Raw genomic sequence first — 69,749 nt, 5'->3', positions numbered from 1 at the left:
CCTGTAGGCTTGGCATGGAAGTGGGATGAGGGGAATTTTCCACCCATCCCCATCTCCAACCCTAATCATTCCCCAACGGAGCCTTCTCACTGGCCAAGCCTTGGGGGGGCTCTCAACTCATCCAAGTGGGTTATTAGAAGATTTTCTGCAATGGACCATTCTTCTCCACCTTTTCCAGAAAGTCAAGCAAAATGAATAACCCCAAACCTTTCCCCTCGGTGTCCTCAACCCCGTAGGAGAGAAGCTATTTTACCACCTTAATTTATCAATAATAATAATAATAATAACATTTGTTAAGCGCTTACTATGTGCAAAGCACTGTTCTAAGTGCTGGGGAGGGGAAACAAGGTCATGAGGTTGCCAATTTGTACTTCCCAAGCGCTTAGTACAGTGCTCTGCACATAGTAAGCGCTCAATAAATACGATTGATGATGATGATGAGGTTGTCCCACGTGGGGCTCACAGTCTTCACCCCCATTTTACAGAGGAGGGAACTGAGGCTCAGAGAACTGAAGCGACTTACCCAAGGTCACACAGCAGACATGTGGCAGAGCCGGGATTCGAACCTATGATCTCTGACTCCGAAGCCCGGGCTCTTTCCACTGAGTCACGCTGCTTCTCCAACTATCAACTATCCCATGGCTGTACACCATCTCTCGGGGCCTGGAGGCTATGACAAATAAATCTAATTTTTTCCACCCGCTCGCCTTTGGTTATTTTTTTAGAGAAGCAGCGTGGCTCAGTGGAAAGAGCCCGGGCTTTGAAGTCCGTGGTCATGGGTTCAAATCCCAGCTCCGCCAATTGTCAGCTGTGTGACTTTGGGCAAGTCACTTCACTTCTCTATGCCTCTGTTCCCTCATCTGTAAAATGGGGATTAAGATTGTGAGCCCCACGTGGGACAACCTGATCATGTTGTATCCCCCCCAGCGCTTAGAACGGTGCTTTGCACATAGTAAGTGCTTAATAAATGCCATTATTATTATTATTATTTTTTGCGTTTGGAGGTAGGAAATGGAGAGAGGCTGGAACTTGGAGTCAGCATTCTCAGGGTTTGTTTTAGTTCAATGCTCTGTGCATTTGGATCTCCTTCCCTTAAGCACTCTAAGAGCCCGGGCTTGGGAGTCAGAGGTCATGGGTTCTAATCCCGGCCCTGCCACATGTCTGCTGGGTGACCTTGGGCAAGTCACTTCACTTCTCTGAGCCTCAGTGACCTCATCTGTAAAATGGGGATTAAGACTGTGAGCCCCACGTGGGACAACCTGATCACCTTGTATCCCCCCAGCACTTAGAACAGTGCTTTGCACATAGTAAGCGCTTAGCAAATACCGTCATTATTATTCACTCCTCCCCAACAACCTAATGGACATTACGTAGTTATGTCCGGACCTGTAATTTGTTTATTTACATTAATGACTGCCTCCCTCTCTAGGCGACTATAAGCTCGTTGTGGTCAGGGAATGTGTCTGTTTATCCTTGTATTGTGCTCTCCCAAATGCTTAGTACAGTGCTCTGCACACAGTAAGCACTCAATAAATATAATGAATGGTTTGCAGATTCCCAGAGATAATAATGGCATTTGTTAAGCACTTACTATGTGCAAAGCACTGTTCTAAGTGCTGGGGAGGATACAAGGTGATCAGGTTGTCCCCCGTGGGGCTCACAGTCTTAATCCCCATTTTACAGTCGGGGTTACTGAGGCCCAGAGAAGTGAAGTGACTTGCCCAAAGTCACACAGCTGACAACGGGCAGAGTCGGGATTTGAACCCATGACCTCTGACTCCCAAGCCCGGGCTCTTTCCACTGAGCCACGCTGCTTCTCTAGAGGTAGCTACTAATCTTCCGCAAGTGGCTAGGGCTGAAAATCTAGTATTCATTCATTCATTCAATCGTATTTATTGAGCGCTTACTGTGTGCAGAGCACTGGACTAAGCGCTTGGGAAGTACAAGTTGGCAACATAGAGAGACGGTCCCTACCCAACAACGGGCTCAGTGGTAGTAAGTAGAAGTACTCGTATTCATTAAGCATTTCCTGTGCGCAGAGCAATCCATCCATCGATTGGTGGTATTTATTGAGCACTTCCAGCATGCAGAGCACTGTACTAAGCGCTACAGAAAGTAGAGAAGCAGCGTGGCTCAGTGGAAAGAGCACGGGCTTTGGAGTTGGTGGTCATGGTTTCAAATCCCGGCTGCGCCAATTGTCAGCTGTGTGACTTTGAGCAAGTCACTTCACTTCTCTGGGCCTCAGTTACCTCATCTGTAAAATGGGGATTAAGACTGTGAGCCCTCTGTGGGACAACCTGATCACTCTCTAGCCTACCCGGCGCTTAGAACAGTGCTTTGCACATAGTAAGTGCTTAATAAATGCCATTATTATTTTATTATTATTATTACTGTCTCTATATGTTGCCAATTTGTACTTCCCAAGTGCTTAGTACAGTGCTCTGCACACAGTAAGTGCTCAATAAATACGATTGGTGATGATGATTATTATTACCGTATTGCAGAGTTGGTAGATAACGTTCTTTGCCCACAACGAACTTTCAGTCTAGAGGGGGAGACAGACTTTAATATAAATAAATTACATCTATGTCCATAGGTTCATAGAGAAGCAGCGTTGGTCAGTGGAAAGAGCCCGGGCTTTGGAGTCAGAGGTCAGGGGTTCGAATCCCGGCTCCGCCAATTGTCAGCTGGGTGACTTTGGGCAAGTCACTTCACTTCTCTGGGCCTCAGTTCCCTCATCTGTAAAATGGGGGTGAAGACTGTGAGCCCCCCGTGGGACAACCTGATCACCTTGTAACCTCCCCAGCGCTTAGAACAGTGCTTTGCACATAGTAAGTGCTTAATAAATGCCATTATTATTATTATTATTATTATTATTATTATTATTATTATTATTATTATAGGTGCTGCGGGGCTGAAGAAGAGGGGAAGAAAGGGAGCAATTCCAACTGCAAGAGAGATGCAGGACCGGGTGGGAGAGCGCTGCATTAAGCACCGGGAAATAGTACATATATTGTTATATGTATATTGTTATATTGTACCTTCCAAAGCGCTTAGTATAGTGCTCTGCACAGAGTAAGCGCTCAGTAAATACAACCGGCTGATTACGACACAGATGGGGATTACAGAGAAGCAGTGTGGCCTAGTGGAAAGGCCACAGGTCCCGGAGTCAGAGGACTTGGGTTCTAATCTTGGCTCCGCCGCGTATCGGCTGTGTGACCTTGGGCAAGTCACTTAACTTTTCTGGGCCTCAGTTACCTCAGCTGTAAAATGGGCATTCAATCCTACTCCCTCCTTAGACTTTTAACAAGTACCATTATTATTAATATTATATTTAATTAATAATCATACTAGAGAAGCAGTGTGGCTCAGTGGAAAAGAGCCCAGGCTTTGGAGTCCAGAGGTCATGCGTTCAAATCCCAGCTCTGCCAATTGTCAGCTGTGTGACTTTGGGCAAGTCACTTCACTTCTCTGGGCCTCAGTGACCTCATCTGTAAAATGGGGATGAAGACTGTGAGCCCCCCGGGGGACAACCTGATCACCTTGTAACCTCCCCAGCGCTTAGAACAGTGCTTTGCACATAGTAAGCGCTTAACAAATGCCATTATTATTATTATTATTATTATTTATTAGTTGGGCCATTTCATCAGCTTCCCCCCACCACCCTTTTTTAAAAATGGTATTTGTTAAACCCTTCCTGTGTGATAGGCACTGTTCTAAGTGCTGGGGTAGATACAAGGTAATCAGGTCAGATACATCCCTGTCTCACGTGGGATTCACAGTCTTCATCCCCATTTTACAGATGAGGTAACTGAGACCCAGAGAAGTGAAGTGACCTACCCAAGGTCACGCAGCAGACAAATGGCAGAGCCAGGATTAGAAAGCAGGTCCTTCTGCTCCCAAGTCCTCTATCCACTAGGCCACACTGCCTCTTTCCTAAATTTCTGCACCTCCCCTAAACCCCACTGCTTTCCCCCAACCCCCTACCCTATCCTTAGCAGGACATAAATAACTGCGGTATTCGTTAGCTGCTCCTATTTCAATCAATCAATCAATCAATCAATCGTATTTATTGAGCGTTTACTGTGTGCAGAGCACTGTACTAAGCGCTTGGGAAGTACAAGTTGGCAACATCTAGAGACGGTCCCTACCCAACAGTGGGCTCACAGTCTAAAAGGGGGAGACAGAGAACAAAACCAAACATACTAACAAAATAAAATAAATAGAATAGAGATGTACAAGTAAAATAAATAAATAGAGTAATAAATATGTACAAGCATATATACATATATACAGGTGCTGTGGGGAAGGGAAGGAGGTAAGGTGGGGGGGATGGAGAGGGGGACGAGGGGGATCATTCATTCATGAATGAATGGCAATCATTCATTCAATCGTATTCATTGAGCGCTTACTGTGTGCAGAGCACTGGACTAAGCGCTCGGGAAGTCCAAGTTGGCAACATAGAGAGACGGTCCCTACCCAACAGCGGGCTCACAGTCTAGAAGGGGGAGACGGACAACAAAACAAAACATATTAACAAAATAAAATAAATAGAATAAATATGTACAAATAAAATAAATCAATAAATAGAGTAATAAATCCGTACAAACATATATACATATTTACAGGTGCTGTGGGGAGGGGAAGGAGGTAAGGCGGGGGGGATGGGGAGGGGGAGGAAGGGGAGAGGAAGGAGGGGACGAGGAGATTCGTCTGAATCATCAGATACAATAATAATAATTAATAATTGGCATTTATTAAGAGCTTACTATGTGCAAAGCACTGTTCTAAGCGCTGGGGAGGATACAGGGTGATCAGGTTGTCCCACGTGGGGCTCACAGTCTTAATCCCCATTTTCCAGATACAAGATAATTGGGTAGATACAAGATAATTAAGTCCAACCTAGTCTCTGTCCCCCACGGGGCTCACAGTCTAAAGTAGGAAGGAGAACAGATGTTGAATTTCTATTTCACACTGAGGAAACTGGGGTCCAGAGAAGTTCAGTGACTCACCCCAGGTTACACAGCGAGCAAGTGGCAGAGCCAGAATTAGAACCCAGGTCCTCTGTCTAATAATAATAATGATGATGGTATCTGTTCAGCGCTTACTATAATAATAATAATGATGGCATTTGTTAAGCGCTTACTATGTGCAAAGCGCTGTTCTAAGCGCTGGGAGGATCCAAGGTGATCAGGTTGTCCCCACGTGGGGCTCACAGTCTTCACCCCCATTTTACAGATGAGGGAACTGAGGCACAGAGAAGTGAAGTGACTTGCCCAAAGTCACACAGCTGACAGTTGGGAGATGGGATTTAATAATAATAATAATAATGATGGCATTTGTTAAGCGCTTACTATGTGCAAAGCACTGTTCTAAGCGCTGGGAGGATACAAGGTGATCAGGTTGTCCCCACGGGGGGCTCACAGTCTTCATCCCCATTTTATAGATGAGGTAACTGAGGCACAGAGAAGTTAAGTGACTAGCCCAAAGTCACACAGCTGACAGTTGGCAGAGCTGGGATTTAATAATAATAATAATAATGATGGCATTTATTATCATCATCATCATCAATCGTACTTATTGAGCGCTTACTGTGTGAACAGCAATGTACTAAGCGCTTGGGAAGTCCAAGTTGGCAACATATAGAGACGGTCCCTACCCAAAAGTGGGCTCACAGTCTAAAAGGGGGAGACAGAGAACGAAACCAAACATACTAACAAAATAAAATAAATAGAATAGAAATGTTCCCCATTCTAAATCCCTGAGGCTGAGGAGATCAATCAATCAATCAATCAATCGTATTTATTGAGCGCTTACTGTGTGCAGAGCACTGTACTAAGCGCTTGGGAAGTCCAAGTTGGCAACATATAGAGACGGTCCCTACCCAACAGTGGGCTCACAGTCTAAAAGGGGGAGACAGAGAACGAAACCAAACATACTAACAAAATAAAATAAATAGAATAGAAATGTTCCCCATTCTAAATCCCTGAGGCTGAGATCAATCAATCAATCAATCAATCGTATTTATTGAGCACTTACTGTGTGCAGAGCACTGTACTAAGAAAATAAAATAGACAAAATAAAATAAATAGGCAAAATAAAATAAATAGGAGGGGGAGATGCGCTCTCTCCCCCTCTTTCTCACACCCCCAAGTCCCGGAAAGAAGAGGTAGGAAGACTTGGGAAAGGCGTGGTAGAAAGTGAAATAAATCGATTAAAAAATCCGTCTTCCCCAGAGAGGCTGTTAGCTTTCGCCGCCTGAGAAGGAGGCTAGCAAAATGATTTCTGTCTCTCCTGCTTTGGGGAGCTCGGGACCTTGGTCTCCTAAGTTTGTCGCTTCTCCTCCGCTGATACATCATTATCATCATCATCAATTGTATTTATTGAGCGCTTACTGTGTGCAGAGCACTGGACTAAGCGCTTGGGAAGTCCAAGTTGGTAACATCTAGAGACGGTCCCTACCCAGCAGCGGGCTCACAGTCTACAAGGGGGAGACGGAGAACAAAACCAAACATACTAACAAAATAAAATAAATGCAGCGAATAACTCATCTGGGAAGCCTCCAAGGAAGACACAGGTGTGGTACGAAATGAAGCTACTGATTAAGCGGCCCCTTTTTGGAGCGTGGGGCCCTGGGGACCCTGACGGTGTTATCGCTGGGGAAGACGGCAGCTTTTAAACTAAACAAGCCACAGAGCAGCTGACTCTTTCATCATCATCATCATCAATCGTATTTATTGAGCGCTTACTATGTGCAGAGCACTGGACTAAGCGCTCGGGAAGTACAAATTGGCAACATCTAGAGACAGTCCCTACCCAACAGTGGGCTCACAGTCTAAAAGGGGGAGACAGAGAACCAAACCAAACATACTAACAAAATAAAATAAAAAGAATAGATATGTTCTTTCATGCCTTTCAACGAGTCAAGGAATCAATGGTATTTACCAGTGACCCCGCTGTTGGGTAGGGACTGTCTCTCTATGTTGCCAATTTGTACTTCCCAAGCGCTTAGTCCAGTGCTCTGCACACAGTAAGCGCTCAATAAATACGATTGATGATGACGATGAAGTGTATAATAATAATAATGCTTGTTAAGCGCTTATGGGAAGAGCCCGGGCTCCGGAGTCAGAAGGTCGTGGGTTCTAATCCCGGCTCCTCCACTTGTCTGCTGGGTGACTTTGGGCAAGTCGCTTCACTTCTCTGGGCCGCAGTGACCTCGTCTGTAAAATGGGGATTAATAATAATGGCATTTATTAAGCGCTTACTATGTGCAATGCACTGTTCTAAGCGCTGGGGAGGTTACAAGGTGATCAGGTTGTCCCACGGGGGGCTCACAGTCAATCCCTCTGTCCTGGAATGGCCTCCCTCCCCACATCCGCCAAGCTCGCTCTCTTCCTCCCTTCAAAGCCCTACTGAGAGCTCACCTCCTCCGGGAGGCCTTCCCACACTCAGCCCCCTCCATCCACCCCCTCTCCATCCCCCCCACCTCACCTCCTTCCCTTCCCCACAGCACCTGTATATATGTTTGTACCTATTTATTACTCTATTTATCTTACCTGTACATATCTATTCTATTTATTTCCTTTTGTTAATATGTTTTGTTTTGTTCTCTGTCTCCCCCTTCTAGACTGTGAGCCCCCTGTTGGGTAGGGACCGTCTCTATATGCTGCCAACTTGTACTTCCCAAGCGCTTAGTCCAGTGCTCTGCACACAGTAAGCGCTCAATAAAGACGATTGATTGATTGTTGGGTAGGGACCGTCTCTATGTGTTGCGAACTTGGACTTCCCAAGCGCTTAGTACGGTGCTCTGCACACAGTAAGCGCTCAATAAATACGATTGATTGGAATGCCCTCCCTCCTCGTATCCGCTGGACAGTGGCTCTCGCCACCTTCGAAGCCTTATTTGAAGGCCCATCTCCTCCAAGAGGCCTTCCCTGACTAAGCCCTCACCACCACTTTTCCCACTCCCTTCTGCGGTGGGAGTCCGTGGCCCTCGCATTTGAGCAGGATTTTTGGTTTTTGACTGTGAGCCCACTGTTGGGTAGGGACCGTCTCTATATGTTGCCAACTTGTACTTCCCAAGCGCTTAATACAGTGCTCTGCACACAGTAAGCACTCAATAAATACGATTAATTGACTGATTTGAGTCATCAGCCCCCCTGCCACACCCTACGGCATCCTAAATAACTGTCGGCTGTGTGAATTTGGGCAAGTCACTTAACTTCTCTGTGCCTCAGTTACCTCATCTGTAATATGGAGATTAAGACTGTGAGCTCCACGTGAGACAGCCTTGTAACCTCCCCAGCGCTTAGAACAGTGCTTGGTACATAATAAGCGCTTAACAAATGCCATTATTATTATTATTATTATAGGTGTGGGATTTATTAAGCACATAATAATGATCATTGTGGCACCGGTTAAATGCTTACTATGGAGAAGCAGCGTGGCTCAGTGGAAAGAGCCTGGGCTTTGGAGTCAGAGGTCATGGGTTCTAATCCCGGCTCTGGCAATTTTCAGCTGTGTGACTTTGGGCAAGTCACTTCATTTCTCTGTGCCTCAGTTACCTCATCTGTAAAATGGGGATTAAGACTGTGAGCCCCCTGTGGGACAACCTCATCGCCTTGTAACCTCCCCAGTGCTTAGAACAGTGCTTTGCACATAGTAAGCGCTTAACAAATGCCATTATTATTATTATTATTATTATGATGATGATGGGCCAAACTCTGTGCTAAGCATTGGGGTCGATGCCAGACTAGCTGATTTGACACATTCTCTGTCCCCCATGGGGCTCACAGTCTAAGGTGGAGGGAGAAAAGGTATTGAACCCCCATTTTACAGTTGAGGAAACTGAGGTGCAGGGAAATTAATAATAATAATAATGGCATTTATAAAGCACTTACTTTGTGCAAAGCACTGTTCTAAGCACTGGGGAGGTTACAAGGTGATCAGGTTGTCCCACTGGGGGTTCACAGTCAATCCCCATTTTACAGATGAGGTAACTGAGGCCCAGAGAAGTGAAGTGACTTGCCCACACAGCTGACAACTGGCGGAGCCGGGATTTGAACCCATGACCACTGACTCCAAAGCCCAAATTAAATGCTTTGCACAGAGTAAGCGCTTAATAAATGCCGTTATTTTTAAATGACCCGGCCATCGTCACCCAGGAGGTGAGTGGGAGAGCCGGGATTAGACCCAGGTTCCTTGATTTCCAGCTCCGTGCTCTTTTCACGCGACTGTGTCGCTTCCCTACTGCTCCAAATCATTCCATATCCAACCACGCCATACCCCCCTCCCACCTCTTCCTGCCCCCCACATCAGTCAGTCATTGTCCATCGTATTCACAGAGCCCTTACTGTGTGCAGAGCACTGCACTAAGCGCTTGGGAGAGCACAATATAACAATATAACCTACACATTCCCCGCCCACAGCGAGCTTACAGTCTAGAAGGGGGGACAGCCGTTAATATAAATAAATAAAATTACAGATACGGACATAGTGCTGTGGGGCTTGGGGGTGGGGGGGTGAATAAAAGGAGAGAGTCAGGGCGACGCAGAAGGGAGTGGAAGAAAAGGATAAGAGGTCTTAATCTTATCTTCTAGACTGTGAGCCCGCTGTTGGGTAGGGACCGTCTCTATACGTTGCCAACTTGGACTGCCCAAGCGCTTAGTACAGTGCTCTGCACACAGTAAGCGCTCAATAAATACGATTGATTGATTGATTGATTGGAGGACACAGTTCCCTGCTGCTTTATACCATTTCTTACCACCCCTTGCTGCTCTCTACTTCTTTCTAACACCTCCCATCACCTCCCATCAAGGCCCTACTGAGAGCTCACCTCCTCCAGGAGGCCTTCCCAGACTGAGCCCCTTCCTTCGTCTCCCCCTCGTCCCCCTCTCCATACCCTCCATCTTACCTCCTTCCCTTCCCCACAGCACCTGTACATATGTACATATGTTTGTACATATTTATTACTCTATTTATTTATTTATTTATTTTACTTGTACATATCTATTCTATTTATTTTATTTTGTTAGTATGTTTGGTTTTGTCTCCCCCTTTTAGACTGTGAGCCCACTGTTGGGTAGGGACCGTCTCTATATGTTGCCAATTTGTACTTCCCAAGCGCTTAGTCCAGTGCTCTGCACATAGTAAGCGCTCAATAAACACGATTGATGATGATGATGATCACCCCCTCTCTCCTCCCTCCAGCTCTCTATTATTTTCTCCCACCCCAACTGCTCCTTACCTCTAATTCTATTTATTCTGACGGTATTAACCCCTGTCTACCTGTTTCGTTTCGTTGTCTGTCTCCCCCTTCTAGACTGTGAGCCCGTTGTTGTTGTTGGTTGCCGATTCTCCCAAGTGCTTAGTACAGTGCTCTGTAAGCGCTCAATAAATGATTGAATGAATGAATACCACACTCTACCATCTCCCATCACCTCCTTAAATTTCCCTACAGCTTTCTACCATCTCCCACCCCTGGCACTCTTCTCTACCACTTTCAACCCTACCCCCTTATCTCTCCCTCCCATTTTCCACCTCCTCCTACCCCTCCCTATCGCCTCCTAATAATTGTGGTATTTGCTAAGCGCTTACCATGTGCCAAGCCTTGTACCTAGCTTTGGGGTGGCTACAAGCAAATCGGGTTGGAAGCGGTCCCTGTCCCTCTCGGGGCTCCCAGACTCAATCCCCATTTTACAGATGAGGTCACTGAGGCCCAGGGAAATAAAGCGATTTGCCCAAGCCACTCAGCACACGTGTAGATTTAATTCTATTTGTTCTGACGATTTTGACACCTGTCTACATGTTCCCCCTTCTAGACTGTGAGCCCGTTGTTGGGTAGCGACCGTCTCTATACGTTGCCAACTTGGACTTCCCAAGTGCTTAGTCCAGTGCTCTGCACACAGTAAGCGCTCAATAAATACGATTGAATGAATGAATGAAAATGGTGGGGTCAGAATTGGAACTCATGACCTTCTACCTATATTCATTCATTCATTCAATCGTATTTATTGAGCGCTTACTGTGTGCAGAGCCCTATCGCTTCACTTCATCTGCAAAATGGGGATTGAGACTGGGAGCCCCCCCCAATGGGACAGGGACTGTGTCCAATCCGATTTGCTTATATCTGCCCCAGCGCTTAGTACAGTCCCTGGCACTTAGTAAGCGCTTAACAAATACCACCATTATTATACGAGAAGCAGGGTGGCTCAGTGGAAAGAGCCCGGGCTTTGGAGTCAGAGGTCGTGGCTTCAAATCCCGTCTCTGCCAATTGTCAGCTGTGTGACCTTGGGCAAGTCACTTCACTCCTCTGGGCCTCAGTTCCCTCATCTGGAAAATGGGGATGAAGACTGTGAGCCCCCCGTGGGACAACCTGATCACCCTGTAACCTCCACAGCGCTTAGAACAGTGCTTAGCACATAGTAAGCCCTTAATCAATCACTCAGTCAATCGATCAATCAATCGTATTTATTGAGCACTTACTGTGTGCAGAGCACTGTACTAAGCGCTTGGGAAGTACAAGTTGGCAACATCTAGAGACGGTCCCTACCCAACAGTGGGCTCACAGTCTAGAAGGGGGAGACAGAGAACAAAACCAAACATATTAACAAAATAAAATAAATAGAATAGATATGTACAAGTAAAATAAATAAATAAATAGAGCAATAAATACGTACAAACATATATACATATATACAGGTGCTGTGGGGAAGGGAAGGAGGTAAGGTGGGGGAGATGGGGGGAGGGGGAGAAGAAGGAGGATGCCATCTGGGATGCCATCATTATTACTATTATAATAATATTACTATTATTATTATTTCTGCCACCTCCCCCTACTCCCTACCGCCCCCTATCGCTTTCTACCCCGTCCTACCACCCCTTAGTGCTCTTTACCGCCCCCTACCGCTTTCTACTGCCTCCTACTGATCCCTACCGCCCCCTACCGCTTTCTACCGTCTCCTACTGCTCCCTACCGCCCCCTATTGCTTTCTACCCCCTCCTACCACCCCGTAGTGCTCTTTAATAATAATAATAATAATAATGATGATGGCATTTATTAAGCGCTTACTATGTGCCAAGCACTGTTCTAAGCGCTGGGGAGTTTACAAGGTGATCAGGTTGTCCCACGGGGGGCTCACAGTCTTCATCCCCATTTTACAGATGAGGTCACTGAGGCCCAGAGAAGTGAAGTGACTTGCCCAAAGTCATACAGCCGACAATTGGCGGAGTCGGGATTTGAACCCGTGACCTCTGACTCCAAAGCCCGGGCTCTTTCCCCTCGGCCACGCTGATTCAGAGCTCACCTCCTCCAGGAGGCCTTCCCAGACTCAGCCCCTTCCTTCCTCTCCCCCTCGCCCCCCTCTCCATCCCCCCTTACCTCCTTCCCTTCCCCACAGCACCTGTATATATGTATATATGTTTGTACATATTTATTACTCTATTTATTTATTTTACTTGTACATATCTATTCTATTTATTTTATTTTGTTAGTATGTTTGGTTTTGTTCTCTGTCTCCTGTCTCTATGTGTTGCCGACTTGTACTTCCCAAGCGCTTAGTCCAGTGCTCTGCACACAGTAAGCGCTCAATAAATACGATTGATCGATTGATTCTCTTTACCGCCCCTTACTTCTCCCTACCGCCCCTTACTTCTCCCTACCGCCCCCTGTCACTTTCTACCTCGTCCTACCACCCCTTAGTGCTCTTTACCGCCCCCTATCGCTTTCTACCACCTCCCACTGCTCCCTACCGCCCCCTATCGCTTTCTCCTACCTCCTACTGCTCCCTACCGCCCCCTATCGCTTTCTCCCACTTCCTACTGCTCCCTACCGCCCCCTATCGCTTTCTCCCACTTCATACTGCTCCCTACCGCCCCCTATCGCTTTCTACCCCATCCTACCACCCCTTAGGGCTCTTTACCGCCCCTACCTCCTTACTGCTCCCTACCACCCCCTGTCGCTTTCTACCCCCTCCTACCACCTTTAGCTCTTTACCGCCCCCTGCCGCCTCCCACTGCTCCCTACCGCCCCCTATCGCTTTCTACCCCCTCCTACCACCCCTTAGTGCTCTTTACCGCCCCCTACCGCTTTCTACCGCCTCCCACTGCTCCCTACCGCCCCGTCACTTTCTCCCACCTCCCACTGCTCCCTACCGCCCCCTATCGCTTTCTACCCCCTCCTACCACCCCTCGATGCTCTTTACCGCCCCCTGCCGCTTTCTACCACCTCCCACTGCTCCCTACCGCCCCCTATCGCTTTCTCCCACCTCCTACTGCTCCCTACCGCCCCCTACCGCTAGCTACCCCTTCCTACCATCCCTCCGCTCCCCAACGGTCCCCAACGGTCCCCAACGGTCCCCAACGGGCGCCAACCGATTCCAACGGGCACCAACCGGTTCCAACCGGCTCCAACCGTGTCCAGGCGTCCCGAGCGGGTCCGGCCCGCAGTCTGGACTTGGAAGGCCGGAGGGTTCGTGTCCCCCATCCCGCCGGAGAGAGGAGGAGCGCGGCCCACCGCCTCTCGGACGAAAACCTGCAACAGGTAAACGGAGGGCCGACGGCGACCAAGTTTGCATTGGAGGCCGCCGTCAGTTTCCCCACCACCACCACCAGGAAAATTCGGTTTGGGGAGGGGTGGAGGAGAATTCTAAAGGGGGAAATTCAGATTTGCCGGGATTAATCGGGTATTTTGAGGTACACTTTTAGCATTTCCTGTGTAGTTTAGCCGTCGAGGGAAGAGGCGGGAATTTCCCATCCGAGGCTGTTTTGCCCCTGAGTGATTGGAGACCCCGGGCCGGGGTCGGTATTAGGTCGAGAGAAAAACCCTTAATAATAATGATATTAGGCGCTTACGCGGTGCAAAGCACTGTTCTAAGCGTTGGAGAGGTTACAGTAATAATAATGATGATTCATTCATTCAATCGTATTTATTGAGCGCTGTGTGCAGAGCACTGTATTTGTTAAGCACCTACTATGTGCAAAGCACTGTCCTAAGCGCTGGGGAGGTTACAAGGTGATCAGGTTGTCCCACGGGGGGGGTCCCAGTTTTAATCCCCATTTTACAGATGAGGGAACTGAGGCACAGAGAAGTTAAGTGGCTTGGCCAAAAGGTGATCAGGTTGTCCCATGGGGGGCTCACGGTCCCCATTTTACAGATGAGGGACCCCCCTTTTAGACTGTGAGCCCGCTGGTGGGTAGGGACCGTCTCTATATGTTGCCAACTTGTACTTCCCAAGCGCTTAGTACAGTGCTCTGCACACAGTAAGCGCTCAATAGATACGATTGATGATGATGATGAGATGAGGTCACTAAGGCCCAGAAAAGTTAAGTGACTTGTCCAAAGTCACACAGGCCCCGGGTCCCGTCGGAGAGGGGTGAGCCCCCATTTCCTGGGATGCCCACATTTCCCAGAAGCCTCCACGCTCGGCTGGAGGAAGACAAGAGGGCCATATTTTGGTCAACCACTAAATAGGAAAAACAGTCGGGGGGCGGCGTTTGTGGGTGTGTTTTTGAGGAGGGGAAAGGAGAAGAGCGCCTAGCACGGTGGTCTGCACACAGGAAGCGCCCAATAAATACGACTGAATGAGTGATGAGGCGAGGCAGTGTGGTTCACTGGGCGGACCCGGGCGTCAGGAGACTTGGGTTCTGATCAAGGCCCCGCCACTCGCCTCCTATGTGACTTGGACAAGTCACTTGACTGGTCCGTGCCTCAGTTTCCCCGTCTGGCACATAGGAATCCAGAACCCTTTCTCTCGCCTTCTAAAACCGAGAACCCCGCGAGGGTCCACGGGTAACAGCTTTTGGCACGTAGTAGGCGCTTAACAAATATCCCAATTATTATTAATAGGAGAATATAAGCCGTTCTAAGAAATTAAAATTTTAAGGGTTTGGGATAAGCGAAGGGGAGACGTATGAGGGTGTGCGCATGCGCGGCATGTGAGGGTTGGGCGGGGTGAGAAGGGGCGGTACGAGGGTGTGCGCATGCGCGGCATGTGCGGGTTGGGCGGGGTGAGAAGGGGAGGTACGAGGTTGTGCGCATGCGCCTCATTGTGAGGGTTGGGCGGGGCGAGAAGGGGAGGTACGAGGGTGTGGGCATGCGCGGCATGTGTGGGTTGGGCGAGGGGTGGGAGAATGGAGTTGCGTCAGCGAGTGTGCGCATGCGCGGCGTGTGAGGGTCGGGCGGGGAGAAGGAGTAGGGGACGCTTCTGAGGGGAGAATGGGGATGCGTCCGCGGGTGTGCGCAGGCGCGGCGTGGGAGGGTCGACGCCACCGACGGGGGAGAATGGGGTTCATTCATTCGTTCATTCATTCGTTCATTCATTCATTCAATCGTATTTATTGAGCGCTTACTGTGTGCAGAGCACTGGACTAAGCGCTTGGGAAGTACAAGTCGGCAACATATAAAGACGGTCCCTACTCAACAACGGGCTCATAGTCTAGAAGGGGAAGATGGACAACAAAACATGGAGACAGGTGTCAAAGTCGTCAGAACAAATAGAATCAAAGTGGAGAGCACATAAGTAGAGAAACAGCGTGGCTCAATGGAAAGAGCCCGGGCTTTGGAGTCCGAGGTCATGGGTTCAAATCCCAGCCCTGCCAATTGCCGGTTGTGTGACTTTGGGCAAGTCGCTTCACATCTCTGGGCCTCAGCTGCCTCATCTGGAAAATGGGGATGAAGACTGTGAGCCCCCCGTGGGACAACCTGATCAGCTTGTAACTTCCCCAGCGCTTAGAACAGTGCATTGCACACAATAAGTGCTTAATAAATGCTATCATTGGAAGCAGCGTGGTTCAGTGGAAAGAGCACGGGCTTTGGAGTCAGAGATCGTGGGTTCAAATCCCGACTCTGCCAGTTGTCAGCCGTGTGACTTTGGGCAAGGCACTTAACTTCTCTGTGCCTCAGTTCCCCCATCTGTAAAACGGGGATTGACTGTGAGCCCCCCGCGGGACAACCTGATCACCTTGTCACCTCCCCAGCGCCTAGAACAGTGCTTTGCACATAGTAAGTGCTTAATAAATACCATCATCATTATTATTGTATTTATTCTATTTATTTTATTTTGTTGATATGTTTTGTTTTGTACTCTGTCTCCCCCTTCTAGACTGTGAGCCCACTGTTGGGTAGGGGCCGTCTCTATATGTTGCCAACTTGGACTTCCCAAGTGCTTGGTGCAGTGCTCTGCACACAGTAAGTGCTCAATAAATACGAATGAATGAATGAATGTAACCTCCCCAGCGCTTAGAACAGTGCTTGGCACATAGTAAGCGCTTAATAAATGCCATTAGACTGTGAGCCCATTGTTGGGTAGGGACCGTCTCTATGTGTTGCCAACTTGTACCTCCCAAGTGCCTAGTACAGTGCTCTGCACACAGTAAGCGCTCAATAAATACGATTGATTGGCTCAGTGGAAAGAGCACGGGCTTTGGAGTCAGAGGTCACGGGTTCAAATCCCGACTCTGCCAATTGTCAGCTGTGTGACTTTGGGCAAGTCACTTAACTTCTCTGAGCCTCAGTTACCTCATCTGTAAAATGGGGATTAAAACTGCGAGCCCCACGTGGGACAACCTGATCACCTTGTATCCCCCCCAGCGCTTAGAACAGTGCTTTGCACAAAGTAAGCGCTTAACAAATGCCATCATTATTATTATTATTATTATTAAAATAGACTACTCGCGGTTGTGCGCATGCGCGGCCTGTGACCGGGCCGCGGAGGGAAGGGGCGTTCCTGAGGGCCGAGAATGGGGTTGCGTCCGCAGGTGTGCGCATGCGCGGCGTGTGAGGGTAGGGCGGGGGGAGAGAATAGGGCTGCGTCCGCGGGGGTGTGCGCATGCGCGGCGTGTGAGGGTCGGGAGGGGGGAGAGAATGGGGCTGCGTCCGCGGGGGTGTGCGCAGGCGCGGCGTGTGAGGGTCGGGCGAGGGGAGAGAATGAGGTTGCGCTCATGCGCGGCGTGTGAGGGTCGGGAGGGGGGAGAGGATGGGGCTGCGTCCGCGGGGGGGGTGCGCATGCGCGGCGTGTGAGGGTCGGGCGGGGGGAGAGAATGGGGCTGCGTCCGCGGGGGTGTGCGCAGGCGCGGCTTGTGAGGGTCGGGCGGGAGGAGAGAATGGGGCTGCGTCCGCGGGGGTGTGCGCATGCGCGGCGTGTGAGGGTAGGGCGGGGGGAGAGAGTGGGGTTGCGTTCGTGGGGCTGTGCGCATGCGCGGCGTGTGAGGGTCGGGCGAGGGGAGAGAATGGGGTTGCGCGCATGCGCGGCGTGTGAGGGTCGGGCGGGGGGAGAGAATGGGGCTGCGTCCGCGGGGGTGTGCGCATGCGCGGCCTGTGAGGTTCGGGCCGGGGGAGAGAATGGGGCAGCGTTCGTGGGGGTGTGCGCATGCGCGGCGTGTGAGGGTCGGGTGGGGAGAGAATGGGGTTGCGTCCGCGGGGGTGTGCGCATGCGCGGCGTGTGAGGGTCGGGTGGGGGGAGAGAATGGGGCTGCGTCCGCGGGGGTGTGCGCAGGCGCGGCTTGTGAGGGTCGGGCGGGGGGAGAGAATGGGGTTGCGTTCTTGGGGGTGTGCGCAGGCGCGGCTTGTGAGGGTCGGGCGGGGGGAGAGAATGGGGTTGCGTCCGCGGGGATGTGCGCATGCGCGGCGTGTGAGGGTCGGGCGGGGGGAGAGAATGGGGTTGCGTTCGTGGGGGTGCGCGCATGCGCGGCGTGTGAGGGTAGGGCGGGGGGAGAGAATGGGGCTGCGTCCTCGGGGGTGTGCGCAGGCGCGGCGTGTGAGGGTGGGGCGGGGGGGAGAGAAAGGGGTTGCGTTCTAGGGGGTGTGCGCATGCGCGGCCTGTGAGGTTCGGGCGGGGGGAGAGAATGGGGCAGCGTCCGCGGGGGTGTGCGCATGCGCGGCGTGTGAGGGTTGGGCGGGGGGAGAGAATGGGGTTGCGTTCGTGGGGCTGTGCGCATGCGCGGCGTGTGAGGGTCGGGCGAGGGGAGAGAATGGGGTTGCGCGCATGCGCGGCGTGTGAGGGTCGGGCGGGGGGAGAGAATGGGGCTGCGTCCGCGGGGGTGTGCGCATGCGCGGGGCGTTTAGGCCTGGCCGTGCGCGGTGCACTGGACTAAGCGCTCGGAGAGGACACGGCGGCAAGCGAAGAACCGCACTGGGCAGGGAGCCCGGCCTTCCAGCCTCCACTTGGGATCCTCCACCCGTCCGACAGGGCCACAGATTTCTTGGGTAGAGCGGGGCCAGACGGATCTTAAGGAGGAAAATGGGGAAAAACGAGGCCCCGCCTCGAGGCTTTGGGGCTGACAGGACTTGGAGGGCAACCGCCAGTGCCCCTCCTTCATGCCTTCAGTCATTCATTCAATCGGACTTATTGAGCGCTTACTGTGTGTGCAGAGCACTGTACCTTCATGAGCTCTCAATAATTATTAATCAATCAATCAATCGTATTTATTGAGCGCTTACTGTGTGCAGAGCACTGTGCCTTCATGAGCTCTCAATAATTATTAATCAATCGTATTTATTGAGCACTTACGGTGTGCAGAGCACTGTACTAAGCGCTTGGGAAGTACAAGTTGGCAACATATAGAGACGGTCCCTACCCAACAGTGGGCTCACAGTCTAATAATTATTATTCTTATGAGCCGTGGCGGGCATCGGTCCGGTTTTATGCCAGACTGCCCAGGTCTGTGCTTTGGCACACTACACTGCGCAGAATGGGCACTCGACAGATAATAATAATAATGATAATGATGGCATTTATTAAGCCCTTGCTATGTGCAAAGCACTGTTCTAAGCGCTGGGGAAGTTACAAGGCGATCAGGTTGCCCCACATGGGGCTCACAGTCTTCATCCCCATTTTCCAGATGAGGGAACTGAGGCCCAGTGAAGAAGAATAATAATAGTGATGGTATTTGTTAAGCGCTTACTATGTGCAAAGCACTGTTCTGAGCGCTGGTTAGGTTACAAGGCGATCAGGTTGTCACACATGGGGCTCGCAGTCTTCATCCCCATTTTCCAGATGAGGGAACTGAGGCCCAGTGAATAATAATAGTGATGGTATTTAAGCGCTTACTATGTGCAAAACACTGTTCTAAGCGCTGGGGAGGTTACGAGGCGATCAGGTTATCCCACATGGGGCTCACAGTCTTCATCCCCATTTTCCAGATGAGGGAACTGAGGCCCAGTGAAGAATAATAATGATAGTGATGGTATTTGTTAAGCGCTTACTATGTGCAAAGCACTGTTCTAAGCGCTGGGGAGGTTACAAGGTGATCAAGTTGTCCCACAGGGGGCTCACAGTTTTAATCCCCATTTTACAGATGAGGTAACAGAGGCCTAGAGAAGTTAAGTGGCTTGCCCAAAGTCACACAGCCGACAGTTGGCGGAGCTGGGATTTGAACCCATGACCTCTGACTCCAAAGCCCGGGCTCTTTCCACTGAGCCATGCTTCTGCAGATGTTCAGTTGATTGTTGATTGATTGAAATATTCCCCCCCTGCCCTGTTACTGTGGAAGGGGAGAGTTGGCAAATGGGCATCTGGCATTATTGAGCGATATGGGCAGTAAGCGCTCAGTAAATGCCGTTGATTGCTCGGCCCCCTACCTTGACCAACAGCCCAATAAACTAAACTCGAAATTAGGATTAGAGGGCCCACTTCCTGTTTTTGCCACTGGCACTGATTTTCCGCATGGTTTTTGGACAGATTAGAAGGAATGACTTGCATCATCCGCCTGGCAAAGGGTTAATCTCTCTCAGGTCCTTTGAGCAGTCAGAGAAACAGGCTACGGAAATCTGAGTCATGACGTCATTATTCTTAGGAACTTAATTTCCCGCTGTATCTGTCCATATCTCATGTCAGGAGCAGAACTGTTATTTTGGAAGCTTCCGCATTTCCTCCCCCCCACCCCCCACTTTATTTTGTCCCTAAATCCTTAGAGATATTTACATCAGGAACACTTCAGAGTTTAAAAAACTCAGTAAAATGCCATCCTTCTTGAGTGAAGGGGAGTCTCCCTGCCTCGCGGAGGAAAGATGTTCTTTCTCATTCTCCAAACCATCTTTTGGGGTTTTTTTTTTTCCTCATGTGTTGCAGAGGGGCAGCCCATCCCAAGTGGGAAACCGAAAAACGAAATTTTCTGAACAGCTTGCAGTTTTCCATTCACATGATTTTTGGGTTCCTGGAACCGGGGCTGGTACGATTTTTAAGAGCACTGCAGTGAACTCAGTGTGACGTGAATGCTAATAGTCAAGTTGATCTTCATGCAAGAAGACACAACTGAAGGGAGGTGAAACCGCATTCTTCAGACTTGCCAGCTCCCTGAGACCGGGGAGACGACATTTTCGCGTCAGACGGGGATGGCCGAGGGAGGGGAGACGGCACGGGCTGTTGAACTGATCTGCCCAGAGGGCCTGTCTTTATTATCCTTGAGTGATCTGAAGGCCGATTGGCTTTCATTTGGAGTCTGATACATCTTCATGACCTTTCCTTTGGTGGGTTAAGTCACCCAGAAGAATTTGAAACGTCAGTCGAATGGTGCAGCTCTCCCCCTGCCAAAAGAGTATTAGTATTATTTTTAGTGCCGGACCTAACCAGGAGGCAGTGGAAGGACTGAGACCGGGGACGGGAAAGACTCAATAAATACGATTGAATGAATGAATAGAAGGGGGAGACAGACAACAAAACAAAACATGTAGATGGGTGTCGAAACTGTCAGAATAAATAGAATTACAGCTATATGCACATCATTAACAAAATAGAGTAGTAAATATGAACAAGTAAAGTAAATAGAGTAATAAATCTGTACAAATATATACAGCAGTAATCGGCGCGGCGAGAGAGAGAAGGCCGGGGATGGAAAACCTGAGTCTTATATAAAATCATCATCAATCGTATTTATTGAGCGCTTACTGTGTGCAGAGCACTGTACTAAGCGCTTATATAAAATCTGTTCTGCGATGCGAATCGAATTATTTAATTGTTTAGGCGCAATGGATTGAACTTCCCTTTTGGGAGGAAAGTAATAAATTAGTAATATCAGAGCTGCCCTAATGGGAGGAACACACATATACATAACTCACACATGGCAGAACCCCAGGTCCCACCCAGGCGGAATTCCCTTACAGTTTGTGGGCGCTTCCCACTCGGGAGGAATCCACTTGAGTAACACACCCATGGGGGATGCCCCTAGCTCCCACCCACGAGGATTTTCCATCTGGGAGGAATCCATTCATTCGTTCCATACCCATGGCGAAGTGCCCGGCTTCCAGCCCCACGAGCGTCCGGGGGACGGGACCCCCACTCCCCCATCCCGCGGCTCCTCACGCTCTGGACAGAGGTGCCCTGCAGCCATCTGCATAGAGGGCCAGAGGCTGCAGGTATTTATCACCCGTGCTCCTAGGCCATTCCAGCTTCCGGCCTCAGTTTATTCAATCTCTGCCCTCCCCCCTCCTCCTCCTACAATAATGGTATTTGTTAAGCACTTACTATAATAATAATGATGGCATTTATCATCACCATCATCATCAATCGTATTTACTGAGCGTTTACTGTGTGCAGAGCACTGTACTAAGCGCTTGGGAAGGACAAATTGGTAACATATACAGTTTCTACCCAACAGTGGGCTCACACCTGTCCACATGTTTTGTTTTGTTGTATGTCTCCCCCTTTTAGGCTGTGAGCCCACTGTTGGGTAGGGACTGTCTTTATATGTTACCAATTTGTACTTCCCAAGCGCTTAGTAGAGTGCTCTGCACACAATAAGCGCTCAATAAATACGATTGATGATGATGATGATGATAAATGCCATCATTGTTATTCTAGTAAGTGCTTAACAAATACCATTATTGTTATTATTATTATTGTTATGGACTGTGTCCAACCTGATCAGCTTGTATCTACTCCAGCGCTTAATACAGTGCCTGGCATGTAGTAAGTGCATATGAATATATATTTCTTTCAGGAATTTTATATGTATATACATATATAGGTATACATATACATACATATAATACATACACGTACACACACACACTTGTGTGTGCGTATGTGTGTGTGTTTTCCTGAACGTAATTAATTTCCTCAACAATCGGTGTCTGTGCCTTAAAACTCAATTCTTCCTTCCGGTCCAGGCAAGAGTGTGTTTCAGAAATCGGTTCTGGTACCCTTTCAGATTTTATTTTGCCATTTTTTGCGTTGTGACTGCAGTCGGCAAACTTAGCCGTCGTGAGCCAGGCCTCCCCACAGGGCATCCTAGCCAGACGAAACCCAGCGACGCAGGCCCAGAGTCCCCATGCTGCCAGTCCTAGGGTCGGAAACAATCTCGGATGATCGGCGCAAAGCTGTCAGATCTTTATTTCGAGGGAAGTAATTGTTGTGTTTTTTTCAAGTAGGCAGCCGGCAATTACCGGAAACAGGCCTCAGCTAGAAGAGTTGTTTTCCTCTTTTCCAACGGGCAGCTGTGGCGCTCCTCATTTCTGCCTCCTCCGGGTTGTCATCTTCGGCAGCTCTTGCTCATCCCCTTCTCCCCCGGCCCTTCCAGGCCTTGGGCCTCGGAGGGCAGTGGGGTCTCTTGGAGGCAATCCCCCGGCAATCGGCGACCGCGTCTCGGAAGAAGCGGGAGGTCACGCCAGCTGGTTGTGTTTCACTTGGAAAACTCAATCCCTCTGGGCCGGGATTTCATCCCGGCCTTGCCACTTGGGGAGCGGCTTCTTGCCGGGGTGGCCACGGCAACTGACGGCCTGCACGGGTACCGGCTGAGGAGGCGCCCGTGACAGCATCCGTGTGACGCTGGGCACATAATGTGGCACGGCCACGGTTGCCATTCCGGGGAAGTCCGCTGCTTTCCGTACGCCCCCCCGGAGCATCCCTCCCACGTGCTCCGGGGCCGTGTGAACCCCGGCGCCGGCAGAAGCCGCCCTGGGAGGACTCTCGGGGCTGAAGATTTCAAAATAAGAATAAGATTTCAAAATCAGGGAAGCAGCGTGGCTCGGTGGAAAGAGCCCGGGCTTTGGAGTCGGTGGTCATGGGTTCAAATCCCGGCTCCCCCAATTGTCAGCTGTGTGGCTTCAGGCAAGTCACAACTTCTCTGAGCCTCAGTTACCTCATTGTAAAATGGGGATTGACTGTGAGCCCCCTGTGGGACAACCTGATCACCTTGTATCCCCCCAGCGCACATAGTAAGCGCTTAATAAATGCCATTATCATTATTATTATTGTTATTAAAATAAATGCACAAAGGTGTCAGGTTCCCTTTCAGAACCGGCCAGGGACAAGTCAGCCGACAACTGCTCCTTGTGGGCAGGGGCCGGATCTCCCAACTCTGCCGTATTGGATTTTCCCCGAGCGTTTAGCCCAGCACCCTGCACCCAGTAAGCGCTAAAGAAATCCCATCAATAGACTGGGCTAACTGGAATAAAATAGAATGAATGGCCCCACCCCTGTCTGTGCAAACCCCCCTCAGGGACGGCTGCCCTCCTGAGGGAACGTCACCATGGGATTCCTTGTCTCCTGTCGTAGCATTTCCAGTTGCAACCAGGAAGTGACTTTAATAATAATTCTGATATTTGTTAAGCACTTACTATGTGCCAGGCACTGTACTGAGCCCTGAGATGGATGCAAGCCCATCGGGTTGGACACAGTCCCTGTCCCATGTGGGGCTTACAGTCTCGATCCCCATTTGACAGCTGAGGAAACTGAGGCCCAGAGAATTGAAATGATGTGCCCAAGGTCACACAGCAGACAAGTGGTGTAGGCAGTATTAGAACCCACAACCTTCCAACTCCCAGGCCCTTGCGCCATAATAATAATGTCATCATCATCAATCGTATTTATTGAGCGCTTACTATATGCAGAGCACTGTACTAAGCGCTTGGGAAGTCCAAGTTGGCAACATCTAGAGATGGTCCCTACCCAACAGTGGGCTCCCAGTCTAAAAGGGGGAGACAGAGAACAAAACCAAACATACTAACAAAATAAAATAAATAGAATAGATATGTACAAGTAAAATAAATAAATAAATAGAGTAATAAATATGTACAAACATATATACATATATACAGGAGTAATAAGTATGTACAAACATATATACATATATAGAGGTGTTGTGGGGAAGGGAAGGAGTTTAGAGAGCTGACCACCTGTTGTATTGCCCTCTCCCAAGCGCTTAGTAAAGTGTTGCGCACACAGTAAGCACTCAGTAAATAATGATGGTGTTTGTTAAGCGCTTACTATGTGCAAAGCACTGTTCTAAGCGCTGGGGGGGATACAAGGTGAATACCAAGGATTGATTGATTAGGAGCTGTTGAACAGCTAAGGTTACCGTTAGATCTCAGAATGAGCAATTTGTGGTTTACTGGAAAAAGCCCGGGCTTGGGAGTCAGAGGTCCTGGGTTCTAATCCCGGTGCTGCCCCTTATCAGCTGTGTGACTTTGGGCAAGTCATTTGGTTTCTCTGTGCCTCAGTGACCTCATCTGTAAAATGGGGATTAAGACTGTGAGCCCCACGTGGGACAACCTTGTATCTACTCCAGCGCTTAGAACAGTGCTCGGCACGTAGTAAGAGCTTAACAAATCCCATCATTATTATTATTATTATCAGTGGCGCCCATAAACTGTGGTGTGTGTGGAACTCAATCAGCATAAAGAGGGAACTGTCCAAGGGCACAGCATATTCCTCCGAGCCTCAGCAGGCAGCTTGGGCCTTCAAAATCTGTTGGGAGTCCACAGGATGGTGACTAGTCTAGAACCCCAAGAACTTCCCTGCCTTGCCTGTCCAATAATAATAATGATGGCATTTATTAAATGCTATCAATCAATCAATCAATCGTATTCATTGAGCACTTACTGTGTGCAGAGCACTGTACTAAGCGCTTGGGAAGTACAAGTTGGCAACATATAGAGACGGTCCCTACTCAACAGTGGGCTCACGGTCTGGAAGGGGGAGACAGAGAACAAAACCAAACATATTAACAAAATAAAATAAATAGAATAGATGTGTACAAGTAAAATAAATAAATAGAGTAATAAATACGTACATCATCAACATCAATCGTATTTATTGAGCGCTTACAGTGTGCAGAGCACTGTACTAAGCGCTTGGGAAGTACAAGTTGGCAACATATAGAGACAGTCCCTACCCAGTAGTGGGCTCACAGTCTAGAAGGGGGAGACAGAGAACAAAACCAAACATATTAACAAAATAAAATAAATAGAATAGATGTGTACAAGTAAAATAAATAAATAAATAGAGTAATAAATACGTACATCATCATCATCAATTGTATTTATTGAGCGCTTACTGTGTGCAGAGCACTGTACTAAGCGCTTGGGAAGTACAAGTTGGCAACATATAGAGACAGTCCCTACCCAATAGTGGGCTCACAGTCTAAAAGGGGGAGACAGAGAGCAAAACCAAGCATACCAAGAAAATAAAATAAGTAGAATAGATATCTACAAGTAAAATAAATAAATAAATAGAGAAATAAATATGTACAAACATATATCCATATATACAGGTGCTGTGGGGAAGGGAAGGAGGTAAGGCGGGGGGGTGGAGAGGGGGAGGAGGGAGAGAGGAAGGGGGGGGCTGAGTGTGGGAAGGCCTCCTGGAGGAGGTGAGCTCTCAGTAGGGCCTTGAAGGGAGGAAGAGAGCTAGCTTGGCGGTTGTGCAAAGCACTGTTCTAAGCGCTGGGGAGGTTACAAGGTGATCAGGGCGTCCCACGGGGGGCTCACAGTCTTAATCCCCATTTTACAGATGAGGTAACTGAGGCCCAGAGAAGTTAAGTGACTTGCCCAAAGTCACACAACTGACAATTGGCAGAGCCGGGATTTGGACCCCTGACCTCTGACTCCAAAGCCCGGCCTCTTTCCACTGAGCCACGCTGCTTCCCTATGTAAAGCGGCAGGCACCTGGATTCTGGGTTCTGGATTCTGGGTCCTCCCGGGGTATCTGATCCTTAAAGGGGCTCAGGTGGGCTCCTCCAGCCCGGGCGGAGCAGCTCCGAACACCTACGAAGTAGAGAAGCAGCCTAGTCTAGTGGAGGATCGCACGGGCCTGGAAGCCAGAAGGATCTGGGTTCTTCCCCCGGCTTCATCACTTGTCTGCTGTGTGACCTCGGGCAAGTCGCTTCACTTCTCTGGGTCTCAGTTCCCTCATCTGTAAAATGGGGATGAAGATTGTGAGTCCCATGTGGGACAGGGACTGTGTCCAACCTGATTAGCTTGTATCTACTCCAGCCCTTAGTACAGTGCCTGGCATATAATCAATCAATCAATCAATCAATCAATCGTATTTATTGAGCGCTTACTGTGTGCAGAGCACTGTACTAAGCGCTTGGGAAGTCCAAGTTGGCAACATATAGAGGCAGTCCCCACCCAACAGTGGGCTCACAGTCTAGAAGGGGGAGACAGAGAACAAAACCAAACGTACTAACAGAATAAAATAAATAGAATAGATATGTACAAGTAAAATAAATAAATAAATAGAGTAATAAATATGTACAAACATGCATACATATATACAGGTGCTGTGGGGAAGGGAAGGAGGTAAGATGGGGTGGATGGAGAGGGGGACGAGGGGGAGAGGAAGGAAGGGGCTCAGTCTTCGGGGGGTCGCGTAACTAGTAACTACTATATAGTACACACTTAACAAATACCGCAATTACTACTATTATTATTGTGTCTAACGCCAGGATGTTACAGTCGAACAAACCCTAATGTTGTGGTGGATATTTGTAATGCTCCTCTCCAGGGATCTTAAGCTCTTACTCAGTTCCACCCTCACCCCATCCGTCTGTCCTCTAGGAAAAGCACTGCCATTATCCTTTCCATTGGATTGTCCAGGCAAAGGAAGCCTGAAGAAATTTCCTGGCTGGCCTGAGTTCTCGGAGACAGGCTGACAACTAGGAGCCAGATCTTCTGCCAGATGTGACTCTGTCTGTCCCTTAAGTGCTCCGGAATTTTTTTATAATTATATAATTTTAGTAATAATTGTGGTGTTTGTTAAGTGTTTACTATGTGCCAGGCACTGTAGTAAGCAACGGGGTGGATCCAAGCAAATCGGACTGGACACAGTCCCTTTCCCATGTGGGGCTCACAGTCGCAATCCCCATTTTACAGATAAGGTAACTGAGGCCCAGAGAAGTAAAGCGACGTGCCCAAGGTCAAACGGCGGACAAGTTGGCAGAGCCAGAATTAGAACCCGTGACACGACTCCCAGGCCTGGGCTCTATCAATCAATCAATCAATCGTATTTATTGAGCGCTTACTGTGTGCAGAGCACTGTACTAAGCGCTTGGGAAGTACAAGTCGGCAACATATAGAGACGGTCCCTACCCAACAGTGGGCTCACAGTCTAGAAGGGGGAGACGGACAACAAAACCAAACATACTAACAAAATGAAATAAATAGAATAGATATGTACAAGTAAGATAAATAAATAAATAAATAAATAGAGTAATAATATTGTAAAATAGAATAGATGATGATAAGAGTGAGAGAGGGAATGAAGGCGCCCAAGGGCGAGTCCTTCCGCTTCGGGCATGGTATAATGTAATATGATATGATACGATATGATATGCCATAATATTGTAAAATAGAATAGATGATGATAAGAATGAGAGAAGGAATGAAGAAGCCCAAGGGTGGGTCTTTCCGCTTCGGGCATGGTATAACTTAATATGATACAATATGATATGATATGATATGATATAATAAATCAATCAATCATATTTATTGAGCGCTTACTGTGTGCAGAGCATTGTATTCAGCGCTTGGGAAGTCCAAGTTGGCAACATATAGAGACGGTTCCTACCCAACAGTGGGCTCACAGTCTAGAAGGGGGAAACAGAGAACAAAACCAAACATACTAACAAAATAAAATAAATAGAATAGATATGTACAAGTAAGATAAATAAATAAATAAATAAATAAATAAATAGAGTAATAATATTGTAAAATAGAATAGATGATGATAAGAATGAGAGAAGGAATGAAGGCGCCCAAGGGCGGGTCGTTCCGCTTCGGACAGCCATGCTTTGATTCTTAGGTGGAGTGTTTCAACCCAGGGCAAAGGGATCAATGACTGGGATTCGAGGGGGGTGAGGAGGCCCTCTCAGTCTCCTCATCTGTAAAATGGGGAGGAGATACCACTTGTTCTCCTTCTTACTTAGATTGTGAGCCCTGTGGGGGAAAGGGGCTGTATCCGACCTGATTATCCGGTCTCAGCCCCAGTATTCCGTACAGCTCCCGGCGCCTAGTAAGCACGTCACAAATATTACCGTCAGGGTATGTTCCTCTGATCTTTTTCAGGTTGACTCAGGCTCCGACGTCGAGGCCATGAGCTTAAAAGAATTCTCCTTCCCATTCTCCGAGACGAGGTTCCTCCACGACGGAGTCAACTTGTATAAGTTCAAAATCCGATATGGCAGTAACATCAGGTAAACCCTAAGGTGGGGAGGCTGCGGGGCTTCGCTCAGACTGGCTTGCGGGGGGATCGTCTTGGGGATTCCCGAGATGATGCCAGTCTCCCTTCACCCAAGTCGGGTGCCCGTGAGCCCTGAGGGCTGCCGAAAGACTCACGGACTAAGGAGTGACTGGCTACAAACAGGCCCGAGGGTCCGTCCCGGCCCGAGAGCCAACGGGCTCCGGGACCTTCGAGGCCCTGGGAGTGGGAGCTGGGGTCCCGTGAAGAAGCGTCCCCAGGGTCTGACCAAGGGTGGAGGGGTGGCATCAACCCCAGGTAAATGGGGCCCGGAGAGACACTCTGTCTCTCAGGGGCCCCCGACTGGTTTCCAGTCCCTGGGAAGCCAGGCTTCCGGCTAAGGAAGGAGGAAAGCCTCCTCTCTGATCTCCCATCCTCGTGTCTCTCCCCACTTCAATCCATACTTCATGCTGCTGCCCGGATTATCTTTGTCCAGAAATGCTCTGGGCATATTACTCCCCTCCTCAAAAATCTCCAGTGGCTACCAATCAATCTGCGCATCAGGCAGAAACTCCTCACCCTGGGCTTCAAGGCTGTCCATCACCTCGCCCTCTCCTACCTCCCCTCCCTTCTGTCCTTCTCCAGCCCAGCCCGCACCCTCCGCTCCTCTGCCGCTGATCTCCTCACCGGGCCTCGTTCTCGCCTGTCCCACCATCGACCCCCGGCCCACGTCATCCCCTGGGCCTGGAATGGCCTCCCTTTGCCCATCCGCCAAGCTCGCTCTCTTCCTCCCTTCAAGGCCCTACTGAGAGCTCACCTCCTCCAGGAGGCCTTCCCAGACTGAGCCCTTTCCTTCCTCTCCCCCTCGTCCCCCTCTCCATCCCCCCATCTTACCTCCTTCCCGTCCCCACAGCACCTGTATTTATGTATATATGTTTGTACATATTTATTACTCTATTTATTTGTTTATTTATTTTACTTGTACGTATCTATTCTATTTATTTTATTTTGTTAGTATGTTTGGTTTTGTCTCCCCCTTTTAGACTGTGAGCCCACTGTTGGGTAGGGACTGTCTCTATATGTTGCCAATTTGTACTTCCCCAGCACTTAGTACGGTGCTCTGCACACAGTAAGCGCTCAATAAATACAATTGATGATGATGATGATGATGAAAGTCCTCAGGGCCCATCTTGGGAGCCTTTGGGAGCCCAGCCCGCCCACCATTAATCTAAAGCAACGATTGAGCGGTCACTTTTGTTTTTCCCATCGCATCTTCCTCATTCGGAGGCAGCGCATCTCTCCGTCCTAGGGAAGCGATTCCACTTGAGGCTCTAAAGCCTCAGTGGGTCTCCAGACCCACCTGTCTCCACTCACTTGCCTTGCATCTGTTTGCCTCGTAGAGTGGAAGATTTGGATAAAGAAGCCATCAACCACGAACTGGAGGTAAGGAGTGAGGCTCGCACCTCTGGGAGAGTTGCCGCTTCGCTCTCAGCTCTCCCCACCCCGAGGTGTTTCTCCGTAGCCCACGGAGCACAGCCCCCACACGGTAAAGCGGTTTTACGTTTACGCTGTCCAGATCTGCCCCCGAAGACAGTGCGGTTGGATTAATTTCCTGTTTTCCAGTTTGCCTGTGTAAATTTAAAACCTCCGACCCTCCCCGTTTTCCCCAGTGGAAATGTCAGCACTCCCTCTGGGGCTCCGGGCTCCTCAGTTTCTCCCAAAGGTCAGCTAATTCAAAGGGCTCACTCAGGGCAACCTGCATGGAGGGTGGGTTCCGGAGGGTCTACCCACCCAAATTCCTTGCCCAGAACCTTTTCCTTCCATTTTTCCGACCTCGGTTTCTGCCTGGGTTGGCATTGGCATCATCCTCGTCTGTCCAAGAAGTAAAATCTGGGTCTGTCTATCTATCTATCTATCTATCTATCTATCTATCTATCTATCTGTCTATCCATCTATCTCTGCCTGGGTTGGCATTGGCATCATCCTTGTCTGTCCAAGAAGTAAAATCTGGGTCTGTCTATCTATCTATCTATCTACCTATCTATCTATCTATCTATCTATCTATCTATCTATCTATCTATCTATCCATCCATCCATCTATCTATCTATATCTATCTATCTATCTGTCTACTTATCTATCTATCTAATCTATCTATCTATCATTTATCTATCATGTAGCTAGCTAGCTAGATAGGTGTGTTTATATTTATTGAACTTCTACTGTGTGCCGAGCACTGTACTAAGCCCTAGGGAGTTTACAGTACAGCAGAGTTGGCGGACATCTTCCCTGCCCACAACAAGCTTACAGTCTAGAGGGGGAGAAAGACATTAACATAAAGAAATAATTTATAGATATGTCCGTGAGTGCCGTGGGGTTGAGGGTGGAGTGACTATCAAAAACCCAAGGGTCACAGATCCAGTTGCGTAGATGACGCAGAAGGGAGAGGGAGCCGGGAAAAAGAGGTCTGAATCAGAGAAGGCCTCTCAGAGGTCACCTTAATAAGGCTTTGCCTTCAGTTTTCATTGGGATCGTGGGACTCAGTGATTTCCCAGGACAGAGGGAGCTACCACCCAAAACAGTCCCAGGGGCCCTGACAGGGTAGTGCCTCTTTATATGTATTTTGTCAGAAAGAGGTGCATTATGAGTTCTTTTAGAGGCGAAGAATCAGATCAATCCATCAGTGGTGTTTATTGAGCGCTTACTATGCAGAGTACTGTACTAAGTGCTTGGGAGAATCCAATATAACAGAGTTGGTAGACACACAGGAATAGGGCTGTTTTACTCTACATCAAAGGTAATAATAATAATAATAATAATGGCATTTATTAAGCACTTACTATGTGCAAAGAACTGTTCTAAGCGCTCAGGAGGTTACAAAGTCATAAGGTTGTCCCACGGGGGGTCTCACAGTCTTAATCCCCATTTTACAGATGAGGTCACTGAGGCCCAGAGAAGTTAAGTGACTTGCCCAAAGTCACACAGCTAACAATTGGCGGAGCTGGGATTTGAACCCATGACCTCTGACTCCAATGCCCGGGCTCTTTTCCACTGAGCCACGCTGTTTCCCCTAATGCTCAGTGCCCGCATTCTCTCCAACTTGCCTCAGACTATCAGATCTTTACACCCCAGAAACCATGTGCTTTTCCCCTCTCTGAACTGACCCCTGAAGTCCCATTAGATGGCCTTCTCTCAGTGTCCGACTCCTGTCCCTTAGGCCTCTCTTCTTGCTCTTTCTCTCAGAGGTGACCAAAAGCCTCCCAAACCCCATTTGCGTTCCCCGCACCTCCAAGCTGGAGAGCATTCTTTTACCCTACTGCAGCTCTGCCCTGTTGAGCGCTTACTTAGTAGACGTCCCAGAAGGCAACTGTTAATCATGCCGTTCCTCCCGGCAGGGACACAGCGCTGGGCTGGATGGGGCCTCATGCTGACCTAGGATGGCGGGCCAGAAGTTCGGATAACTGGGAGTGCCACCCCCTCAACCATGTCCCCTGATTAGCCGCTCACCTTTCTGTCCAATAAGTCATTCCGATCCTGAGAAGAAGCGGGGACGGAGAGGGCCAGAGCATCCTCCCTCTTCGTTCCAGTTTCTTTCCGAGCCTGCCCTCGTCATGAGTCAGTCAGTCGGTCATAGTTCATTCATTCATTCATTCAATCGCATTTATTGAGCGCTTACTGTGTGCAGAGCACTGTACTAAGCGCTTGGGAAGTACAAGTTGGCAACATATAGAGACAGTCCCTACCCAACAACGGGCTCACAGTCTAGAAGGGGGAGACGGACAACAAAACAAAACATAGTTAGTGAGCGCTCACTGTGTGCGGTACACCGTACTAAGCGCTTGGAGGAGGACAGTATAACAAAGTTGGTAGACCCGTTTCTTGCCCGCAACGAGCTTACAGTAAAGAGGGGGAAGAGAGACATTAATATAAGGAAATAAATTGGACATAAGTGTTGTGGGGCTGAGGGAGGGATGAATCAAGAGGGCAGATCCAAGGGCAACGGATAAACAGAAGGGAGTGGGAGAAGAGGACGTGGGGACTTAGTTGGAGAAGGCCTCAGAAGAGTTGTGCTTTTAATAAGGCTCTGGAGGTGGGGAGACTGATCGTTTTTCAGATGTGAAGAGGGAGGGCCGTTGACTCTTTCCCTCAGTCCAACTGTCTCTTTAGGAAAATCCGTTCTCCCCCGGCCCCCAATTTGGTGACTCAGTTCCCCCACCCTCAGCTCGGGGGACCCAACCGTCACAGTTACCACCAAGCCTGGGTCAAACTTCCTCCTCCCACCAGACCTGGCGGATCCTCCCAGGCCAACGCAGAGTTTCCAGGGAGGAGATTTCCGAGGATTGGCGAGGTCGCTGTGGGGGCGGGAGGGCAGAAAAGCTGATCCCCTCCTCCTCCTCCTCTTCTTCCTTCTCCTCCTCTTCTTCCTCCTCCTCCTCCTTGTCTTCTTCCTCCTCCCCGCCACCACTGGAAAAGTACAATTTGTCTTCCAGGCCACTAGGCATATGCCCCATTTCCCTCTTGAGATAGTCCAGCCCTGGTACCAGCATTCTGGATGCTGCTTAGAAGAGACCCCCACCCCCCAAAAGCCCACAAAACCCCCTGAAGAGGGTACGGGACCGAAGGAGGGTGGAAACTTCCTTTCCTCACACCTTTCAATCTAGGTCAGCCTCTAGGGCTCAAGGAGTCCAAGTCCCCCGGATTTCTCCTGCTTCCCAGCTTTTCTCGAGAACAGGTCTCCCCCTGCTCTCTCAATCCACTCCCTCCACCCGCACCTCTAATTATCCGCACCTCCCCCTTCTCAACCAATCAATTAAATGGTACTTATTGAGCACTTACTGTGTGCAGAGCACTATACTAAGTGCTCAGGACAGTTCAGTACGTTAGAATGGGTAGACAGGATCCCCGTTGTTGGGTAGGGACCATCTCTATATGTTGCCAACTTGTACTTCCCAAGCGGTTAGTACAGTGCTCTGCACACAGTAAGTGCTCAATAAATATGATTGAATGAATCTGGAGTGGGGCAGATTTCCATTCTAAAGGCATTTGCTCCCACTCCCTTGCCCTCCCTCGCTGCCGTTTTCAACCTCTCACTTCCTAGAGGCCCCTCCCTCTCCACTGGCAAAACTTCCAAAATCTTCCCCTTGCTAAAAGGAGCGAACTGTGTCCCCCATGACTTATTTTTTTTTAAATCGTTATTATTATTATTATCCTCCCAACCTAATCCCCTGCTTCCGCATCACCTCCACATTTAAGTCCAAGACCCCTAAGTCCTTGAAAGAGTAGCAGCGTGGCTCAGTGGAAAGAGTCAGAGGTCATGGGTTCAAATCCAGGCTCCGCCACTTGTCAGATGTGTGACTTTGGGCAAGTCACTTCACTTCTCTGGGCCTCAATTCCCTCATCTGTACAATGGGGATTAAGACTGTGAGCCCCCCGTGGGATAACCTGATCACCTTGTAACCTTCCCAGTGCTTAGAACAGTGCTTTGCACATAGTAAGCGCTTAATAAATGCCATTATTATTATTATTATTATTATCACCCTACCCCGACAGCACTTATGTCCTGGTCCTTATACTCCATGGCTTCCCCTGCCTGGAATTGATTTTAACATCCGCCTCGCCCACTAGATTGAAAGCTCCTCGAGGGCAGGGATCACGCCCACCAACTCTCTTGTACTCATCCGAGCACTGAGCACAGCGTTTTGCGCACACCAAGCCCTCAATAGTAGTCATGGTATTTATTAAGTGCTTACTGTGTGCAGAGCACTGTTCTAAGCTCTGGGAGGGAATTAGATGGGGGTCCTTGTCCCTCAGGGGACTCGATAAATACCACTGATGGAAAGATGTTTTCTTTCAGTCTGTCAGTCCCCTCCAGCAGCTTTCCCTGTCTCCTTGCTGCCATTCCTCTCCAAACGCTCGGAACAGGTCGTGTACACCTCCCTGCCGTAATGCTCTCTTCCTCAACTCTCTTCTTGACTCAGTAGTAAGAGTGGTGTTTGTTAAGCGCTCACAATGTGCCACCTATACTAAACGCTGGGATAGATCCAAGATCAGGTCAGACGCAGCCTTGAGTAGAAAGGAGACCAGGTTTCAAATCCCAGCTCACCTGCTGCGTGACTTTGGGTAAGTCACTTGATTTTCTCAGTGCCTCAGTTTCCTGACCTATAAAGTGGGGATTCAATACCTGTTCTTCCTCCTACTTAGACCGTGAGTCCCACGTGGGACAGTGACCCTGTCCAACCTGATTGATGTGTTTCTACCCCAGCGCTTGGTGCTTAACAGATACCATTCTTATTGTTTCTATTACTAGTATTATTATTATTTAAGAGACTCCTCACAGTTGGCTTCCATATCAGCTGTTTTCCCCTGCTGCTTTTCAACTCGCTCCTCTTCTCTGGTTTAACTTTCCAAGCCAACCCCCTAACTGTACTTCACTCTCGTCGCCTACGCTGTTCCCCCACCCAGAGACTCTCTTCCCCCTCCAAATACACCAGCCCACAGCTCTCCCTCCCAGAAGGAAGTCCTCCTCAAATCCCACCTTCTCCATCAAGCCTCCCAGGGATTTGCGTACCTTTTGCGAGCCCAAAAGCGGGGAGGGGGAGGCGGTTAGTTGGGAAATTAAACTTGTGAACAGGGAACGTGTCTCTCAACTCCGTAACTCCGTTGTACTGGAGTCTCCCAAGCGCTTAGTCCAGCGCTCTGCGTGCGGTATGTGTCCAGTCAGTACCACTGATGGATTGAATTAAGACTAAGCAATAAAGGGAGCGGGAGGAAAGGTGGGGAGAGAATGTGGAGACAGGTAAGAGAGCCCCAGCAATGTTTTTTAGGACTCGGAGGAAAGTGGGAAGCCCAGGGAGGGTTTTGGAGGCGCTGAGAGATGTACGCCGAGCAATACTTCAAGAAGGTGGTCCGTAGAGCAATGTGTAGTACGGGCTGGAGCAGCGGAGAAGTTGGAGGGGGAGAGAGATGAGCGAGGAAGCCGATACAGTAACCTTAGCCATGATGCGGAAGGGTGGTATAGGGTAGGTATTCGGTGAATTATGGTAACTCCCTCCCCACCTTTTCCCCTTCTTCTCCTGTTGCTCATGCACACATATCAAAAAGAAAACTCCCTCGATGCGAGCCAGGACCCCCCTCCTCCTCCTCCTCCTCCTCCTCCGACCAGCCTCGTTCTCAGCACCTGCAGAAATGATTTTTAGTTTCCTTCTCAGAAATCAGGGGTAGGGGAATTAAATGTGGTTCAAGCAATTAAGTACAGTAATTCCCATTTTTTTCTTTATGTTCTATGCACTAGGGTAGTTACAAGCTAATCGGGTTGGACACAGTCCCTGTCTCACGTGGGGCTCACAGTCTTAATCCCCATTTTACAGACGAGGTAATGGAAGCACAGAGAAGTGATACATTAGAAGTTAACGGTATTTCTGTCCGTCTCCCCTATTAGAGTGTCAGCACACTGTGGGCAGGGGAACCCATCTCAGGCTTCTGTTTTGCTTGCCCAAACTCTTAGCACAGTGCATCGCCCTCAGTGGCAGTGCTCAAAAAATAGTATTATTACTGCTGCTAGTAACAGTAATAAAGATGGTACTTGTTAAGTGCTTACCACGGGCTAAGCACTTACAAAGCGCTAGGATAGATACATGATCATTCATTCATTCAGTCATATTTATTGAGCGCTTACTGTGTGCAGAGCACTGGACTAAGCGCTTGGGAAGTACATGTCGGCAACATAGAGAAGCAGTGTGGCTCAGTGGAAAGAGCACAGGCTTTGGAGTCAGAGGTCAGGGGTTCAAATCCCGGCTCCGCCAATTGTCAGCTGTGTGACTTTGGGCAAGTCACTTCACTTCTTTGGGCCTCAGTTCCCTCATCTGTAAAATGGGGATTAAGACTGTGAGCCCCCTGTGGGACAACCTGATCACCTTGTAACCCCCCCCCCAGTGCTTAGAACAGTGCTTTGCACATAGTAAGCGCTTAATAAATGCTATTATTATTATTATTATTATTATTATTATTATATAGAGACGGGTCCCTACCCAGCAACGGGCTCACAGTCTAGAAGGGGGAGACAGACAACAAAATGAAACAAAGAAACAGGTGTCAAAACCATCAGAATAAATAGAATTATAGCTACATGCACATCATCTACAAAATAGAGTAGTAAATACGTACAAGTAAAAGAAATAGAGTAATAAATATGCACAAATATATGCAAGTGTTATGGGGAGGGGAAGGAGGTAGGGCAGAGGGAGGGAGGGGGGCAATGGGGAGGGGAGGAGGAGAGGGAAAAGGAGGCTGAGTGTGGGAAGGCCTCCTGGAGGAGGTGAGCTCTCAGTAGGGCTTTGAAGGGAGGAAGAGAGCTAGCTTGGCGGATGTGTGGAGGGAGGGCATTCCGGGTCAGGGGAAGGATGCGGACTGGGGGTCGACGGTGGGGCGGGCGAGAACGAGGCCCAGTGAGGAGGTGAGCGGTGGCAGAGGAGCGGAGGGTGCGGGCTGGGCTGGAGAAGGAGAGAAGGGAGGTGAGGGAGGAGGGGGCGAGGCGATGGAAAGTTTTGAAGCCAAGGGTGAGGAGTTTCTGCCTGATGCGCAGATTGATTGGTTAGCCACTGGTGATTTTTGAGGAAGGGAGTGACATGCCCCGAACGCTTCTGTAGAAATAATAATAATAATGATGGCATTTATTAAGCTCTTACTATGTGCAAAGCACTGTTCTAAGCACTGGGGAGGTTACAAGGTGATCAGGTTGTCCCATGGGGGTGCTCACAGTCTTAATCCCCATTTTACAGATGAGGTAACTGAGGCCCAGAGAAGTGAAGTGACTTGCCCAAAGTCACACAGCTGACAATTGGCGGAGCCGGGGTTTGAACCCATGACCTCTGACTCCAAAGCCCGGGCTCTTTCCACTGAGCCATGCTGTTTCTCTAATAATAAAGATAATAAGAAAGAAGATAGGAAAGATAATCTGGGCAGCAGAGTGAAGTATAGACTGAAGTAGGGAGAGACAGGAGGGATGGGAGATCAGAGAGGATCATCAGGGCAGACACTGTCCCTGTCACCCGTGGAGCTCACAGACTAACAAGGCGGGAATAGGGTTTGGACCCCATTTTACAGTTGAGGAAACCGAGGCCCAGAGAAGTAACATGCCCCAGATCACCCAGCAAACAAGTGGCAGAGAGAATCCAGGACCGGGCTCTCTCCACTGGACCGCACTGCCACTTGCTATTTCTGTTACTGCTCTCGAAGGGACTTGGTCTGTAGGGCAGAACCAAAGAAACCAGGACCGATCCAAGCAGTGATCCTTCTTAATCACGTAAAGCTGCCCAAATGCCTTTCCAGGAATCCATCCGCGCGATCCTGGGGGACCTGGATAACATCCAGCCGTTTGGCACGAAGCACTTCATTATATTCCCGTGTATCCTTTCTTTCCCGTCTGGAAATGGACTGTCATCAGCGCAGCTCGTCAGTGGTTTGCAAAAGGGCAACAGAACCTTGGTACGTTTGGAGACCGAATTTGGTTCCTTTCAAGAAGCCAGCCGAGCCCCGTCCTCCGGGGCAGGTTCTTTCGGTGCTTAAGCTCTCCGTAGCCCCTTAACTCCTCCACCCAGATAAAAGCCTCTGGGAGAGAGCCTCCCACCTGCGCTTCAAACAACAGGAGGTCAACCTGATTCCCTACCCGTACGTCTTCACCCTATACGTGGAGACGAAGCCAGTTCAGGAGGACTTTTTTCCCGGTGAGGAGACGACTGAGCGGGGAAGAGTAGGGTTGCGTGGCGCAGAGAGAGTTAGAGGGTGGAGGGAAGGTCTCTTGGCAACCCTCACCTGAAGATGCGGGGCCGGGGGCCGGACCTCCAGCCCTCATGAGAGGTGGGAGGAAAGACCCCTCCCCGAGGGCTGGGGAACAGACCTTCTCCGAGTGGGGGCTCAGATCCCAAAAAGGCTTGAGGACTTGGACTCTCAGAAAAACACTGAGAGGTTATCCCTTCCCACCGTCCTGTTCTAGGGATAAAGAAACGCCAACCCAGGCCTTCTGGACAGGTGAGTTTGTGCTTACAAGTGAAGGGCCGGGGCCTCCAGGCCTCTCTAATCCAGGATGTGATTCTCCAGGAACTGAAAGCTCCCTTCCTTTCACCCTGCCTTCCACCCTCCCTTGATTCTCCAGGAAATGAAAACTCCTCTCTCCCTTCCACCCTCCCATCCTCCCTTCTTCCCTCCGGTGATTCTCCAATAACCGCAAACTCACTTCCTCGCTTCCTCCCTCCCTCCTCCACGTCCCCACGGCTGGATGATTCTCCTCTCCTCCGGTCGGGGTGAGCAGTGGTTTCCTCCCGAGCAGCAACAGTCAGGTTTCCGACACGGCAGTGATTCCAAGGGCCTGAGCTTTAGGGGCTCCAAAGCCTGTGAAGTGAAGACCCAGGATGCGGCTGTGATGAAGCAACGGAGAGAGAAGAGGCTCACTTCATCCCCGGTGATGGGGCCGGACAGGTCAGTGGTGCCTTCTGCTCTGCTCTCCTGCGGGCCCAGATTGGCTCACTGCCCTCTGCCCAAGCCACGGCCAAAACCTTACCTTTCAAGAAACCTTCCCCGACCGATTGGAAGAGGAGGCCAATCCCCGGCCTCCCAGCTTGAGCTTGCCACCCTGTGACTTCCCCCTTCTGTCCCAGCCTCACAGTCACTCACACCTTTGCACGTGTGTGACTCTTCACGGCACACACTCATCAGTTCAACCTGTGCTCCTCTCTGTTGGTTCCTTCCTTCTGCTCCCTGGGGTTTGGGGAAAACTCAGTGCGGTAATGTCCCGCAGGGCCGGGGCAGTTCTTTGAGCGAGATGTCTAAACCCGCCGTCTCAAGTTCCTCTCCTCCAATTCTCTCTTTGACCCCCTCCAACCTGGCGTCCATCCCTTTCACTGCACAGAAACTTCCCTCTTGAAGGTCACTGACCCAACGGCCTCCATCCTAATCCTCCTCGACCCCTCAGCTGCCTTCGCCACTGTGGACCGTCCCCTTCCCTGGAAACGTGATCCAACCTTGGCTTCCCTGACACTGTCCTGTCCTGGTTCTCCTTCTCCTCTCTCCGGCCGCTCCTCCTCCGCCTCCCACCCCCTGACTGTGGGGGTCCCTCAAGGTTCAGTTCTGGGTCCCCTTCTGTTCCACAAAAATGTTCAGGCCACGTTTCCCCACTCCTCAAGAACCTCCAGTAGTTGTTCCCCCCCCACCTCGGGAACAAGCAGAAACTCCTCACTGTTGACTTGAAAGCCCTCAGTCACCTAGGCCCCTACTTCATCATCAATCGTATTTATTGAGCGCTTACTATGTGCAGAGCACTGTACTAAGCGCTTGGGAAGTACAAATTGGCAACATATAGAGACAGTCCCTACCCAACAGTGGGCTCACAGTCTAAAAGACTACTTCCAATCCAGCCCGCGCACTTCGCTCCTCTAACGCGAACCTTCTCACTGTACCTCAGTCTCGTCTATCTCCCTGCCAACCTCTCACTCACATCCTGCCTCTGGCCTGGAACGCCCTCCCTCCTCATATCCAACAGACAATTACTCTCCCCTCTTCATGGCACATCTCTTCCAAGAGGCCTTCCATGACCAAGCCCTCTTTTCCTTGTCTTCCACTCCGTTATGCGTTGCCCTGACCCGCTCCCTTTTTTCATCCCCCCTCCAGTCCCAAAGCACTTACATACGTATCTGTAATTTATTTTATTTCTATCAATGTCTGTCTCCCCCATAGACTGTAAGCTTGTTGTGCCAGGGAATGTGCCTGTTCTGTTGTTATTTTGTACTTTCCCAAGTGCTTAGTACAGTGCTCTGCAGACAGTAAGTGCTCAGTATATCTGGTTGATTGATTGATTGGAAAGAGTCAGAGGACCTCCCAAGTGCTTAGTACAGTGCTCTGCACACAGTAAGCGCTCAATAAATACGAATGATGATGATAATAGTCCTACCTCTCTGCCAGTTGCCTGCTCTGTGACCATGGGCAGGTGACTTAACTTCTCTGCGCCTCAGTTTCCTCCACTGTAAAATGGGGATTACATACCTATTCTCCCTCCTGCTTAGACTGGGAGTCTCATATGGGACAGGGACTGGATCCAGCCTGAAGATATCTACCAACTCCGCCGTATCGTACTCTCCCAAGCGCTTAGAAGAGTGCTCTGCACACAGTTAAGCTCGTTGATTGATTGACTGATTGGCTAGTATCTACCCCAGCATTTAGGACAGCGCTTGCCGTGTAGTAAGCACTTAACAAATACCAGAATTATAGCAATTACCAAATAAGCCCATCAGTGGTACTTATTGAGCGCCTACTCTGTTCGGAGCAGCGTACACTGGGAGAGTACAGAAGAACAGAGTTGGTGGAAGTGTTCCCTGCCCACAACGAGCCGACAGTCTAGAGGACTGTAAGCCGAGCCCCGGCACGGGGAGGAGACTAGTAACCAGGCCTGCCGAAAGAGTGACCGGGGCGGGTGCCATCGCCGAGCCCAGCCGTGTCTCACGAACTCGGTCGCGTTTGGTTTTCAGAGCGGGGAAGTTCGCCTGCCGCCGCGACCACAGTCCCAGCCAGCTCCCGACCAGCTCCGGGTCCATGAGGGCAAATCACCGGGCGAGAGACGGCCAGGCGGCGGCCCTGTCTTGGTCTCCCCACTTTGTTCCCGCTGCCAGGGTAAGTCCCTCCCGGGGCCCGGTGCAGTCAAGAGAGGACGGCCTCAGCTTCTCCCACCCACCTGACGGGCCCCAGGCTTGGACTCCCGTCCCTCCGTGAGCGGCTGGCACACCCCAAAAGGGACACAAAGTCTTGGGGAGTCCACCCGACCCCTTCAAGGCGAACAGGCTGGGTCGCACTCGGGGCCGAGAAGCCCAGGAGATGAGGGCTCTATCGGGAGGTGCCCGATGCCCTCTTTGGCCTAGTGGAAAAGAGCACACGGTCCTGGGAGTCAGAGGACCTCCTCCAGGAGGCCTTCCCAGACTGAGCCCCTTCCTTCCTCTCCCCCTCGTCCCCCTCTCCATCCCCCCATCTTACCTCTTTCCCTTCCCCACAGCACCTGTATATATGTAGATATGTTTGGACATATTTATTACTCTATTTTACTTGTACATATCTATTCTATTTATTTTATTTTGTTAGTATGTTTGGTTTTGTTCTCTGTCTCCCCCTTTTAGACTGTGAGCCCACTGCTGGGTAGGGACTGTATATGTTGCCAATTTGTACTTCCCAAGCGCTTAGTACAGTGCTCTGCACACAGTAAGCGCTCAATAAATACGATTGATGATGATGATGATGACCCAGGCTCGGACTCCCGTCCCTCCGTGAGCGGCCGGCACACCCCAAAAGGGACACAAAGTCTTGGGGAGTCCCCCCGACCCCTTCAAGGCTAACAGGCTGGGTCGCACTCGGGGCCGAGAAGCCCAGGAGACGAGGGCTCTATCGGGAGGTGCCCGATGCCCTCCTTGGCCTAGTGGAAAAGAGCACACGGTCCTGGAAGTCAGAGGACCTGGGTTCTAATCCCGACCCCACCGCTTGCCTGCCTTGTGACCTTAGGTGAGTCCCTTTACTGTCCCATGCCTCAGTTCCCTCATCCGCAAAGTGGGGATTCAGTACCTGTTCTTGTGGGACGTGGTTATCTTGTATCTACCCCAACGCATAGTACAGTGCTTGGCACATAGTAAGTGCTTAACAGATACCATTGTTAATAATAGTTATGGCATTTATTAAACGCTTACTATGTGCAAAGCACTGTTCTAAGTGCTGGGGAGGTCATAAGGTGATCAGGTTGTCCCACGGGGGGCTCACGGTCTTAATCCCCATTTTACAGATGAGGTCACTGAGGCACAGAGAATAATAATAATAATAATGATGGCATTTGTTAAATGCTTACTATGTGTGAAGCACTGTTCTAAGCGCTGGGGGGGATACAAGGTGATCAGGTTGTCTCACGTGGGGCTCACAGATTTAATCCCCATTTTACAGATGAGGGAACTGAGGCCCAGAGAAGTTAAGTGACTTGCCCACAGTCACACAGCTGACAATTGGCGGAGCTGGAATTTGAACCCATGACCTCTGACTCCAAAGCCCGTGCTCTTTCCACTGAGCCACGCTGCTTCTCCATCATCCATCATCATCATCATCATTAGTGTTATGATTATTACTGTTATTGTCTTTATCCTAAATCCAAAGATTGGGAGCTGGTCCTAGCTGCTTGAAGGCACAGGGGGACAGGGACACGTGTCCGGAAGGGAGAAAGAGGGCTGAGTTGAGTGGGTGGAATGGCTCCTCCATTTTTCCTGTCCTTTTCAGTGGCTCAGTTTCTGGAATCTTGCTTTCAGTCTCGGGGTCCTTTATTCTTCCCCGGGCTCCATTCCCCCGCCTCCCCTCGCCCCCCGGCCCAGTCCAGTCTCCCCCTTCTCCCCCTTCGTCCCGCTCAAACAAATGCCGAGTTAGACCTTGAAAGGTAAGTAGATGTTGGAGGGCCAACTGATGGTAACCATTGATGGTAACCAGGAGAAGCGGCGTGGCTCAGTGGAAAGAGTGCAGGCTTTGGAGTCAGAGGTCAGGGGTTCAAATCCCGGCTCCGCCAATTGTCAGCTGTGTGACTTCACTTCTCTGGGCCTCAGTTACCTCATCTGTAAAAATGGGTATTAAGACTGTGAGCCCACCCCAATGGAACAACCTGATCACCTTGTAACCTCCCCAGCACTTAGAACAGTGCTTTGCACATAGTAAGTGCTTAATAAATGCCATCATTATCATTATTATTATTATTGACACATCCACATGTGGAACCACTGAGTCATAGTGCGGCCTAGTGGAAAGAGCCCAGGCCTAGGAGTCAGATTAACTGAGTTCTAATCCAGTTGTGTGACCTTGGGCAAGTCATCATCATCAATCGTATTTATTGAGCGCTTACTATGTGCAGAGCACTGTACTAAGCGCTTGGGAAGTACACATTGGCAACATAGGCTAACAGGTCACAAGGCGTTAAAGTCACTTCAGTTCGCTGTGCTTCAGTTTTCTCAACTCTAAAAACAGGGGATTCCTACTTAGCCTGGGAACCCCATGGGGGACAGGGACTGGATCTGACCTGATCAACTTGTACCTAACTCAGTGCTTAGAACAATGTTTGACACATTGGTGTAAGCAAATACCATGTCAAATACCATGAATCCCAATCCAATCTCTAACCTTCGACCTCTCCCAGCCCTCACCCCCGACTGCGTACTGGTCCTCCCCAACAGTATAAGGCGGGGGACCGATTGGGCCAGAGGGTATATTTGGGCATTTCTGACACAAGCAGCATCAGCGACGCTGGGCTCTTCCCTCAGCCCTGCCTCCAGCCTGCTGTGTGATTTTGGGAAAGTCCCTCCACCTCTCTGGCCTTCAGTTCCTTCGTCTGTAAAACCAGGGTGTAAATCCCTGCCTCTCCTTCCCCTGCAGGGATGATGTGAGGGGAGTAATGAGGTCTGAAAGTGCTTCGTTAAAGTCAAGGCACTCTATCAATTCCAAGCATGACAGTAATTGTCGTTATCATTAATAATGAATCAAAGTCCCCCCACTCAGTGTGGGGCAGGAAGGACAGCAGGCCTGCCAACAGAAGGCAAGGCGTCCACACAGTAGGGGACTGTCTTCCCTGGAGCATGGAGTCCTCCAGAAACACCTAAACAGAGGGTCATCTTGGGATATCCGGGCAAACTCACATGTGTATGTAAAAATAAACTTGTCACCCTTTCTTTGATCTGCCACAGAACCTGGGGTGGGGTGGGGGGCCGAGACCATCACCATCATCATCAATCGGATTTATCGAGCGCTTACTGTGTGCAGAGCACTGTACAAAGCGCTTGGGAAGTCCAAGTTGGCAACATATAGAGACAGTCCCTACCCAACAGTGGGCTCACAGTCTAAAAGGGGAATGAATGAATGAACAGTGCTTGGCACACAGCAGGCGCATTTAAATAAATAAATAGAGTAATAAATATGTACAAACATATATACATACGATTGAATGAATGAAGGAACAGTGCTTGGAAATAGAGTAATAAATATGCACAAACATATATACATACGATTGAATGAATGAACAGTGCTTGGCACACAGCAGGCGCTTAAATGCCATCATCATTATTATCATCATCATCATAATCATCAATCGTATTTATTGAGCGCTTACTATGTGCAGAGCACTGTACTAAGCTCTTGGGAAGTACAAATTGGCAACATCTAGAGACAGTCCCTACCCAACAGTGGGCTCACAGTCTAAAAGGGGGAGACAGAGAAGAAAACCAAACATACTAACAAAATAAAATAAACAGAATAGACATGTACAAGTAAAATAAATAAATAAATAAATAGAATAATAAATATGTACAAACATATATGCATACAGGTGCTGTGGGGAAGGGAAGGAGGTAAAATATTATTATTGTTATTATTGTTATTATTATTCCCCCCGCCCCCCTCCTGTCCTCGGGGGTCCGCAGCCGTCCTCACCAATCAATCAATCAATCAATCGTATTTATTGAGCGCTTACTATGTGCAGAGCACTGTACTAAGCGCTTGGGAAGTACAAATTAGCAACATATAGAGACAGTCCCTACCCAACAGTGGGCTCACAGTCTAAAAGGGGGAGACAGAGAACAAAACCAAACATACTCTCAGAATCCCCTCACCTCTTTCCCATTCCCTACCGCCTTCCCATTCCATCCCGGTGCCTGGCCCCAGCTCCAGCCCCTCAGCAGCATCTCCGTCCCTGAGATTCCCGGCTGAACTTCGGTGAAGCCCAAGGGCTGTGGCACAGTGGATACACTTTGGGCCCGGAAGTCCGAAAGTCATGGGTTCTAATCTCTAGGCTCTGCCACTTGTCTGCTGTGTGACCCTGGGCAAGTCACTTCACTTCTCAGAGAAGCAGCGTGGCTCAGTGGGAAGAGCACGGGCTTTGGAGTCTGCGGTCATGGGTTCATACGCCGGCTCCGCCAATTCATTCATTCAGTTGTATTTATTGAGCGCTTACTGTGTGCAGAGCACTGTGCTAAGCACTTGGGAAGTACAGGTTGGCAGCATATAGAGACGGTCCCTACCCAACAGTGGGCTCACAGTCTAGAAGGGGGAGACAGACAACCAGACAAAACATATTAACAAAATAAAATAACTAGAATAAATATGTACAAATAAAATAAATAGGGTGACTTTGGGCAAGTCACTTCACTTCCCTGGGCCTCAGTGACCTCATCTTTAAAATGGGGATGAAGACTGTGAGCCCCCCGTGGGACAACCTGATAGCCTTGTAACCTCCCCAGCGCTTAGCACAGTGCTTAGCATCATCAATCGTATTGAGCGCTTACTATGTGCAGAGCACTGTACTAAGCACTTAAAAATAACGAGGCACATAGTAAGCGCTTAATAAATGCCATCATTATCATTATTCTTATTCTCTGGGCCTCAGTCACCTCATTTGCAAAATGGGGATTGAGACTGTGAGCCCCACGTGGGACAGGGACTGTGCCCAACCTCATTTACTCGTATCCATTCCAGCGCTTAGTACAGTGCCTGGCACATAGTAAGCGCTTAACAAATACCACAGTTATTATTGTTATTACAGTCTCAGGTCCCAGTAGGGAAGGTGGGAGGCAGGACCCTGGTCCAAGACTCCCCTCGTCCTCCTCTCCATCCCCCACATCTTACCTCCTTCCCTTCCCCACAGCACCTGTATATATGTTTGTACATATTTATTACTCTGTTTATTTTACTTGTACATATCTATTCTATTTATTTTATTTTGTTAGCATGTTGGGTTTTGTTCTCTGTCTCCCCCTTTTTGACTGTGAGCCCACTGTTGGGTAGGGACCGTCTCTAGATGTTGCCAACTTGGACTTCCCAAGCGCTTAGTACAGTGCTCTGCACAAAGTAAGCGCTCAATAAATACGATTGATTGATTGATTGACTCCAGCAAGGAGTGAACTTGAGCTGTGACTCCTTGGGCCTCAGATTCCCATCCGAAAAAAGGGGATTAAATGTTCCCACTCCTTCCCTCCTTTTCTTCCCTCCCTCATTCGTTCCCTCCCTTTTTTCCTTTTCCACCCTCCCGCCCTCAGGGAGCAGGGGAAAAGACACGAGACAATCGTGAAGGGCTTCGAGCATTTCGGAACAAAGGCGCTTTATAAATTCAAGATAATTACTGCTAAGGGAACATTTCCCTCACTTTTCTCACCTTCATACCTACTCGTTCTTGATTTTGACACATCACACTCCAAGCAAGCTCAATGCCCACGGCTTCTGAAGCAGAATCACTGCTTCAAACTGACACCCGGCGTACAAAAAAGCTGGAGCGAAGCTCAGCCCAACAAAGAGGGTTATGTTTATCGATCCGGACGCAAAGCCGAAAATACGTCCCCCCAGCGGGATCGGGTTCCCGGGCAAAGGATTTCTCTTAAACCAGGCGATCACAGGGACTCTCTGTGTTCGTCACGCGAGCCAGAAAGATTTAATTTGCTGCTTCGGTCCGTTGGCCAAAAGCTCGTCTCCCCGTTGGGGAAAGTTACGGCAGAGAGGGTTCGCATTCTGTCTGATTCATTGAGGCGGGGATGTATTTTTAGCCCGGGGAGAGAAAAGCCTTAGGAAAATCACTTGTGTCTGTCTGGCTGTCTCCTCCCTAATGACAGAGGCCAGGCCCATCGATTTCAACTCCGAAAGGACCTCTTTCTCTCTCTCTCTCCCCACAAAGGGTGACTGCCGGCCTCACTCTTCCCTCCACCATCTCAGACTGGAAGCCCCATGTGGGACAAGGACTGTGTGTCGCTATACGTTGCCAACTTGTACTTCCCAAGCGCTTAGTCCAGTGCTCTGCACACAGTAAGTGCTCAATAAATCCGATCGATTGGTTGTGTCCGCCCTGATTATCTCGGCTCCGCCCCAGCGCTGAGCACAGGGCCTGGGCACGTGGTTGGCGCTTCAGTCAATCAATCAATCAATCGTATTTATTGAGTGCTTACTGTGTGCAGAGCACTGTACTAAGCGCTTGGGAAGTACAAATTGGCAACATATAGAGACAGTCCCTGCCCAACAGTGGGCTCACAGTCTAAAAGGGGGAGACAGAGAACAAGACCAAACATACTAACAAAATAAAATAAATAGAATAGATATGTACAAGTAAAATAAATAAATAGACTAATAAATATGTACAAATATATATACATATATACAGGTGCTGTGGGGAAGGGAAGGAGGTAAAATGGGGGGATGGAGAGGGGGATGAGGGGGAGAGGAAGGAAGGGGCTCAGTCATCACTTCAATCAATCAATCAATCGTATTTATTGAGCGCTTACTTTGTGCAGAGCACTGGACTAAGCGCTTGGGAAGTCCAAGTTGGCAACAGCTAGAGACAGTCCCTACCCAACAGTGGGCTCACAGTCTAAAAGGGGGAGACAGAGAACGAAACCAAACATACTAACAAAATAAAATAAATAGAATAGATATGTACAAGTAAAATAAATAAATAAATAAATAAATAGAGTAATAAATATGAACAAGCACCAATACCGCAGTTAATATCGTTAAGAGCGGAGCGTTTCCAGTCAGGACTGAAAAGAGCCCGGATGGTGGCCTTCGGGCCTCTTGGCTGTAGGAAGCCAGTCTCCAACAGCCGGCCATCACCCTGCCCTTCCACCCCTCCCTCAGCGGGGCCGGTTGGCCACCCGGATCCCAGACCTGCCAGGCCAGAGTCAATAAATTCCGGCACCCATTTCTGGGAAGACACGTCACCTCTTTAGACCCGCCTGGAGCTGGCAGGTATTTCCAGAGAAATGTAATAATAATAATAATGATGGCATTTATTAAGCACTTACCATGCGCAAAGCACTGCTGTGAGCGCTGGGGAGGTAACAAGGTGATCGGGTTGCCAGTCTTAATCCCCGTTTTCCAGATGAGGTCACTGAGGCCCAGAGAAGTGAAGTGACTTGCCCGAAGCCACCCAGCTGACAGTTGGCGGAGGCGAGATTCGAACCCGTGACCTCTGACTCCAAAGCCTGGGCTCTTTCCACTGAGCCACACTGCTTCTCAATGTAGGGCTCGGGTTTCCTCGCTCTGGAAGGTTAAGTGAGAGATTTGGTTGGAGTGATGGGAACCAGACAGTAGGAGATGCCTTTTAACCCCCCGCCCCACTCCCCAAGTGGGGCAGGATCCCGGAGCTGGTGACTTGGTCCTGGTGGTGGATGTCAGATCAATCAATCAATCGATCGTATTTATTGAGCACTTACTGTGTGCGGAGCACTGTACTAAGCTCTTGGGAAGTACAAGTTGGCAACATACAGAGGCGGTCCCTACCCAACGGTGGGCTCACAGTCTAGAAAGGGGAGAAAGAGAACAAAACAAAACATATTAACAAAATAAAATAAATAGAATAAATATGTACAAGTCAAATAAAATAGAGGAATAAATACGCGCAAACATATATACATATATACAGGTGCTGTGGGGAAGGGAAGGAGGTAAGATGGGGGGATGGAGGGGGGAGAGGAAGGAAGGGGCTCAGTCTGGGAAGGCCTCCTGGAGGAATAAAGAAGTGGAATAAAGAAGTCAGATAAAGAAGTGGGGATGGAGATGGGAGATTGGGGGGCTCCAGGTAGCTGAGGCCCAGTGCTTCTTCCTAGCCTTGGGACTCTCTCTCCAACTAGACCTACCTGTGGAACACACCCACGGCCACCCACACCCCACCTCCGTTCACGCCAAAGGGGGGAACCACGGGAAAAAGGAAACTGTTCGCTGGGAGATGTCCTAGTGAGAAAGTGACCTCTCCCTATTTTGGGTTAACAGTCTGTCTCTCTTTTCTTGGAACCTAAACCAGGCCAGCATTGCCCAGCAGGGATTGCAGGTCGTCAGTACCTCCGTTGGCGAGGAGCAGGGTAAGTGCTGGACCCTTGGACTGTGTTGTTCACTGGCCAAAACCCTGTCCTCTCCTCACCTTGTGGCTCGGCTACAGGCCGCGGTCTGTCTTTTTTACCCCTCGCGCTGAAATGTGGCTGCCTGCCGTCTGGGGTTTCCGTCGATCTCCCCGTCCTCACCCCCGTGGCGTAGGTGTTTGGTCCAGTGGACGTTTAGTCATTTATTCTGACTCTGTGATAAGCTCCTTGAGGGCAGGCACCTCGTCTTTGGGAGGTATTTTCCCAGGCGTCAAGTACAGCGCATTGCAGTTGGGCACTGGATAGGAGCCGTCTTTGAGACGGACAGGCTTCTGTGGGGGCCAGGGTCTCTGTGGCCCTTCTCCCCCTGCTCCCCTCTCCGCGGACTGGAGGTCGTGTGCCGTCTGGAGCGTTCTGCCTCCTCCCAAAGAGGAAGCCATTGTCCAGGGGCTGACATGACTGTCCGGGCCCCCGCCCCCAGGAAGAGGAGGATGGATTGAGCCACCCGTTGTACTGAGTGCTGGAGAAAAGACACCCTAAGCCCCCGGGAGCTTACACGGGAGCGGGACTCCGGGCAGTCCTTACCAAATCTAGCACCTGGGCCGATTATGCGAGGCCGGGCGGAACCAAAAGGCAGGTCCCTTGGGACTGACACTGGTCCTCACCACCACCATACTTCATGCTGCTGCCCGGATTATCTTTGTCCAGAAACACTCTGGACATATTACTCCCCTCCTCAAAAACCTCCAATGGCTACCGATCAATCTGCGCATCAGGCAGAAACTCCTCACCCTGGGCTTCCAGGCTGTCCATCACCTCGCCCCCTCCTACCTCACCTCCCTTCTCTCCTTCTCCAGCCCAGCCCGCACCCTCTGCTCCTCCGCCGCTAATCTCCTCACCGTTAGGCCTCGCTCTCGCCTGTCCCGCCATCGACCCCCGGCCCACGTCATCCCCCGGGCCTGGAATGCCCCCAATCCCTCTGCCCATCCGCCAAGTTAGCTCTCTTCCTCCCTTCAAGGCCCTGCTGAGAGCTCACCTCCTCCAGGAGGCCTTCCCAGACTGAGCCCCTTCTTTCCTCTCCCCCTCGTCCCCCTCTCCATCCCCCCGTCTTATCTTCTTCCCTTCCCCACAGCACCTGTATATATGTATATATGGTTGTACATATTTATTACTCTATTTATTTATTTATTTATTTATTTATTTTACTTGTACATTTCTATCCTACTTATTTTATTTTGTTGGTATGTTTGGTTCTGTTCTCTGTCTCCCCCTTTTAGACTGTGAGCCCACTGTTGGGTAGGGACTGTCTCTATGTGATGCCAATTTGTACTTCCCAAGCGCTTAGTACAGTGCTCTGCACATAGTAAGCGCTCAATAAATACGATTGATTGATTGATTGATTGTTGGCTCAGGTGCCTCGGCCAACCGTCAGCAGCGGGCCGCTCAGGCCCCGCCGCGGGAGAATGCCTGCTCCGGGAGCCCCAGCCCCTCGAAGCCAGAGAGCCGCGGCGGTTTCCTTAAGCTCCTAAGGTAGGGCGGGCCTCCCCTCCTCCAGCCCCCCAAGGAATGGAGAACACCCATCTCTCCCTTAAACATGCTTGGAGGCCACGGCCCCACTGGGACCAGATAGGCAGGCTGAACTCTGGCCTGGCTGGATTTTCCGTCGATCCCACCACGGGCAGTTGGTCAACTCCGCTTGACATAGACTCCGTCCCGCCCCATTACAGTGCTGTCCCCCCTTCCACCTGCACTCCCCACTTTGGGAAACCCCCGGGGGAGAGGGTCGGGAGCCTCCTTACCCCAGAAACCCAGGCCCTGCCACCTGCCTTGGGGGCTCACGCTGTCTGTCCTTCCTTCCTTGGAAACGGTGCCCCCTCCCCTGTCTCTGCCTTTCAGCTCCTTATTCTCCTATTGGAACTTCTTCGGAGGCGAGAAGAACCCCTGAATCCTTTAAACCCGAGCCAGCTCCTAGCCCCCAGTGACGCTGCGCAGCAGCCCCCGGGAAGGAGACCGGGAAGTGAAGGCTGGGAGCCGGGCCCCGCAGCCGCTGATGTTTCCGAGCTGCGATCCACCCTCGCTCTCCTATTTTTCCTTCCAAATAAAATTGTTTGGCCGAGTGGATCCTTCTACCTTTTCTAATGGCCCAGGGTGAGCTCCCGATGGCCCCGGGATGCGGTTTGGTTCCCTCGCCCTCAGCACTTAAGGGGCCGCTGGTGGCAAATTATTTATGAAGGCTCATCGATTGGATGTGGTGGAGCGAGAGGAAGGGAGGCAAAGTCAAGTCCTTTCTTAGGCCCAGAAATCATCTCCGGGGGAAAGGCCCAGCTCACCGCTCTCTGCACAGTCACCTCTGCTCCCGGCAGATCCGAGCCCTGACCTCCCCACCTGTTCCCAGGCCCACCGCCCCCTCCTTCTTGGGAATCGGTCTGCCCCAAGCGCTTTTGTACTTCCCAAGCGCTTAGTACAATGCTCTGCACACAGTAAGCGCTCAATAAATACGATTGATTGGTTGATTGATTGCCCCAGGCAGGCCCTCAAATTCTGGCCTTCCCCCCCACCCTGTTTTTGAGCCGGGCCCAGAGCTGGGAGCCGCCCCGATTCTCCCCGGAGTCGGGGGGCCCGGCCCCGTTACCCGTGGCTCCTCGGAAAGGAGGAAAAGAAGGGAGCCCAGCCTCGCTCCGCGCCACGGGGCTGGGCAGTATTGGTCAGGGTGGGCCTCTCCCTCACCGGAGCCGCCTGCCGGGGTGGCGGCCCTGCCAGGCCTCTGGCCCTGGGATCTGGAGCTTAGCCAAAGCCTTTCCCCTTGGAAAACTGGCTTCCTCCCTGCCGGAGTTGGGGTCAGGGTGGGGGTCAGGGGGCGGCGGCTGAGAAGAGTGGACACTGGGGGGAAGGAAGAAAGGACAGGCTTGATCGGCTTGGGGAAGGCAGAAGAGAAGCAGAAGCCTCCGGGAAAAGGAAGATAAAAGTAGGACACAGTCCTCTGACCCAGAGGAACCAAGCCCACCGCCTCTCTAATTCCTGAACGTCTGTCTGATGGGGTGGGACTGGAAGGGGCCGCAGGGCTCCCCCCACCACCATTGGGCCTCATCTCCTTATTCAAAACCTCTCAGGCAGCCAATTCTTCTTAGTCCTGACCCAAAATGCCCCCCACCCCTGCAGTCTCGCCCTCCCCTCTTCTGTGTCCCAGCTTGTCTCCGTGGCAAGACAGACAACACAGGCTTTCTGCTCCGCCTCAGGAACCCGGAGCGAAAACCTCAGGAACTAGGGGCTCCGGGTTAACTCTGCCTCCCGGCCCCCCTCCTAGCCGTCCCGGGGCACCGAGGAGCCCCCAAACCCCTCCTGCCCTGTCTCAGGATCAGAAAGCAGCAAGTTCGCACACAGTCCAAGTGCCAACCAGGGGCACCTCTATTTCTCTGGGTTTTGCTCTCCTCCACCCGATCGAGGCTTCACAAACGTAAATTCCCTTCCATCTCCCAGACTGTGCTGTGCTCCTTTGCTCCCTGGCTCTCAGAAGGCAGAAGAAGCTGGGATTACCCCGTCCCAGACCGAAAAGGAAACCAACCAGAGCAGGGAAGTGGTCCTTCCAGCGAGGACCCCACTGCTTCCTTCATTAGCTTGGGGCCTGCCCTAGAAATACTCATGATACCATTATTACTAAGTGCAAGTGCTTAGTACAGTGCTCTGCAAGTGCTCAATAAACACGATCGAATGAACCGATTGCCAAAGCGCCACGGCAGCTGCCCGAAAACCGGATCGGCCGGTCGCCGTCCCACACCAAGCTCGGTCTAAGAGGAGGGGAGAGCAAGTTTCTTATCCCCAATTTGTTGAGGAAACTGAGGCCCAGAGAGGCCAAGTGACTTGCTCAAGATCGTGGCGAAGCCGGGACTAGAATCTGGGACCCCGGACTTCTTTCTTTCCCAGAGGATTTCCTTCTCTCCTCCCCCCGTCTCGAAGGTTGGGGTGGCTGTGGGCAGACCCCTCTCCCTCTGGGGGTGCGTGTCCTCCGTCCAGACAAGGGAGAAGCTGTCCGGGCACGGGGGGCTCTGGAGGCCAGACACGAAGGCCCAGCTGTGGAACCGCCGTGCCCCGTCTGTCTGTCTGTCTGTCTGCCTGCCGTCCGGCCTGGGGCAGACAACAGCTCTTTCAGGTGGGAGTTCCCCCGAGACCTGGGCCCGGGGAGGGGGAAGACGAGGAGCCGATCACGCCCGCCGGGGCGCCGCCCACGGAGCCGCCGCCACATAAAGCCACCGGGCAGCTTGCCGGCCCGGGACTCCGACCGACCCACCGACCGACGGGAGACCCGGATCCACGGCTTCCCGGCCCGCCCGCTCTCCTCCCAGCCTCCGGAACCGGTGAGAGGCGTCGGGATGGGGCACGGGGGGCGGGAGACGGGAGAGGGGAAGCCAGGCTGAGGCAAACAGTCGGGAGAGAGCCGGGTCTGCCCGCTCCAGGGCCGTGGAGGTGGAGGGGATGCGCCTCACATTGAGGATGAGAAGTTGGTTCCACCCTGGACAACGCACGTACTCACACTCACGTAGACCCCCCTGCCGCCCCCCGACCCGCGCCTAGACCGACCGACCGCGTGGTTCAGATGCCCATGGCGGCTCCACGGGCCCTGCCTCTCTGCCTGCTGATCTTCCAGATGGTCACCGGAAGCTGGGGCCAAGAAGCCATCACCCCGGGCTGCCACCTGCACCGTGAGTAACTTCGAGGCCCACGGGGCCGGGCCGGAACCGGGGGTCCGAGAGGGAGCCGTCCCGGGGGGACAGTGGGGACGGTTCCCCGGGAGTGACGGAGCCAGGCCGCGGATGGGGAGGTGGTGGTCGGTGGGAGGAAGGCAGGCGGCCCCCGGAGACCGGCCCGCCGCCCCCCCGGCAGCGTTCAACGTGACCATCAGGAGCGACCGCGGGGGGACCTGTCGGGGCTCCCACGTGGCTCAGGCCTGCGTGGGCTACTGCGAGTCCAGCGCCTTCCCCTCCAAGCACTCGGTGCTGGTGGTCACGGACTATCGGCACAACATCACCTCCGTGTCCCAGTGCTGCACCATCAGCCGACTGCAGAAGGTGAGGGGGCCGCGGGGCCGGCCGGCCGGGGGGCTGAGGCGGGAGGCCCGGGAGGGGCCGTGGGGGGGCCGCCCGCCCCGTCCCCAGCGTGGGCCGCTCCTCTCCGGGCCCACCCCCAGGTGAAGGTCCAGCTGCAGTGCCCCGGAGCCCGGCAAGTGGATCGAGAGATGTTCACGGCTCAGGCCTGCGAGTGCGACACGTGCCGCTTCTCCCGCTACTGAGACGGACCCCCGCCCCAGCCTCCCGCCCACCCTGCTCTCGAACCCCGGACCCCGCAGGCGCCTCGGCCCTGCCTTCCCCACGTCCCCAGTAAAGCAGCCCGCCCAGGAGCTCTGCACATCTCTCTCTTTATTGAGTCTGCTCTCGGGGACGGGCGGGGGCCGGGGGAGGAGGGGATGAAGGGAGGCCTGGAACCAAGGGGTACCCGGCCTCTCCCACCGGCCTAGGCCGCCCCCCAGTCTGGGCCCCTCACACCCACCTCCGACCCATAAATAAAAAGGGGGATGGGACACCTCAGAACGGGGGCAGGCAGAGGGCGAATAAATATATCCAGAGCCTGGGGCGGGGGCCAAAGGGGGGACATCCTCGCGCTGGCACGGGAGGAGAGGGGGGCACGGGGGTCGTAGGCTCGAGGTTGCCTCGGGGAGCGGCCGGGGTTTCTTGGGCTGGGAGTGGGAGACACCCCCAGATCCGGGCCCGTCGCGGAGGGGGACGCCACCCCGTCGCCGGGCGACCGGTCCCTCGTTCCCTTTCAAGTCCAGCTGGGAGGACCAGAGAGCGCGGCCCTCCCCGGCCCGGCCCGCGCCCCCCTAGCCCAGGCCCCGCCGTCTGCGCGGGAAGGCTTGGCCCCCACTTCGGCCCAGGCCGGGGAGCAGCTGTCTGTGTGGGCCCCCCCAGGGGGGCAAGGCCGGCCGCCCGGGCTCTCTAGCTCTGTCCGGGGCCTCCGCCGGGGGCCACTCGGGGCCCGAGCCGCTGGAGGGGGGGCTCCGCCGCCCCCCGCCTCAGTCGCTGTAGCCGCAGCTCCTCTAGCCCCTGCCACAGCTCCTGCCGCTCCCGGGCCTTCTGCTGCTCCCTGGGAAGCGGGGAGGATGGAGGGGAGCCTTCCCTTCGCCCCCGGACGCCCTGCCTATCCGTCATCATCATTGATCGTATTTACTGAGCGCTTACTATGTGCAGAGCACTGTACTAAGCACTTGGGAAGTACAAATTGGCAACATAATCCCTGCCCACCTCGCGCACTCTGCCCCAGGACAGGCCAGGCCGAGACCCCAGACCCTCCATTCCTCCTCTCCCGGTCAGATCCCCCAACCCGATGCCCCCCACCGCCCCGGGCCCTCTCCTCTCCCCCCGACTTACTGCTGCTTCTCTAGCTTGTAGGAGGCCGTGAGCTCATCAAACAGCTTCCCGTTCATCTCCATGAAGGTCTTGAGGACATTATAGATGAGCGATACGATGGTCCTGGAAAGGGGGACAGGAGGGCGGGGTGAAGCCGGCTGCCCTCAATCCCTGCCCCTCTCCATCCCATGGTGGGGACCTGCCTCAGGCAGAAGGGAAGAGGCAAGCGGGAGGGGAATGACCGGAGAAGCAGCGTGGCCTAGTAGATACAGCCCGGGCCTGGGAGCTGGAAGGACCTGGGTTCTAATCCCGACTCCACCTCTTGTCTGCCGTGTGACCTTGGGTGAGTCACTTGGCTTCTCCGTGCCTCAGTTCCCTCACCTGTCAAATGGGGATGAAGACTGGGAGCCCCATGTGGGACGGGGATTGTGTCCAACCTAACTCGTATCTACTGCAGCGCTGAGAACATGGTAAGCACGTAATAATGGTATTTGTTAAGCGCTTAGTACGTGCCAGACGCTGTTAAATATCATTATTATTATCTGTGGTATCGGTGAAGCGCTACGTTCCCAGCGCTGTACTGAGCGCCGGAGTGGATAGAAGACAGTCAGGTCAGGCACAGCCCCGATCCAACACGGGGCTCCAAGTCTAAGAGGGAAGGAGACCACGTACCACACCTCCCTATTTGACGGAGGAGGAAACCGAGGCCCGGGGAAGTGAAGCGACTAGCCTGAGATCATAGACCAGGCGAGTGCAGGCGAGAAATGTGGTAGAGTGGCCGAGCGGTTTAAGGTGCTGGATTAAGGCTCCAGTCTCTTCGGGGGTGTGGGTTCGAATCCCACCGCTGCCAATTGATTTTTTTCCCCCTTCTAGACTGTGAGCCCACTGTTGGGTAGGGACCGTCTCTATATGTTGCCAACTGGTACTTCCCAATCAATCAATCAATCGTATTTATTGAGCGCTTACTGTGTGCGGAGCACTGTACAAAGCGCTTGGGAAGTCCAAGTTGGCAACATATAGGGACAGTCCCTACCCAACAGTGGGCTCACAGTCTAAAAGGGGGAGATAATGATGGCATTTATTAAGCACTTACTATGTGCAAAGCACTGTTGTAAGCGCTGGGGAGGTTACAAGGGGATCAGGTTGTCCCACGGGGGGCTCACAGTCTTCATCCCCATTTTCCAGATGAGGTAACTGAGGCCCAGAGAAGCGAAGCAGCTAGTACAGTGCTCTGCACACAGTAAGTGCTCAATAAATATGACTGATTGATTGATTGAGTGGCAGAGCTAGGATGAGAACCAAGGCCCAGGCTCCACCAGGTCTTTTCATGGCCTCTGCCCGAAGGCCGGCGGGGTGCTCTCTCTCCGTCCCGGGGTGGGGGCGGGGGTTCCCCGGGACTCACGGGTTCCAGTGTTCCTTGGAGACTTGGTACAGGGTCCCGAAAACGGCAGGGAGCACGGCGTGGCAGTTGTCCTCGATGAGACTCAGAATGTACTCGTTGTTCCAGAAATACAGAGCCCGCTCTGCGACCTGAGAGGTGGGGGGGGCGGCGAGCTCCGCGTCGGCCCCGTCCCCCGCCCTCCCCACCTCTCACGGGCCCAGGCGGGAAACCCGGGGCTCGCTGGGAGGGAAACCGAGGCCGGGGCCCGCCGGCCACCTCCCCCGCCCTCCGCACCTGGAAGTGGGGACTGGAGACGCAGCGAGCCACCTGCTTGAAGAGCGGCTCCTGGATCTTGACGAACTGGGACGGCTCGATGACGTCCAGGATCTCCTCCATCTCCCCCAGGAACATGACCTGAAGGGGAGTCGGGGTCAGCGGGGGGCCCCCGCTGCCTCAGCCTCACCTTCCTCCCTGGATCTGCGCCCCCCAATACCCCGTCCCCACCGGCTTCGCCCCTCTCCCCCACCATGAGCACCCCCCGGAGCGAGGCCCATCGCCCCAGTACCTCCTTCTGGGTGCAGGTTTTGGGCCAGTATTTGAGCAGCCCCCGGATCACCTGCGGGACAGGGTGGGAGAGCCCCCCCGGGGGCCGTCAGAGCTGCCCCCCGCCCCATCCCTCCCTCCCGCTGGGCTCAACAACAACAATTGTTGCCAATTTGTACTTCCCAAGCGCTTAGTCCAGCGCTCTGCGCATAGTAAGCGCTCAATAAATACGACCGATGATGATGATGATGGGCTCGGGCCACTCACGTGTTCGGTCAGGGTGGCGTCCTTCTCCAGGAATTGCACCACACAGTAAGCCAGCTGGCAGGGGGACAAGAAGAAGGGAGGAGGAGAAGGGAAGGGAAGACGGGAAGGGGCACCGTGGGCACCGGGCCAACTCGTTCATTCAGTCCTATTTATTGAGCGCTTCCTGGGTGCAGAGCGCTGGGCTGAGCGCTCGAACCGGGGGAAGAGGCAGAGGGGGCTTCCCACCCAGGGGTCCAGAGGAAGGGGCAGAGGGTCCTTCGTGCCAGGCCCACAATAATAATGACGATGGTATTTATTAAGCGCTTGCTATGTGCAAAGCACTGTTCTAAGCGCTGGGGAGGTGACAAGGTGATCAGCCAACCTGTACTTCCCAAGCGCTTAGTACAGTACTCTGCACCCAGTAAGCACTCAATAAATATGATTGATTGCAGAGCGCTGGGCTGAGCGCTTGAACCAGGGGAAGAGGGTCCTTCGTGCCAGGCCCTCAATAATAATGACGATGGTATTTATTAAGCGCTTGCTATGTGCAAAGCTCTGTTCTAAGCGCTGGGGAGGTGACAAGGTGATCAGCCAACCTGTACTTCCCAAGCGCTTAGTACAGTGCTCTGCACACAGTAAGTGCTCAATAAATACGATTGATTGATTGATTGATTGCAGAGCGCTGGACTGAGCGCTTGAACCAGGGGAAGAGGGTCCTTCGTGCCAGGCCCTCAGTAATAATGACGATGGTATTTATTAAGCGCTTGCTATGTGCAAAGCTCTGTTCTAAGCGCTGGGGAGGGGACAAGGTGATCAGCCAACCTGTACTTCCCAAGCGCTTAGTATAGTGCTCTGCACACAGTAAGCGCTCAATAAATATGATTGATTGATTGATTGATTGATTGCAGAGCGCTGGACTGAGCGCTTGAACCAGGGGAAGAGGCAGAGGGGGCTTCCCCCCCAGGGGTCCTGAGGAAGGGGCAGAGGGTCCTTCGTGCCAGGCCCACAATAATAATGACAATCGTATTTATTAAGCGCTTGCTATGTGCAAAGCACTGTTCTAAGCGCTGGGGAGGTGACAAGGTGATCAGCCAACCTGTACTTCCCAAGTGCTCAGTCCAGTGCTCTGCACAGAGTAAGCGCTCAATAAATACGACTGAATGACTGAATGAATCAGGTTGTCCCACAGGGGGGCTCACAGTCTTCATCCCCATTTGACAGATGAGGTCTCTGAGGCCCGGAGAAGTGAAGTGACTTGCTCAAAGTCCCACAGCTGACAATTGGCGGAGTCAGGATTTGAACCCGTGACCTCTGACTCCAAAGCCCGGGCTCCTTCCATGGAGCCACGCTGCTCCTGCCCATGTGCTAGGGGTGGAGACCCTGAGGGTCCCAGGGGCAGCAGCAGGGGCACAGAAAGCCCAGTACCGAATGACATAAGAGAAGCAGCGTGGCTCAGTGGAAAGAGCTTGAGCTTGGGAGTCAGAGGTCATGGGTTCGAATCCCTCTCCGCCACATCAGCTGGGTGACCTCGGGCAAGCCACTTCACTTCTCTGGGCCTCAGTTCCCTCACCTGTCAAATGGGGATGAAGACTGTGAGCCCCTCGTGGGACAACCTGATCACCTTGTATCCCCCCCCCAGCGCTTAGAATAGTGTCTTGCACATAGTAAGCGCTTAACAAATACCATCATTATTATTATTATCCTCTAGACTGTAAGCTTGTGGGCAGGGAATGTGTCTATTTATGGAAATATTGTCTTTCCTGAGCGCTTAGTACAGTGCTCTAGACACAGTAAGCGCTCAATAAATATAACTGAGGGAATGTAAATATAAGGGAATATAAATATTCCCTTCCCCACAGCACCTGTATATATGTATATATGTTTGTACATATTTTTTTTACTCTATTTATTTATTTTATTTGTACATATCTATTCTATTTATTTTATTTTGTTAGTATGTTTGGTTTTGTTCTCTGTCTCCCCCTTTTAGACCGTGAGCCCACTGTTGGGTAGGGACTGTCTCTATATGTTGCCAACTTGTACTTCCCAAGCGCTTAGTACAGTGCTCTGCACATAGTAACTTAGTAACATAGTAACTTGTAACATAGTAACTTGTAACTTGCAAGTAACATAGTAACTTGCAGCGTAGCTCAGTGGAAAGAGCCCGGGCTTTGGAGTCAGAGGTCATGGGTTCAAATCCCGACTCCGCCACTTGTCAGCTGTGTGATCTTGGGCAAATCACTTAACTTCTCTGGGCCTCAGTTACCTCATCTGTAAAATGGGGATGAAGACTGTGAGCCCCACGTGGGACAACCTGATCACCCTGTATCCTCCCCAGCGCTTAGAACAGTGCTTTGCACATAGTAAGCGCTTAACAAATGCCAATTATTATTATTATTATTAGTAAGCGCTCAATAAATACGATTGATGATGATGATGATAGCTGAACGAATAAATCGGTCATATTTATTGAACGCTCACTGTGTGCAGAGCACTGTACTTGGGAGAGTACGACAGAACGATATAACGGACACGTTCCCTGCCAGCGAGGAGCTTAAAGTCGAGAGGGAAGGGCGACGGGGTGTGGACCGTACTTGGACTTCCCAGGCGCTCAGTACAGTGCTCTGCACACAGTGAGCGCTCAATAGATAGGATTGAATGAATAAATAGGATTGAATGAATAAATACGATTGAATGGACAGGCAGGTGGGGATTCCGACAGGTCCCGTGTCCCGTCCCCGGGGTCCCCGAGATGCCAACGCGGAGCGAGCCCCACCTGGGCGTGGAAGATGGAGAGGGACTTGACGGAGTGGAGGGGGATCAGTACCCGCACCAGGAACTGTTTGTGCTCCGTCTTCAGAGGCAGCGCGAAGCCATTGATGATACTGGAGGGGGACGCGGCGGGGGCGTGTATCAGGTCCCCGGCGTCCGGGCCCCCCTTCCTGCTCCGCCCTCTCCCCCTCCGCACCCCCCGGTACGGCCCTCACCTGCCCAGGATCTCCAGCAGCTCCGCCACCCCGTTGAAGTGCTCCAGCTCATAGATGAACCTGATTAATAACGATCATTTGGGTCTTTGTTGAGCGCTTACTACGTGCCCAGCGCCGTTCTAAGCGCTGCGGGGGGGGGGGGGGGAGATACAAGGTCATCGGGTTGTCCCACGTGGGGCTCGCAGTCTTCCTCTCCATTTGACAGATGAGAGGCCCAGAGAAGTGAAGTGACTTGCCCAGAGTCACACAGCTGAGAAGCGGCGGAGCCGGGATTAGAACCCGTGACCTCTGACTCTCTGGCCACTGAGCCACGTTGCTTCAATCGATGGGATTTACGGAGCGCCTGCTGCGTGCAGGGCACCGTACTAAGCGCTTCGGGAAGTGTGAAGCCATAGAGTCAGCAGGTGCGATTCCTGCTCTCGGTCTAGTGGTGGGGGGAGGGGGGGGTCACACCCAAGAATAATAATACTACTAATAATAACAATAATTACAGTATTTGTTAAGCGCTTACTATGTGTGGATGGATACGAGCAAATCAGGTTGGACACAGTCTTTGTCCCACGGGAGGCTCACAATCTCAATCCCCATTTTACAGATGGCCCAGAGAAGTAAAGTGAGTTGGCCCAGGTCACACAGCAGACGTGCTGGTTTGGTTTTGTTCTCTGTCTCCCCCTTTTAGACTGTGAGCCCACTGTTGGGTAGGGACTGTCTCTATATGTTGCCAATTTGTACTTCCCAAGCGCTTAGTCCAGTGCTCTGCACATAGTAAGCACTCAATAAATACGATTGATGATGATGATGATGATGATGATGGTGGAGCCAGAATTCAAACCCGTGACCCTCAGACTCCCAGGCGGGGGCTCTAACCCTTAAGCCACGCCCATCGATGGCATTTACTAAGCGCTTACTCTGTGCAAGGCACCGTCCTGAGAACTCACCCAGTGAGTCACGGTCGTGGGGCCGAGGGGGTTGGGAAATGGAAATGAGAGAAGCAGCGTTTCTCAGTGGAAAGAGCCCGGGCTTTGGAGTCAGAGGTCCTGGGTTCAAATCCCGGCTCCGCCACTTGTCAGCTGGGTGACTTTGGGCAAGTCACTTCACTTCTCTGGGCCTCAGTGACCCGGGGATTAAGTCTGTGAGCCCCACGTGGGACAACCTGATTACTCTGTATCGACCCCAGTGCTCAGAACAGTGCTTGGCACATAGTAAGCGCTTAATAAATGCCATAATTATTATTAAATGGGGAGGGTGGGGTCTCCAGGCCCTGCCCCTCTGTCTCCCCCTTCTAGACTGTGAGCCCTCAGTTGAGTAGGAACCGTCTCTATATGTTGCCAACTTGGACTTCCCAAGCAAGCAGTGCTCTGCGCACAGTAAGCGCTCAATAAATACGATTGAATGAATGATTGCGGGGTGGGGGAAAGCGGCCCTGAGGCCTCCACCCTCCCGCGTCCCCTGCTGCCATCTATTCTATTTATTTTATTTTGTTAGTACGTTTGGTTTTGTTCTCTGTCTCCCCCTTTTAGACTGTGAGCCCACAGTTGGGTAGGGACCGCCTCTCTATGATGCCAACTTGTCCCTCCCAAGCGCTTAGCCCAGTGCTCTGCACACAGTCAGCGCTCAATAAATACGATTGATTGATTGATCGATCGACCGCTCACCGCAGGAAGATGTGATTGCACTGCTTGCGCACGTAGGCCCGCAGCCCCAGGAACTTGCCGTAGACGCGGTGCAGGATGGTCTTCAGGTACTCACGCTCCCGGGGGTCCTCGCTGTCGAAGAGCTCCAGGAGCTGCGGGACGACAGCTTAGTACAGTGCTCTGCACATAGTAAGCGCTCAATAAATACGATTGATTGATTGATTGACAGACAGCGGGCTCCGGTCGCCCGCCGCCACCGGGCCCGTCCCCCCCCGGGTCCCGCCATCCCCCCAAAAGCTGGAACCGGGTCCCCGGGGCCTCACCGTCAGGACGAACTTCTGGTCCACGTATCTCTTGGCCACCGAGGGCTGGAAGTCCGGACTCTCCAGGAAGCGAAGGAAGAACTCGTACACCAGCTGAAGGGGCATGTGCGAGGGGGAGTTGGGGTGGCTTCGGGGGCCGCCCTCTCCGATTCGCCCGCGTGCCCTCCCGCTCGGGCCGCTCCTGAACCCGGAGCCGGACGGAGCCTCCTCCGGCCCGGCCTTCCCTCCGTCCGTCGTGTGGCCCCCGGCCCCCGGCCCCGTACCTGTAGATGTGGCCAGGAAGGCTCTAGGTTGGGTTCGTCCTCTTCGGGGTCAAATTCGGGGTTCTCGCTGGGCGGCAGCGTTCGGAAGATATTCACTGAGATCTGAGGGGATATAATAATAATAATAATAATGATGGCTTTTATTAAGCGCTTACTACGTGCACTGTTCTAATAATAATAATGATGGCATTTGTTAAGCGCTTACTATGTGCAGAGCACTGTTCTAAGCGCTGGGGGGGATACAAGGTGATCAGGTTGTCCCACGGGGGGCTCACAGTCTTCATCCCCATTTGACAGATGAGGGAACTGAGGCTCAGGGAAGTGAAGTGACTTGCTCAAGGTCACACAGCAGACGTGTGGCGGAGCCGGGGTTCGAACCCATGACCTCTGACATCATCATCATCATTAATCGTATTTATTGAGCGCTTACTGTGTGCAGAGCACTGTACTAAGCGCTTGGGAAGTACAAGTTGGCAACATATAGAGACAGTCCCTACCCAACAGTGGGCTCACAGTCTAAAAGGGGGAGACAAAACAAAAGTCCGGGCTCTTTCCACTGAGCCACGCTGCTTCTCGCTGGGGAGGTTACAAGGTGATCAGGTTGTCCCACGGGGGGCTCACAGTCTTCATCCCCATTTTACAGATGAGGGAACTGAGGCTCAGAGAAGTGAAGTGACTTGCCCAAGGTCACACAGCAGACATGTGGCGGAGCTGGGGTTCGAACCCATGACCTCTGACTCCATCATCATCATCATCATCATCAATTGTATTTATTGAGCGCTTACTGTGTGCAGAGCACTGGACTAAGCGCTTGGGAAGTACAAATTGGCAACATCTAGAGACAGTCCCTACCCAACAGCGGGCTCACAGTCTAAAAGGGGGAGACAAAACAAAAGCCCGGGCTCTTTCCACTGAGCCACGCTGCTTCTCGCTAGGGAGGTTACAAGGTGATCAGGTTGTCCCACGGGGGGCTCACCGTCTCCATCCCCATTTTACAGATGAGGGAACCGAGGCACAGAGAAGCGAAGCGACTTGCCCAAAGTCACGCAGCCGGGATTTGAACCCATGACCTCCGACGCCAAAGCCCGGGCTCTTTCCACTGAGCCACACTGCTTCTTCAGCGGGTGGCCGGGGAGGGGTGGAGAGGGACTCCGGTCAAGTCCGACTCGTCGGCCACTGAAGGGATCATCATCATCAATCGTATTTATTGAGCGCTTACTGTGTGCAGAGCACTGTACTAAGCGCTTGGGAAGTACAAGTTGGCAACATATAGAGACGGTCCCTACCCAACAGTGGGCTCACAGTCTAAAAGGGGGAGACAGAGAACAAAACCAAACATACTAACAAAATAAAATAAATAGAATAGATATGTACAAGTAAAATAAATAGAGTAATAAATCTGTACAAACATATATACATATATACAGGTGCTGTGGGGAAGGGAAGGAGGTAAGATGGGGGGTGGAGAGGGGGACGAGGGGGAGAGGAAGGAAGGGGCTCAGTCTGGGAAGGCCTCCTGGAGGAGGTGAGCTCTCAGTAGGGCCTTGAATGGTCTCAGGCCTTGACAGTTCAGGCTTTCGCCCGCACTTCCGGGCTCACGGGCTGGACTGCAAACTCCCCGAGGGCAGGGACTCCACCTACTAGCTCCAGTTTTCTCTCCCAAGCCCTTAGTACAGGACCCCACACCCAGTAGGCGCTTAGTACACACACAGAAGCAGCGTGGCTCAGTGGAAAGAGCCCCGGCTTTGGAGTCAGAGGTCATGGGTTCAAATCCCGGCTCCGCCACCTGTCAGCTGGGTGACTTTGGGCAAGTCACTTCTCTGAGCCTCAGTTGTCTCATCTGGAAAATGGGGATGAAGACTGTGAGCCCACGTGGGACAAGCTGATCACCCTGTAATCTCCCCGGTGCTTAGAACAGTGCTTGGCACTTAATAAATGCCATTATTATTATTATTATTGCACACTGTTGCCTTTTCTAGCCCCCCGACTCCCCTTGCATGACCCCGGGTCCAACCCTCAGTGGTTCACCCCAGAGCCGGCCGCAGGTTCCTGGGCGCACCCCCCCCCCCCATCCACCCCCCGCCCCCAGCCCCTCTCACCATACGGATGATGTCGGGGTACACGGGCTCGATCAGGACGCCGCGGGTGCCCCCCACACACTCCACCAGCTCATTGAGGGCCGCCCGCTTGACCTCCTTCCCTTTCAGGTCGGCCACGCAGTCCAGGAAGTCAAAGAGCACCCCGCACTGTGCCAGCTTCTGCCCCAGCAGCTCGTGCAACTCGGAGGCCGGGACGTCTGGCGAGGAGAGACGGGGCAGGGCCGGACGATGGGGCTCTCTCCTCGACATCCTTGGGGGGCCCGTCCCCTGCCAACCCCGATAGACCCCCATCGTCCTCCCGAGAGCCCAGGGCTGCTCCCAGCTCGGACCTCCCGCCCCCCAGTCTCCCCCTCTCTGGTCCGGATCCTTCCCAGATCGGAGCGCTCCTTCCACGCACGTGTAGGGCGACAGCGGGGCGAGATGCTTCTCCGCTCCGCCTCATCCCCAGCCAGCACGAGGGCCCGGGGGACCGGAGGAAGGGTGGGAGAGGGGAAGGGGCTCCTGGCTCACTGGAGGTTGGGGTCCCTGTGAGGGCTCCCGCTTCTCCCCCACCCAGAACAGCAGAGCCCCGGGTGGGGGCTTGGCAAGGGCTAGACGGGCCCGGACGCCGGGGACCAGACGCCGCAACTCCAGGAACCTCTTCTCCCAAGGCCGGCCGATGGAGTTCCCTCCCCGACCAGCCGGGAACCCCGGCTCCGCTCATCCCTCTCCCCGCCGGACCCCGGGAATCCCGCCACCCGAGCATCCCACCACCTCTTCCTCTCCCTCCTCCTCCCCGGATGACTCAAGAGGCAAAACTGGTCCCCTCTCCGTGACAAGCAAAGCCGAACGTGCGTCAGCAAAGGGTCCCGGCGAAGGGAGGGACGGGGTTCCGTCCGATGGGTTGGCCCCGAGACCCTGCAGAGGCTCTGGAGAGATTGCGGGGAGCGGACGGGCCCGGAGAGAGAGAGCCCCCCCGGGCCTGACCCCTATCGCCTTCCAGAATCCACTCATCCGGCCAGGTCCAGGACCGGGCCTGGCCCGGCGGGGACGCCCGCATCATCATCATCAATCGTATTTATTGAGCGCTTACTATGTGCAGAGCACTGTACTCAGCGCTTGGGAAGTACAAATTGGCAACAAATAGCCCGACAGTGGGCTCGCAGTCTAAAAGAGCAGTCTAAAGGCCCAGGCCCCTGGGCCCGGTCCTCTCCCGGTGCCCGGGCCTCACCTTTGAGCAGGGGCAGAGGTGTGAGTTCCTGCTGGTTGCTCTGGTAGCGGAACTGCGAAGAACTGTGGGAGCGGCGGGGCCGGGCCCGGCGGAGGGAGCGGCGGGAGAAGCCGTCCACCTTGTCCGGAGGGGGAACGGGGGACAGGCCAGGGGACGAGGGGCTGGTGGGGGTACCCGCCGGGGGCAGCTTCGTCTCCATGGCCTGGCCCTCCGCTTTCCCGCTCCAACCGGGGGATCCTGGGAAAGGCGGCGGTGGCTAGCGGTGGCCCCGCCACTGGCCCATCCTGTCGGGCCTGAGGTGTGAAGTCGAGGGGCGGGGATGGTGGTCAGGGCCAGGGTCCCCCCCCTGGACCCCCAGGCGACCGTCCAGCCCCAGGGGGAGGGCACAGGGGGGCTCCTTCACCCCCCAACCTGGACTAGGGCTGAAATCCAGGGAGAGGGCTCAGCTGGAATGACAGACAAGAGACAGCAAGCGTTAGTGGTCCCCAGTGGGGCCAACCCAGGCATCCCTCCTTGCCCCCCATCACAACTCGGGCCATCCCCACTCACCTGCCAGGCGTCCTGCTGCCCCCGGCCCCCTCTGTGGGCAGGCTCCCTTGGGCCCTGGTGATGGGGGGAGGTCAAAGGGGGGCACCCCCCGAAGGTGGGGTACCAGCCGGGCCTGGTGGAGGGAGGCGAGGGGTCTGGACAAGAGGTCTGTGCTTTCCTCCAGCCCCGGCCGCCCTGCTCCCGAGAATGACATCAAGTCACCCCCCCTCCCACCCCGGGAAGGAGGGATGGGAAAGATGGGGAGGGGGTTGCCTCTCCTCCGCCCGCGAAGGGCTCTGGGAAATGCAGTCCATCTCCCTTTAAAGGGCCCGACCCAACTCCGGGGCCTGCTCTCCTCCTAAGGACTGCGGTGATGAGGATGATTCATTCATTCATTCATTCAGTCGTATTTATTGAGCGCTTACTGTGTGCAGAGCACTGGACTAAGCGCTTGGGAAGTAATAGTAATAATGTTGGTATTTGTTAAGCGCTTACTATGTGCAGAGCACTGGACTAAAGGTTGGGAAGTAATAATAATAATGTTGGTATTTGTTAAGCGCTTACTGTGTGCAGAGCACTGGACTAAGTGCTTGGGAAGTAATAATAATAATGTTGGTATTTGTTAAGCGCTTACTATGTGCAGAGCACTGGACTAAGTGCTTGGGAAGTAATAGTAATAATAATGTTGGTATTTGTTAAGCGCTTATTATGTGCAGAGCACTGGACTAAGCGCTTGGGAAGTAATAATAATGATGTTGGTGTTTGTTAAGCGCTTACTATGTGCAGAGCACTGGACTAAAGGTTGGGAAGTAATACTAATAATGTTGGTATTTGTTAAGCGCTTACTGTGTGCAGAGCACTGGACTAAGCGCTTGGGAAGTAATAGTAATAACAGTGTTGGTATTTGTTAAGCGCTTACTGTGTGCAGAGCACTGGACTAAGCGCTTAGGGAAGTAATAGTAATAATAATGTTGGTATTTGTTAAGCGCTTACTATGTGCAGAGCACTGGACTAAAGGTTGGGAAGTAATAATAATAATGTTGGTATTTGTTAAGCGCTTACTATGTGCAGAGCACTGGACTAAGTGCTTGGGAAGTAATAGTAATAACAGTGTTGGTATTTGTTAAGCGCTTACTATGTGCAGAGCACTGGACTAAAGGTTGGGAAGTAATAATAATAATGTTGGTATTTGTTAAGCGCTTACTGTGTGCAGAGCACTGGACTAAGCGCTGGGGAAGTAATAGTAATAATAGTGTTGGTATTTGTTAAGCGCTTACTGTGTGCAGAGCACTGGACTAAGCGCTTGGGAAGTAATAATAATAATGTTGGTATTTGTTAAGCGCTTACTGTGTGCAGAGCACTGGACTAAGCGCTTGGGAAGTAATAGTAATAATAATGTTGGTATTTGTTAAGCGCTTACTATGTGCAGAGCACTGGACTAAGCGCTGGGGAAGTAATAGTAATAATAATGTTGGTATTTGTTAAGCGCTTACTATGTGCAGAGCACTGGACTAAAGGTTGGGAAGTAATGGTAATAATGTTGGCATTTGTTAAGCGCTTACTGTGTGCAGAGCACTGGACTAAGCGCTTGGGAAGTAATAGTAATAATGTTGGTACTTGTTAAGCGCTTACTGTGTGCAGAGCACTGGACTAAGCGCTTGGGAAGTAATAGTAATAATAATGTTTTTTTACTCTATTTATTTATTTTATTTGTACATATCTATTCTGTTTATTTTATTTTGTTAGTATGTTTGGTTTTGTTCTCTGTCTCCCCCTTTTAGACTGTGAGCCCACTGTTGGGTAGGGACTGTCTCTATATGTTGCCAATTTGTACTTCCCAAGCGCTTAGTACAGTGCTCTGCACATAGTAAGCGCTCAATAAATATGATTGATGATGATGATGATGATGATGAATAATGTTGGTATTTGTTAAGCGCTTACTATGTGCAGAGCACTGGACTAAGCGCTTGGGAAGTAATAATAATAATGTTGGTATTTGTTAAGCGCTTACTGTGTGCAGAGCACTGGACTAAGCACTTGGGAAGTAATAATAATAATGTTGGTATTTGTTAAGCGCTTACTATGTGCAAAGCACTGTTCTAAGCGCTGGGGTAGGTACAAGGTAATCAGGTTGTCCCACGAGGGGCTCACAGTCTTCATCCCCATTTTCCAGGTGAGGGAACCGAGGCCCAGAGAAGTGAAGCGACTTGCCCCACGTCACACAGCTGACAAGTGGCGGAGCCGGGATTTGAACTCACGCCCTCTGACTCCAAAGCCCGGGCTCTTTCCACTGAGCCACGCTGCTTCCCCTGAAGTCCAAGTTGGCAACATCTAGAGACGGTCCCTACCCAACAGCGGGCTCACAGTCTAGAAGGGGGAGACGGACAACAAAACTAAACATGTGGACGGGGTGTCAAGTCATCAGAATAAATAGAAGTAAAGCTAGAAGCACATCGTTAACAAAAGAAATAGAATAGTAAATATGTGCAAGTAAAATAAATAGAGTAATAAATCTGTACAAACATATACACAGGTGCTGTGGGGAGGGGAAGGAGGTGGGGGGGATGGGGAGGGGGAGAGGAAAAAGGGGGCTCAGTCTGGGAAGGCCTCCCTGGGTCAATCACTAAATAGGAAAAATAGTAGGGGCCAACTAGTAGGGTAGGGACCAACTTGTTGCCATGTTGCCAAGTTGTAATAATAATAATAATAATAATAATAATGGCATTTATTAAGCGCTTACTGTGTGCAAAGCACCGTTCTAAGCGCTGGTTGATGATGGTATTTGCTAAGCACTTACTATGTGCAAAGCACTGTTCTAAGCGCTGGGGGGATTCAAGGTGATCAGGTTGTCCCACATGGGGCTCACAGT

At 51.7% G+C, this 69,749-nt stretch overlaps 3 protein-coding genes and 1 non-coding gene across 5 annotated transcripts; 3 read left to right on the top strand and 1 right to left on the bottom strand.

The window, feature by feature from the left end:
• The first annotated feature begins 13,429 nt into the window (after nt 1-13,429).
• Nucleotides 13,430-51,377, top strand: MAJIN (membrane anchored junction protein). Of its 2 annotated transcripts, none has more exons than XM_038764981.1 (11): nt 13,430-13,540; nt 28,280-28,407; nt 29,792-29,834; nt 37,717-37,792; nt 37,986-38,111; nt 38,381-38,415; nt 38,696-38,862; nt 40,905-41,046; nt 49,214-49,271; nt 50,681-50,798; nt 51,165-51,377. In XM_038764981.1, exons 2-11 carry the CDS (start codon nt 28,307-28,309, stop codon nt 51,211-51,213), a joined length of 915 nt encoding a protein of 304 aa, XP_038620909.1. In that variant the 5' UTR covers nt 13,430-13,540; nt 28,280-28,306; the 3' UTR covers nt 51,214-51,377. The 2 variants fall into 2 exon arrangements, with proteins under 2 accessions (XP_038620909.1, XP_038620910.1); XM_038764982.1 differs by lacking the exon at nt 13,430-13,540 and adding an exon at nt 18,166-18,202.
• A 2,477-nt stretch (nt 51,378-53,854) lies between these two features.
• GPHA2 (glycoprotein hormone subunit alpha 2) lies at nt 53,855-54,668 on the top strand. Its single transcript, XM_038764949.1, has 3 exons — nt 53,855-53,965; nt 54,147-54,331; nt 54,451-54,668. The coding sequence occupies exons 1-3, from the start codon at nt 53,860-53,862 to the stop codon at nt 54,550-54,552; spliced, it is 393 nt and encodes a 130-aa protein (XP_038620877.1). The 5' UTR covers nt 53,855-53,859; the 3' UTR covers nt 54,553-54,668.
• Nucleotides 54,669-67,061, bottom strand: PPP2R5B (protein phosphatase 2 regulatory subunit B'beta). Its single transcript, XM_038764948.1, has 14 exons — nt 66,902-67,061; nt 66,353-66,798; nt 65,143-65,339; nt 63,044-63,145; nt 62,781-62,873; nt 62,479-62,609; nt 60,824-60,883; nt 60,613-60,721; nt 57,858-57,911; nt 57,613-57,663; nt 57,342-57,461; nt 57,069-57,196; nt 55,688-55,789; nt 54,669-55,403 (listed from the first exon to the last, which is right to left on the bottom strand). The coding sequence occupies exons 2-14, from the start codon at nt 66,549-66,551 to the stop codon at nt 55,256-55,258; spliced, it is 1,494 nt and encodes a 497-aa protein (XP_038620876.1). The 5' UTR covers nt 66,552-66,798; nt 66,902-67,061; the 3' UTR covers nt 54,669-55,255.
• Nucleotides 56,435-56,516, top strand: TRNAL-AAG. The gene has a single exon. It is a non-coding gene; the product is annotated as a tRNA-Leu (tRNA).
• Nucleotides 67,062-69,749: the final 2,688 nt, after the last annotated feature.

The sequence above is a fragment of the Tachyglossus aculeatus genome, chromosome 22 (assembly GCF_015852505.1).
Source record: "Tachyglossus aculeatus isolate mTacAcu1 chromosome 22, mTacAcu1.pri, whole genome shotgun sequence".
Taxonomy (NCBI): Eukaryota; Metazoa; Chordata; class Mammalia; order Monotremata; family Tachyglossidae; genus Tachyglossus; species Tachyglossus aculeatus.
The sequence above is the reverse complement of the archived record's forward strand: the minus strand, read 5'-3'. Positions and strand labels throughout refer to the sequence as shown.

Coding starts and splice junctions, on each gene's coding strand:
- GPHA2 (XM_038764949.1), top strand. CDS start 53,860: ATGCCCATGGCGGCTCCACGGGCCCTGCCTCTCTGCCTGCTGATCTTC. Junction 53,966..54,146: donor CCCGGGCTGCCACCTGCACC/GTGAGTAACTTC, acceptor CCCCCCCGGCAG/CGTTCAACGTGACCATCAGG. Junction 54,332..54,450: donor CCATCAGCCGACTGCAGAAG/GTGAGGGGGCCG, acceptor GCCCACCCCCAG/GTGAAGGTCCAGCTGCAGTG.
- PPP2R5B (XM_038764948.1), bottom strand. CDS start 66,551: ATGGAGACGAAGCTGCCCCCGGCGGGTACCCCCACCAGCCCCTCGTCC. Junction 62,874..63,043: donor CTTCCTGGCCACATCTACAG/GTACGGGGCCGG, acceptor ATGCCCCTTCAG/CTGGTGTACGAGTTCTTCCT. Junction 57,197..57,341: donor TCTCCAGTCCCCACTTCCAG/GTGCGGAGGGCG, acceptor CCCACCTCTCAG/GTCGCAGAGCGGGCTCTGTA.
- MAJIN (XM_038764981.1), top strand. CDS start 28,307: ATGAGCTTAAAAGAATTCTCCTTCCCATTCTCCGAGACGAGGTTCCTC. Junction 38,863..40,904: donor CCGGTGATGGGGCCGGACAG/GTCAGTGGTGCC, acceptor TTTGGTTTTCAG/AGCGGGGAAGTTCGCCTGCC. Junction 50,799..51,164: donor GGTTTCCTTAAGCTCCTAAG/GTAGGGCGGGCC, acceptor TCTGCCTTTCAG/CTCCTTATTCTCCTATTGGA.